We start from the raw sequence: 72,089 nt of genomic DNA, 5'->3' as shown, positions 1-72,089 counted from the left end.
CTATGTAACCCTGTGGTGTATATCCCATGTAACCCTGTGGTGTATATCCCATGTAAATCTGTGATGTATATCCCATGTAACACGGTCGTGTATATCCCATGTAACTCTGTGGTGTATAACCCATGTAACTCTGTGATATATATCCCATGTATCCCTGTCGTGTATATCCCATGTAACCCTGTCGTGTATATCCCATGTAACCCTGTCATGTATATCCCAATGAACCCTGTCGTGTACATCCCATGTAACCCTGTGGTGTATATCCCATGTAACCCTGTCATGTATATCCCATGTAACCCTGACATGTATATCCCATGTAACCCTGTCGTGTATATCCTATGTAACCCTGTCGTGTATATCCCATGTAACCCTGTGGTGTATATCCCATGTAAATCTGTGGTGTATATCCCATGTAACACGGTCGTGTATATCCCATGTAACCCTGTGCTGTATATCCCATGTAACATTGTGGTGTATATCCCATGTAACTCTGTGGTGTATATCCCATGTAATCCTGTGGTGTATATCCCATGTAACTCTGTGGTGTATCTCCCATGTAACCCTGTCGTGTATATCCCATGTAACTCTGTGGTGTATATCCCATGTAACCCTGACGTGTATATCCTATGTAACCGAGTGGTGTATATCCCATGTAACCCTGTCATGTATATTCCATGTAACACTCTGGTGTACATCCCATGTAACCCTGTGGTGTATATCCCATGTAACCCTGTGGTGTATATCCCATGTAACTCTGTGGTGTATATCCCATGTAACCCTGTGGTGTATATCCCATGTAACCTGTGGTGTATATCCCATGTAACCCTGTGGTGTATATCCCATGTAACCCTTTCGTGTATATCCCATGTAACCCTGTGGTGTATATCCCATGTAACTCTGTGGTGTATATCCCATGTAACCCTGTGGTGTATATCCCATGTAACCCTGTGGTATATATCCCATGTAACCCTGTTGTGTATATCTGATGTAACACTGTCGTGTATATCGCATGTAACTGTGCGGTGTATATCCCATGTAACACTGTGGTGTAAATCCCATGTAACCTTGTGGTGTATATCCCATGTAACTCTGTGGTGTATATCCCATGTAACCCTGTCATGTATATCCCATGTAACCCTGTCGTGTATATCCTATGTAACCCTGTGGTGTATATCCCATGTAACCCTGTGGTGTATATACCATGTTACTCTGTGGTGTATATCCCATGTAACCCAGTTGTGTATATCGCATGTAAGCCTGTGGTGTATATCTCATGTAACCCTGTCGTGTATATCCCATGCTTCTCTGTGGTTTATATCGCATGTAACCCTGTTGTGTATATCCCATGTAACCCTGTCATGGATATCCCATGTAACCCTGTGGTGTATATCCAATATAACCCTGTGGTGTATATCCCATGTAACCCTGTGGTGTATATCCCATGTAACCCTGTGGTGTATATCCTATGTAACCTTGTGGTGTATATCCCATGTTACCCTGACGTGTATATCCCATGTAACCCTGTCGTGTCCATCCCATGTAACCTTGTGGTGTATATCCCATGTAACCCTGTCATGTATATCCCATGTAACCTGTCGTGTATATCCCATGTAACCCTGTCATCTATATCCCATGTAACCCTGTCGTGTATCTCCCATGTAACCCTGTGGTGTATATCCCATGTAACCTTGTGGTGTATATCCCATGTAACCCTGTCATGTATATCCCATGTAACCTGCCGTGTATATCCCATGTAACCCTGTCATGTATATCCCATGTAACCTGTCGTGTATATCCCATGTAACCCTGTCATGTATATCCCATGTAACCCTGCCGTGTATATCCCATGTAACCTTGTGGTGTATATCCCATGTAACCTTGTGGTGTATATCCCATGTAACCCTGTCGTGTATATCCCATGTAACCCTGTGGTGTATATCCCATGTAACCCTGTGGTGTATATCCCATGTAACCTTGTGGTGTATATCCCATGTAACCCTGACGTGTATATCCCATGTAACCCTGTCGTGTACATCCATGTAACTCTTTAGTGTATATCCCATGTAACCCTGTGGTATATAGCCCATGTAACCCTGTCGTGTATATCCCATGTATCCCTGTCGTGTATATCGCATGTAATCCTGTGGTGTATATCCAATATAACCCTGTCGTGTATATCCCATGTAAGCCTGTGGTGTATATCCCATGTAACCTTGCAGTGTATATCCCATGTAACCTTGTGGTGTATATCCCATGTAACCCTGACCTGTATATCCCATGTAACCCTGTCATGTATATCCCATGTAACCTGTCGTGTATATCCCATGTAACCCTGTAATGTATATCCCATGTAACGCAGTGGTGTATATCCCATGTAAATCTGTGGTGTATATCCCATGTAACACGGTCATGTATATCCCATGTAACCCTGTGCTGTATATCCCATGTAACACTGTGGTGTATATCCCATGTAACTCTGTGGTGTATATCCCATGTAATCCTGTGGTGTATATCCCATGTAACTCTGTGGTGTATCTCCCATGTAACCCTGTCGTGTATATCCCATGTAACTCTGTGGTGTATATCCCATGTAACCCTGACGTGTATATCCTATGTAACCTTGTGGTGTATATCCCATGTCACTCTGTGGTGTATATCCCATGTAACCCTGTGGTATATATCCCATGTAACCCTGTCGTGTATATCCCATGTATCCCTGTCGTGTATATCGCATGTAATCCTGTGGTGTATATCCAATATAACCCTGTCGTGTATATCCCATGTAAGCCTGTGGTGTATATCCCATGTAACCTTGCAGTGTATATCCCATGTAACCTTGTGGTGTATATCCCATGTAACCCTGACCTGTATATCCCATGTAACCCTGTCATGTATATCCCATGTAACCTGTCGTGTATATCCCATGTAACCCTGTAATGTATATCCCATGTAACGCAGTGGTGTATATCCCATGTAAATCTGTGGTGTATATCCCATGTAACACGGTCATGTATATCCCATGTAACCCTGTGCTGTATATCCCATGTAACCCTGTGGTGTATATCCCATGTAACCCTGTGATGTATATCCCATGAAATCCTGTGGTGTATGTCCTATGTAACTCTGTGGTGCATATCCCATGTAACCCTGCCGTGTATATACCATGTAACTCTTTGGTGTATATCCCATGTAACCCTGTCGTGTATATCCCATGTAACCTTGTGGTGTATATCCCATGTAACCCTGTCGTGTATATCCCATGTAACCTTGTGAAGTATAGCACATGTAACCCTGTGCTGTATATCCCATGTAACTCTGTGGTGTATATCCCATGTAACCCTGTGCTGTATATCCCATGAAATCCTGTGGTGTATATCCCATGTAACTCTCTGGTGTATATCCCATGTAACCGTGTTGTGTATATCCCATGTAACCTTGTGGTGTATATCCCATGTAACGCTGTCGTGTATATCCCATTTAACCTTGTGGTGTATATCCCACGTAACGCTGTCGTGTATATCCCATGTAACCCTGTCGTGTATATCCCATGTAACCCTGTGGTGTATATCACATGTAACCCTGTCGTTTATATACCATGTAATCCTGTCGTGTATATCCCATGTAACCCTGTGGTGTATATCGCATGTAACTCTGTGGTTTATATCCCATGTGACCCTGTGGTGTATATCCCATGTAACCCTGTGGTGTATATCCCATGTAACCCTGTGGTGTATATCTCATATAACACTGTCGTGTATATACCATGTAACCCTGTAGTGTATATCCCATGTAACCCTGTGGTGTATATCCCATGTAACCTTGTGGTGTATATCCCATGTAACCCTGCCATGTATATCCAATGTAACCCTGTCGTGTATATCCCATGTAACTCTGTGCTGTGTATCCCATGTAACCCTGTGGTGTATATCCCATGTAACCCTGTGGTGTATATCCCATGTAACTCTGTGGTGTATATCCCATGTAACCCTGTCATGTATATCCCATGTAACCCTGTGGTTTATATCCCATGTGACCCTGTGGTGTATATCCCATGTAACCCTGTGGTGTATATCCCATGTAACCCTGTGGTGTATATCTCATATAACACTGACGTGTATATACCATGTAACCCTGTAGTGTATATCCCATGTAACTCTGTGCTGTGTGTCCCATGTAACCCTGTGGTGTATATCCCATGTAACCCTGTGGTGTATATCTCATATAACACTGTCGTGTATATACCATGTAACCCTGTAGTGTATATCCCATGTAACCCTGTGGTGTATATCCCATGTAACCTTGTGGTGTATATCCCATGTAACCCTGTCATGTATATCCAATGTAACCCTGTCGTGTATATCCCATGTAACCCTGTGGTATATATCCCATGTAACCCTGTCGTGTATATCCCATGTAACCCTGTGGTGTATATCCCATGTAACCCTGTGGTGTATATCCCATGTAACCCTGTCATGTATATCCCATGTAACCTTGTGGTTTATATCTCACATAACCTGTCGTGTATATCCCGTGTAACTGTGTGGTGTATATCCCATGTAACTGTGCGGTGTATATCCCATGTAACTCTGTGCTATATAGCCAATGTAACTCTGTGGTTTATATCCCATGCAGCCCTGTGGTGTATATCCCATGTAATCCTATGGTGTATATCCCATGTAACTCTGTGGTGTATATCCCATGTAACCCTGTCGTGTATATACCATGTAACTCTGTGGTGTATATCCCATGTAACCCTTTCGTGTATATAACCATGTAACTTTGTGGTGTATATCCCATGTAACCCTGTCATGTATATCCCATGTAACCCTGTGGTGTATATCCCATGTAACACTGTGGTGTATATCCCATGTAATCCTGTCGTGTATATCCCATGTAACCCTGTCGTGTATATCCCATGTAACCCTGTGGTGTATATCCCATATAACCCTGTGGTGTATATCCCATGTAACCCTGTCATGTATATTCCATGTAACACTGTGGTGTATATCCCATGTAACACAGTCGTTTATATCCCATGTAATCCTGTCGTGTATATCCCATGTAACCCTGTGGTGTATATCGCATGTAACTCTGTGGTGTATATCCCATGTGACCCTGTGGTGTATATCCTATATAACCCTGTGGTGTAGATCCCATGTAACTCTGTGGTGTATATCCCATGTAACCCTGTCATGTATATCCCATGTAATCTGTCATGTATATCCCATGTAACCCAGTGGTGTATATCCCATGTAACCCTGTCATGTATATCCCATGTAACCCTGTCGTGTATATTCCATGTAACCCGGTGGTGTATATCCGATGTAACCCTGTTGTGTATATCCCATGTAACCCTGTCGTGTATATCTCATATATCCCTGTGGTGTATATCCCATGTCACCCTGTGGTGTATATCCCATGTAACTCTGTGGTGTATATCCCATGTAACCCTGTCGTGTATATCCCATAAAACCCTGTCGTGTATATCCTGTGTAACCCTGTCATGTATATCCCATGTAACCCTGTGGTGTAAATCCCATGTAACCCTGTCGTTTATATCCCATGTAATCCTGTCGTGTATATCCCATGTAACCCTGTGGTAAGTATATCGCATGTAACTCTGTGGTGTATATCCCATGTGACCCTGTGGTGTATATCCCATGTAACCCTGTGGTGTATATCCCATGTAACTCTGTGGTGCATATCCCATGTAACCCTGTCATGTATATCCCATGTAATCTTTCGTGTATATCCCATGTAACCCAGTGGTGTATATCCCATGTAACCCTGTCGTGTATATCCCATGGAACCCTGTGGTGTATCTCCCATGTAACTCTGTGGTGTATACCCCATGTAACCCTGTTGTGTATATCCCATGTAACCCTGTCGTGCATATCCCATGTAACCCTGTCGTGTATATCTCATATATCCCTGTGGTGTATATCCCATGTAACCCTGTCGTGTATATCCCATGTAACTCTGTGGTGTATATCCCATGTAACCCTGTCATGTATATCCCATGTAACCCTGTCATTTATATCCCAGGTAACCCTGTGGTGTATATCGCATGTAACTCTGTGGTGTATATCCCATGTAACTCTGTGGTGTATATCCCATGTAACCCTTACGTGTATATCCCATGTAACCTGTCGTGTATATCCCATGTAATCCTGTGGTGTATATCCCATGTAACATTGTGGTGTATATCCCATGTAACCCTGTCGTGTATATCCCATGTAACCCTGTGGTGTATATCCCATGTAACCCTGTGGTGTATATCCCATGTAACCCTGTCGTGTATATCCCATGTAAGCCTGTCGTGTATATCCCATGTAACTCTGTGGTGTATATCCCATGTAACCCTGTCGTGTATATCCCATAAAACCCTGTCGTGTATATCCTGTGTAACCCTGTCATGTATATCCCATGTAACCCTGTGGTGTAAATCCCATGTAACCCTGTCGTTTATATCCCATGTAATCCTGTCGTGTATATCCCATGTAACCCTGTGGTGTATATCGCATGTAACTCAGTGGTGTATATCCCATGTGACCCTGTGGTGTATATCCCATGTAACCCTGTGGTGTATATCCCATGTAACTCTGTGGTGCATATCCCATGTAACCCTGTGGTGTATAACCCATGTAACTCTGTGATATATATCCCATGTATCCCTGTCGTGTATATCCCATGTAACCCTGTCGTGTATATCCCAATGAACCCTGTCCTGTACATCCCATGTAACCCTGTGGTGTATATCCCATGTAACCCTGTCATGTATATCCCATGTAACCCTGACATGTATATCCCATGTAACCCTGTCGTGTATATCCTATGTAACCCTGTCGTGTATATCCCATGTAACCCTGTGGTGTATATCCCATGTAAATCTGTGGTGTATATCCCATGTAACACGGTCGTGTATATCCCATGTAACCCTGTGCTGTATATCCCATGTAACATTGTGGTGTATATCCCATGTAACTCTGTGGTGTATATCCCATGTAATCCTGTGGTGTATATCCCATGTAACTCTGTGGTGTATCTCCCATGTAACCCTGTCGTGTATATCCCATGTAACTCTGTGGTGTATATCCCATGTAACCCTGACGTGTATATCCTATGTAACCGAGTGGTGTATATCCCATGTAACCCTGTCATGTATATTCCATGTAACACTCTGGTGTACATCCCATGTAACCCTGTGGTGTATATCCCATGTAACCCTGTGGTGTATATCCCATGTAACTCTGTGGTGTATATCCCATGTAACCCTGTGGTGTATATCCCATGTAACCTGTGGTGTATATCCCATGTAACCCTGTGGTGTATATCCCATGTAACCCTTTCGTGTATATCCCATGTAACCCTGTGGTGTATATCCCATGTAACTCTGTGGTGTATATCCCATATAACCCTGTGGTGTATATCCCATGTAACCCTGTGGTATATATCCCATGTAACCCTGTTGTGTATATCTGATGTAACACTGTCGTGTATATCGCATGTAACTGTGCGGTGTATATCCCATGTAACACTGTGGTGTAAATCCCATGTAACCTTGTGGTGTATATCCCATGTAACTCTGTGGTGTATATCCCATGTAACCCTGTCATGTATATCCCATGTAACCCTGTCGTGTATATCCTATGTAACCCTGTGGTGTATATCCCATATAACGCTGTGGTGTATATCCCATGTAAGCCTGTCGTGTATATCCCATGTAACCCTGTCGTGTATATACCATGTAACCCTGTGGTTTATATCCCATGTAACCCTGTGGTGTATATACCATGTTACTCTGTGGTGTATATCCCATGTAACCCAGTTGTGTATATCGCATGTAAGCCTGTGGTGTATATCTCATGTAACCCTGTCATGTATATCCCATGCTTCTCTGTGGTTTATATCGCATGTAACCCTGTTGTGTATATCCCATGTAACCCTGTCATGGATATCCCATGTAACCCTGTGGTGTATATCCAATATAACCCTGTGGTGTATATCCCATGTAACCCTGTGGTGTATATCCCATGTAACCCTGTGGTGTATATCCTATGTAACCTTGTGGTGTATATCCCATGTTACCCTGACGTGTATATCCCATGTAACCCTGTCGTGTCCATCCCATGTAACCTTGTGGTGTATATCCCATGTAACCCTGTCATGTATATCCCATGTAACCTGTCGTGTATATCCCATGTAACCCTGTCATCTATATCCCATGTAACCCTGTCGTGTATCTCTCATGTAACCCTGTGGTGTATATCCCATGTAACCTTGTGGTGTATATCCCATGTAACCCTGACGTGCATATCCCATGTAACCCCGTCGTGTACATCCCATGTAACTCTGTAGTGTATATCCCATGTAAAGCAGTGGTGTATATCCCATGTAAATCTGTGGTGTATATCCCATGTAACACGGTCGTGTATATCCCATGTAACCCTGTGCTGTATATCCCATGTAACATTGTGGTGTATATCCCATGTAACTCTGTGGTGTATATCCCATGTAATCCTGTGGTGTATATCCCATGTAATCCTGTGGTGTATATCCCATGTAACCCTGTCGTGTATATCCCATGGAAAACTATCATGTATATCCCATGTAACCCTGTGGTGTATATCCCATGTAACTCTGTGGTGTATATCCCATGTAACGCAGTTGTGTATGTCGCATGTAACCCTGTGGTGTATATCCCATGTAACCCTGATGTGTATATCCCATGTAACCTTGTGGTGTATATCCCATGTAACCCTGACGTGTATATCCCATGTAACCCTGTCGTGTACATCCCATGTAACCTTGTGGTGTATATCCCATGTAACCCTGTCATGTATATCCCATGTAACCTTTCGTGTATATCCCATGTAACCCTGTCATGTATATCCCATGTAACCCTGTGGTGTATATCCCATGTAACCTTGTGGTGTATATCCCATGTTACCCTGTCATGTATATCCCATGTAACCTGTCGTGTATATCCCATGTAACCCTGTCATGTATATCCCATGTAACCTGTCGTGTATATCCCATGTAACCCTGTCATGTATATCCCATGTAACATTGTGGTGTATATCCCCTGTAACTCTGTGGTGTATATCCCATGTAACCTTGTGGTGTATATCCCATGTAACCCTGTCGTGTATATCCCATGGAAAACTATCATGTATATCCCATGTAACCCTGTGGTGTATATACCATGTTACTCTGTGGTGTATATCCCATGTAACGCAGTTGTGTATATCGCATGTAACCCTGTCGTGTATATCCCATGTAACCCTGACGTGTATATCCCATGTAACCTTGTGGTGTATATCCCATGTAACCCTGATGTGTATATCCCATGTAACCCTGTTGTGTACATCCCATGTAACCTGTCGTGTATATCCCATGTAACCCTGTCGTGTATATCCCATGGAAATCTATCATGTATATCCCATGTAACCCTGTGGTGTATATACCATGTTACTCTGTGGTGTATATCCCATGTAACCCTGTCATGTATATCCGATGTAACCCTGTCGTGTATATCCCATGTAACCCTGTCGTGTATATCCCATGTAACCCTGTGGTGTATATCCCATGTAACCTTGTGGTGTATATCCCATGATACCCTGTCATGTATATCCCATGTAACCTGTCGTGTATATCCCATGTAACCCTGTCATGTATATCCCATGTAACCTGTCGTGTATATCCCATGTAACCCTGTCATGTATATCCCATGTAACCCTGCTGTGTATATCCCATGTAACCTTGTGGTGTATATCCCATGTAACCTTGTGGTGTATATCCCATGTAACCCTGATGTGCATATCCCATGTAACCCCGTCGTGTACATCCCATGTAACTCTGTAGTGTATATCCCATGTATCACAGTGGTGTATATCCCATGTAAATCTGTGGTATATATCCCATGTAACACGGTCGTGTATATCCCATGTAACACTGTGCTGTATATCCCATGTAACACTGTGGTGTATATCCCATGTAACTCTGTGGTGTATACCCCATGTAATCCTGTGGTGTATATCCCATGTAACTCTGTGGTGTATCTCCCATGTAACCCTGTCGTGTATACCCCATGTAACTCTGTGGTGTATATCCCATGTAACCCTGACGTGTATATCCTATGTAACCGAGTGGTGTATAACCCATGTCACTCTGTGGTGTATATCCCATGTAACCCTGTCATGTATATTCCATGTAACACTCTGGTGTATATCCCATGTAACCCTGTGGTGTATATCCCATGTAACCCTGTGATGTATATCCCATGAAATCCTGTGGTGTATGTCCTATGTAACTCTGTGGTGCATATCCCATGTAACCCTGTCGTGTATATCCCATGTAGCCCTGTCGTGTATATACCATGTAACTCTGTCGTGTATATCCCATGTAACCCTGTCGTGTATATCCCATGTAAGTCTGTGGTGTATATCGCATGTAACTGTGCGGTGTATATCCCATGTAACCCTGTGGTATATATCCCGTGTAACTCTGTGGTGTATATCCCATATAACCCTGTTGTGTATATCTGATGTAACACTGTCGTGTCTATCCCATGTAACCCTGTGGTGTATATCCCATGTAACTCTGTGGTGTATATCCCATGTAACCCTGTCGTTTCTATCCCATGTAACTCTGTGGTGTATATCCCATGTAACCCTGTCGTGTATATCCCATGTAAGTCTGTGGTGTATATCGCATGTAACTGTGCGGTGTATATCCCATGTAACACTGTGGTGTAAATCCCATGTAACCTTGTGGTGTATATCCCATGTAACTCTGTGGTGTATATCCCATGTAACCCTGTCATGTATATCCCATGTAACCCTGTCGTGTATATCCTATGTAACCCTGTGGTGTATATCCCATATAACCCTGTGGTGTATATCCCATGTAAGCCTGTCGTGTATATCCCATGTAACCCTGTCGTGTATATCCCATGTAACCCTGTGGTGTATATCCCATGTAACCCTGTGGTGTATATCCCATGTAACCCTGTCATGTATATCCCATGTAACCCTGTAGTGTATATCCCATGTAACCCTGTCGTGTATATCCCATGTAACCCTGTCGTGTATATACCATGTAACCCTGTCGTGTATATCCCATGAAACCCTATCGTGTATATCCCATGTAACTCTGTGGTGCATATCGCATGTAACTGCGGTGTATATCCCATGTAATCCTGTGGTGTATATCCCATGTAACCTTGTGTTGTATATCCCATGTAACTCTGTGGTGTATATCCCATGTAACTCTGTCGTGTATATCCCATGTAACTGTGCGTTGTATATCCCATGTAACTGTGCGATGTATATCCCATGTAACTCTGTGCTGTATATCCCATGTAACCCTGTCGTGTATATCCCATGGAAAACTATCATGTATATCCCATGTAACCCTGTGGTGTATATCCCATGTAACCTTGTGGTGTATATCCCATGTAACCCTGACGTGTATATCCCATGTAACCCTGTCGTGTACATCCATGTAACTCTTTAGTGTATATCCCATGTAACCCTGTGGTATATATCCCATGTAACCCTGTCGTGTATATCCCAAGTATCCCTGTCGTGTATATCGCATGTAATCCTGTGGTGTATATCCAATATAACCCTGTCGTGTATATCCCATGTAAGCCTGTGGTGTATATCCCATGTAACCTTGCGGTGTATATCCCATGTAACCTTGTGGTGTATATCCCATGTAACCCTGACCTGTATATCCCATGTAACCCTGTCATGTATATCCCATGTAACCTGACGTGTATATCCCATGTAACCCTGTCATGTATATCCCATGTAATGCAGTGGTGTATATCCCATGTAAATCTGTGGTGTATATCCCATGTAACACGGTCATGTATATCCCATGTAACCCTGTGCTGTATATCCCATGTAACACTGTGGTGTATATCCCATGTAACTCTGTGGTGTATATCCCATGTAATCCTGTGGTGTATATCCCATGTAACTCTGTGGTGTATCTCCCATGTAACCCTGCCGTGTATATACCATGTAACTCTTTGGTGTATATCCCATGTAACCCTGTCGTGTATATCCCATGTAACCTTGTGGTGTATATCCCATGTAACCCTGTCGTGTATATCCCATGTAACCTTGTGGAGTATAGCACATGTAACCCTGTGCTGTATATCCCATGTAACTCTGTGGTGTATATCCCATGTAACCCTGTGCTGTATATCCCATGAAATCCTGTGGTGTATATCCCATGTAACTCTGTGGTGTATATCCCATGTAACCGTGTTGTGTATATCCCATGTAACCTTGTGGTGTATATCCCATGTAACGCTGTCGTGTATATCCCATTTAACCTTGTGGTGTATATCCCACGTAACGCTGTCGTGTATATCCCATGTAACCCTGTCGTGTATATCCCATGTAACCCTGTGGTATATATATCATGTAACCCTGTCGTTTATATCCCATGTAATCCTGTCGTGTATATCCCATGTAACCCTGTGGTGTATATCGCATGTAACTCTGTGGTTTATATACCATGTGACCCTGTGGTGTATATCCCATGTGACCCTGTGGTGTATATCCCATGTAACCCTGTGGTGTATATCTCATGTAACCCTGTGGTGTATATCTCATATAACACTGTCGTGTATATACCATGTAACCCTGTAGTGTATATCCCATGTAACTCTGTGCTGTGTGTCCCATGTAACCCTGTGGTGTATATCCCATGTAACTCTGTGGTGTATATCCCATGTAACCCTGTCGTGTATATCCCATAAAACCCTGTCGTGTATATCCTGTGTAACCCTGTCATGTATATCCCATGTAACCCTGTGGTGTAAATCCCATGTAACCCTGTCGTTTATATCCCATGTAATCCTGTCGTGTATATCCCATGTAACCCTGTGGTGTATATCGCATGTAACTCTGTGGTGTATATCCCATGTGACCCTGTGGTGTATATCCCATGTAACCCTGTGGTGCATATCCCATGTAACTCTGTGGTGTATATCCCATGTAACGCAGTTGTGTATGTCGCATGTAACCCTGTGGTGTATATCTCATGTAACCCTGATGTGTATATCCCATGTAACCTTGTGGTGTATATCCCATGTAACCCTGATGTGTATATCCCATGTAACCCTGTCGTGTACATCCCATGTAACCTTGTGGTGTATATCCCATGTAACCCTGTCATGTATATCCCATGTAACCTTTCGTGTATATCCCATGTAACCCTGTCATGTATATCCCATGTAACCCTGTGGTGTATATCCCATGTAACCTTGTGGTGTATATCCCATGTTACCCTGTCATGTATATCCCATGTAACCTGTCGTGTATATCCCATGTAACCCTGTCATGTATATCCCATGTAACCTGTCGTGTATATCCCATGTAACCCTGTCATGTATATCCCATGTAACATTGTGGTGTATATCCCCTGTAACTCTGTGGTGTATATCCCATGTAACCTTGTGGTGTATATCCCATGTAACCCTGTCGTGTATATCCCATGGAAAACTATCATGTATATCCCATGTAACCCTGTGGTGTATATACCATGTTACTCTGTGGTGTATATCCCATGTAACGCAGTTGTGTATATCGCATGTAACCCTGTGGTGTATATCCCATGTAACCCTGACGTGTATATCCCATGTAACCTTGTGGTGTATATCCCATGTAACCCTGATGTGTATATCCCATGTAACCCTGTTGTGTACATCCCACGTAACCTGTCGTGTATATCCCATGTAACCCTGTCGTGTATATCCCATGGAAATCTATCATGTATATCCCATGTAACCCTGTGGTGTATATACCATGTTACTCTGTGGTGTATATCCCATGTAACCCTGTCATGTATATCCGATGTAACCCTGTCGTGTATATCCCATGTAACCCTGTCGTGTATATCCCATGTAACCCTGTGGTGTATATCCCATGTAACCTTGTGGTGTATATCCCATGATACCCTGTCATGTATATCCCATGTAACCTGTCGTGTATATCCCATGTAACCCTGTCATGTATATCCCATGTAACCTGTCGTGTATATCCCATGTAACCCTGTCATGTATATCCCATGTAACCCTGCTGTGTATATCCCATGTAACCTTGTGGTGCATATCCCATGTAACCTTGTGGTGTATATCCCATGTAACCCTGATGTGCATATCCCATGTAACCCCGTCGTGTACATCCCATGTAACTCTGTAGTGTATATCTCATGTATCGCAGTGGTGTATATCCCATGTAAATCTGTGGTATATATCCCATGTAACACGGTCGTGTATATCCCATGTAACACTGTGCTGTATATCCCATGTAACACTGTGGTGTATATCCCATGTAACTCTGTGGTGTATATCCCATGTAATCCTGTGGTGTATATCCCATGTAACTCTGTGGTGTATCTCCCATGTAACCCTGTCGTGTATACCCCATGTAACTCTGTGGTGTATATCCCATGTAACCCTGACGTGTATATCCTATGTAACCGAGTGGTGTATAACCCATGTCACTCTGTGGTGTATATCCCATGTAACCCTGTCATGTATATTCCATGTAACACTCTGGTGTATATCCCATGTAACCCTGTGGTTTATATCCCATGTAACCCTGTGATGTATCTCCCATGAAATCCTGTGGTGTATGTCCTATGTAACTCTGTGGTGCATATCCCATGTAACCCTGTCGTGTATATCCCATGTAGCCCTGTCGTGTATATACCATGTAACTCTTTGGTGTATATCCCATGTAACCCTGTCGTGTATATCCCATTTAACATTGTGGTGTATATCCCATGTAACGCTGTCGTGTATATCCCATGTAACCCTGTCGTTTCTATCCCATGTAACTCTGTCGTGTATATCCCATGTAACCCTGTCGTGTATATCCCATGTAAGTCTGTGGTGTATATCGCATGTAACTGTGCGGTGTATATCCCATGTAACCCTGTGGTATATATCCCGTGTAACTCTGTGGTGTATATCCCATATAACCCTGTTGTGTATATCTGATGTAACACTGTCGTGTCTATCCCATGTAACCCTGTGGTGTATATCCCATGTAACTCTGTGGTGTATATCCCATGTAACCCTGTCGTTTCTATCCCATGTAACTCTGTGGTGTATATCCCATGTAACCCTGTCGTGTATATCCCATGTAAGTCTGTGGTGTATATCGCATGTAACTGTGCGGTGTATATCCCATGTAACACTGTGGTGTAAATCCCATGTAACCTTGTGGTGTATATCCCATGTAACTCTGTGGTGTATATCCCATGTAACCCTGTCATGTATATCCCATGTAACCCTGTCGTGTATATCCTATGTAACCCTGTGGTGTATATCCCATATAACCCTGTGGTGTATATCCCATGTAAGCCTGTCGTGTATATCCCATGTAACCCTGTCGTGTATATCCCATGTAACCCTGTCGTGTATATCCCATGTAACCCTGTGGTGTATATCCCATGTAACCCTGTCATGTATATCCCATGTAACCCTGTAGTGTATATCCCATGTAACCCTGTCGTGTATATCCCATGTAACCCTGTCGTGTATATACCATGTAACCCTGTCGTGTATATCCCATGAAACCCTATCGTGTATATCCCATGTAACTCTGTGGTGCATATCGCATGTAACTGCGGTGTATATCCCATGTAATCCTGTGGTGTATATCCCATGTAACCTTGTGTTGTATATCCCAAGTAACTCTGTGGTGTATATCCCATGTAACTCTGTCGTGTATATCCCATGTAACTGTGCGTTGTATATCCCATGTAACTGTGCGATGTATATCCCAAGTAACTGTGCGATGTATATCCCATGTAACTCTGTGCTGTATATCCCATGTAACCCTGTCGTGTATATCCCATGGAAAACTATCATGTATATCCCATGTAACCCTGTGGTGTATATCCCATGTAACCTTGTGGTGTATATCCCATGTAACCCTGACGTGTATATCCCATGTAACCCTGTCGTGTACATCCATGTAACTCTTTAGTGTATATCCCATGTAACCCTGTGGTATATATCCCATGTAACCCTGTCGTGTATATCCCATGTATCCCTGTCGTGTATATCGCATGTAATCCTGTGATGTATATCCAATATAACCCTCTCGTGTATATCCCATGTAAGCCTGTGGTGTATATCCCATGTAACCTTGCGGTGTATATCCCATGTAACCTTGTGGTGTATATCCCATGTAACCCTGACCTGTATATCCCATGTAAGCCTGTCGTGTATATCCCATGTAACCCTGTCGTGTATATCCCATGTAACCCTGTGGTGTATATCCCATGTAACCCTGTGGTGTATATCCCATGTAACCCTGTCATGTATATCCCATGTAACCCTGTAGTGTATATCCCATGTAACCCTGTCGTGTATATCCCATGTAACCCTGTCGTGTATATACCATGTAACCCTGTCGTGTATATCCCATGAAACCCTATCGTGTATATCCCATGTAACTCTGTGGTGCATATCGCATGTAACTGCGGTGTATATCCCATGTAATCCTGTGGTGTATATCCCATGTAACCTTGTGTTGTATATCCCAAGTAACTCTGTGGTGTATATCCCATGTAACTCTGTCGTGTATATCCCATGTAACTGTGCGTTGTATATCCCATGTAACTGTGCGATGTATATCCCATGTAACTGTGCGATGTATATCCCATGTAACTCTGTGCTGTATATCCCATGTAACCCTGTCGTGTATATCCCATGGAAAACTATCATGTATATCCCATGTAACCCTGTGGTGTATATCCCATGTAACCTTGTGGTGTATATCCCATGTAACCCTGACGTGTATATCCCATGTAACCCTGTCGTGTACATCCATGTAACTCTTTAGTGTATATCCCATGTAACCCTGTGGTATATATCCCATGTAACCCTGTCGTGTATATCCCATGTATCCCTGTCGTGTATATCGCATGTAATCCTGTGATGTATATCCAATATAACCCTCTCGTGTATATCCCATGTAAGCCTGTGGTGTATATCCCATGTAACCTTGCGGTGTATATCCCATGTAACCTTGTGGTGTATATCCCATGTAACCCTGACCTGTATATCCCATGTAACCCTGTCATGTATATCCCATGTAACCTGTCGTGTATATCCCATGTAACCCTGTCATGTATATCCCATGTAACGCAGTGGTGTATATCCCATGTAAATCTGTGGTGTATATCCCATGTAACACGGTCATGTATATCCCATGTAACCCTGTGCTGTATATCCCATGTAACACTGTGGTGTATATCCCATGTAACTCTGTGGTGTATATCCCATGTAATCCTGTGGTGTATATCCCATGTAACTCTGTGGTGTATCTCCCATGTAACCCTGTCGTGTATATCCCATGTAACTCTGTGGTGTATATCCCATGTAACCCTGACGTGTATATCCTATGTAACCGAGTGGTGTATATCCCATGTCACTCTGTGGTGTATATCCCATGTAACCCTGTCATGTATATTCCATGTAACACTCTGGTGTATATCCCATGTAACCCTGTGGTGTATATCCCATGTAACCCTGTGATGTATATCCCATGAAATCCTGTGGTGTATGTCCTATGTAACTCTGTGGTGCATATCCCATGTAACCCTGCCGTGTATATACCATGTAACTCTTTGGTGTATATCCCATGTAACCCTGTCGTGTATATCCCATGTAACCTTGTGGTGTATATCCCATGTAACCCTGTCGTGTATATCCCATGTAACCTTGTGAAGTATAGCACATGTAACCCTGTGCTGTATATCCCATGTAACTCTGTGGTGTATATCCCATGTAACCCTTTGCTGTATATCCCATGAAATCCTGTGGTGTATATCCCATGTAACTCTGTGGTGTATATCCCATGTAACCGTGTTGTGTATATCCCATGTAACCTTGTGGTGTATATCCCATGTAACGCTGTCGTGTATATCCCATTTAATCTTGTGGTGTATATCCCACGTAACGCTGTCGTGTATATCCCATGTAACCCTGTCGTGTATATCCCATGTAACCCTGTGGTGTATATCACATGTAACCCTGTCGTTTATATACCATGTAATCCTGTCGTGTATATCCCATGTAACCCTGTGGTGTATATCGCATGTAACTCTGTGGTTTATATCCCATGTGACCCTGTGGTGTATATCCCATGTAACCCTGTGGTGTATATCCCATGTAACCCTGTGGTGTATATCTCATATAACACTGTCGTGTATATACCATGTAACCCTGTAGTGTATATCCCATGTAACCCTGTGGTGTATATCCCATGTAACCTTGTGGTGTATATCCCATGTAACCCTGTCATGTATATCCAATGTAACCCTGTCGTGTATATCCCATGTAACTCTGTGCTGTGTATCCCATGTAACCCTGTGGTGTATATCCCATGTAACCCTGTGGTGTATATCCCATGTAACTCTGTGGTGTATATCCCATGTAACCCTGTCATGTATATCCCATGTAACCCTGTGGTTTATATCCCATGTGACCCTGTGGTGTATATCCCATGTAACCCTGTGGTGTATATCCCATGTAACCCTGTGGTGTATATCTCATATAACACTGTCGTGTATATACCATGTAACCCTGTAGTGTATATCCCATGTAACTCTGTGCTGTGTGTCCCATGTAACCCTGTGGTGTATATCCCATGTAACCCTGTGGTGTATATCTCATATAACACTGTCGTGTATATCCCATGTAACCCTGTAGTGTATATCCCATGTAACCCTGTGGTGTATATCCCATGTAACCTTGTGGTGTATATCCCATGTAACCCTGTCATGTATATCCAATGTAACCCTGTCGTGTATATCCCATGTAACCCTGTGGTATATATCCCATGTAACCCTGTCGTGTATATCCCATGTAACCCTGTGGTGTATATCCCATGTAACCCTGTGGTGTATATCCCATGTAACCCTGTCATGTATATCCCATGTAACCTTGTGGTTTATATCCCACATAACCTGTCGTGTATATCCCGTGTAACTGTGTGGTGTATATCCCATGTAACTGTGCGGTGTATATCCCATGTAACTCTGTGCTATATATCCAATGTAACTCTATGGTTTATATCCCATGCAGCCCTGTGGTGTATATCCCATGTAATCCTATGGTGTATATCCCATGTAACTCTGTGGTGTATATCCCATGTAACCCTGTCGTGTATATACCATGTAACTCTGTGGTGTATATCCCATGTAACCCTTTCGTGTATATCCCATGTAACTTTGTGGTGTATATCCCATGTAACCCTGTCATGTATATCCCATGTAACCCTGTGGTGTATATCCCATGTAACACTGTGGTGTATATCCCATGTAATCCTGTCGTGTATATCCCATGTAACCCTGTCGTGTATATCCCATGTAACCCTGTGGTGTATATCCCATATAACCCTGTGGTGTATATCCCATGTAACCCTGTCATGTATATTCCATGTAACACTGTGGTGTATATCCCATGTAACACAGTCGTTTATATCCCATGTAATCCTGTCGTGTATATCCCATGTAACACTGTGGTGTATATCCCATGTAACCCTGTGGTGTATATCCCATGTAACCCTGTCGTGTATATCCCATGTAAGCCTGTCGTGTATATCCCATGTAACCCTGTCTTGCATATCCCATGTAACTCTGTCATGTATATGCCATGTAACCCTGTGGTGTATATCCCATGTAACCCTGTGGTGTATATCCCATGTAACCCTGTCGTGTATATCCCATGTAACCCTGTCATGTATATCCCATGTAACCCTGTGGTGTTTATCCCATATAACCCTGTGGTGTATATCCCATGTAACCCTGTCATGTGTATCCCATGTAACCCTGTGGTGTATATCCCATGTAACCCTGTCGTGTATATCCGATGTAACCCTATCGTGTATATCCCATGTAACCCTGTGGTGTATAACCCATGTAACTCTGTGATATATATCCCATGTATCCCTGTCGTGTATATCCCATGTAACCCTGTCGTGTATATCCCATGTAACCCTGTCATGTATATCCCAATGAACCCTGTCGTGTACATCCCATGTAACCCTGTGGTGTATATCCCATGTAACCATGTCATGTATATCCCATGTAACCCTGACATGTATATCCCATGTAACCCTGTCGTGTATATCCTATGTAACCCTGTCGTGTATATCCCATGTAACCCTGTGGTGTATATCCCATGTAACCCTATGTAAACCCTAGAAGGAAAAGAAGGAAAATTAGTGGAAAAAGAAAGATCGCATTGCTTCGATTTCTAGGGGTTTGTGAACAATGCTGTGAAGCAATAGCTAGGGTGATCAGGGTATTAGTGTATATTTACAGGGCAACACACATTAAAACAAAGCATACTATTTTGTCCTTGTACGAGACCTTGGTGAGGCCTCAGAATACTGTGTCCAGTTTTGGTCTCCTCACATAATAGGTAATATGGAAGTTTTCGAAAGGGTACAGAGGAGTGCCACAAGATTAATTCTCAGTTAAAAACATGATAGGCTCAAACAGGTGGGTCTCTATGCTTCAGAATGAAAAAAGAAAGACTTGCATTTATATAGGGCCTTTCACAACTGCCGGATGTCTCAAAGCGATTTACAGCAATGAAGTACTTTTGGAGTGTAGTCACTGTTGTAATGTGGGAAACTCGGCAGTCTATTTGCGCACAGCAAGCAATGTGATAATGACCAGATAAACTATTTTTGTTATGTTGATTGAGGGATAAATATTGGCCAAGACACCAGAGATAACTCCCCTGCTCTTCTTCGAAATAGTGCCATGGGATCTTTTATGTTCACCTGATCGGGGAGATGGGGTCTCGGTTTAACGTCTCATCCAAAAAACGGCACCTCCGACAGTACAGAGCTCCCTCAGCACTGCACTGGAGTGTCAGCCTCGATTTATGTGCTCCCTCAACGCATATAGATCCATTTGCAGTAGTTGAGCATCATCTATAGTCTTTCCTCTCGCAGATATTTAGTGTTATCTGCAAAGTGCAGATCATTCTGCAACACCTACATCTCGAGAAGCGAAACATTAGGGACGACTTGGCTGAGGTTTAGAAGATGATGCAGGGACTAAATTGTGTTTGTGTAGACAGTTTTGGGCCGAGATTGCCCTCCACCTCAATTGGGGCAGATAATTTGAATTAACTGAAGATTTAGCGCCCATTGATATAGGGTGGAGAATGGAGCAATATTCGGGACTTTGTCCCAAATAACGGAGTGGGGTGGTGTTGGGGGCAGAAATGGCCTCTGCAGGGTGTTGCTGAGGCGGGAGGAACGATTGAGCACCCAATTTCACCTGACTCTCATTCAGTCGTAACGAGGCACCTGGGCCCCTATTTTCTATTTGCTGCATTTTTGGTGCCCGCGCATGTTAATATACAATTTTTTTGTATACATTAGCGCCAGAAAAAAAATCAGGACTTTCGCCCAACAAATATTTGAATTTGGCGCCATGCTCTCTGAAGTTGTCTGAGGGGGCGGAACTTCAAGTCTGCACTAAAAACTCTCTGGGCAGGTGTGACAAATGAAACTTCCTGGTCTGGATCAGACATTTTTAAAGAGCCCTTTGTGATCGGATTGGTTTCCCTTTTGTGATCGGATCATGCTGGCTGGATCTTTCTGTAAGTTTGAGCATTAAAACCTGCCAAACATGGCTGAGAGGGAAGTGGAAGAAGAATTCGAAGGAGGAGAAGGAAGGGCCATTTGATTTCTCTCATACGAAGTGGTATCCCTGGTAGGTATCATTGAGAGGAACTAGGATCTGCTGGCAACTCAGGGAAAAGCGAAAAAAAGTAAAACCTGCTATAATGGCTCAACGTTGGGATGATGTTGCTGTCGAGTACATCATCATCATCATCATAGACAGTCCCTCGAAATCGAGGAAAATTTGCTTCCACTCCAAAAGTTAGTTCTCAGGTGACTGAACAGTCCAATACGGGAATTACAGTCTCTGTCACAGGTGGGACAGACAGTCATTGAAGGAAAGGGTGGGTGGGGAGTCTGGTTTGCTGCACGCTCCTTCCGCTGCCTGCACTTATTTTCTGCATGCTCTCAGCGATGAGACTCGAGGTGCTCAGCGCCCTCCTGGATGCTCTTCCTCCACTTAGGGTGGTCTTTGGCCAGGGACTCTCAGGTGTCAGTGGGGATGTTGCAATTTATCAAGGAGGCTTTGAGGATGTCCTTGAAACGTTTCCACTGCCCATCTGGGGTTCACTTGCCGTGTAGGAGTTCCGAGTAGAGCGCTTGCTTTGGGAGTCTTGTGTCGGACAAATGAACAATGTGGCCCAACGGAGCTGGTCGGGTATGGTTAGTGCTTCGATGCTTGGGATGTTGGCCTGATCGAGAACACTAACGTTGGTGCATCTGTCCTCCCAGGGGATTTTGCAGGATCTTGCAGAGACATCATTGGTGGTATTTCTCCAGTGATTTGAGGTGTCTACTGTATATGGTCCACATCTCTGAGCCATACAGGAGGGCAGGTATCACTGCAGCCCTGTAGACCATAAGCTTGGTGCCAGATTTGAGGGCCTGGTCTTCGAACACTCTCTTCCTCATGCGGCCGAAGGCTGCGCTGGCGCACTGGAGGCGGTGTTGAACCTCGTCGATGTCTGCCCTTGCTAATAGGCTCCCGAGGTATGGAAAGTGGTCTACGTTGTCCAGGGCCGTACCATGGATCTTGATGACTGAGGGGCAGTGCTGTGTGGCGGGGTCAGGTTGGTGGAGGACCTTTGTCTTATGGATGTTTAGTGTAAGGCCCATGCTTTCGTACGCCTCGGTGAAGATGTTGTTGATGACTTGGAGTTCAGCCTCTGAATGTGCACAGAAGCAAGATTTGTCCTCGACGACAGAGGATGGGACAGTCTTGGTTCTGGTCTGGAGGCGACGAAGGTTGAACAAGTTCCCACTGGTTCTATAGTTTAGTTCCACTCCAGCAGGGTGCTTGTTGAGTGTGAGGTAGAGCATTGCAGCAAGGAAGATCGAGAAGAGGGTTGGGGCGATGACGCAGCCCTGGCGCGATAACGCGATGGCGCAACAATGCAGTAGCCATCACCCGGAGAATTGATGGGCAGCTGAAAAAGAAGTAGCAGGACCTAGGACAACTCGTCAAAGTAAGTATGCACTGCAACTACATTTGTAAGTGTGTGTGTGTGTGTGTGGTCACCACAGCAGAAGAATCCTCTCTTAAAAAGTTCTATTTTCATCTTTACAGTTGAAGAATGCAAAGATCAGGAACCACAGAAATTATACTGGTGGAGGTCCTCCAAGTAAGCTGCGATTGAACCAGCTGGAACAGAAGATCTCTAATCTGATTAAAGCTCACCAGAAAAGATCCACTACCAATGTGGGCGCTGGGCCCAGGTCAAATAGACTGGGTAAGCCCTGCAATTTGCACTGTGAGTTGGCTAAATACTGCATGGGCTAACTAGGCTTTAATGGATGTTTTCGATATGTTTTACAGCAGCTGCGCCTCAGGAAGAGGCAGAAGGTAATCCAGAAGGACACACAGAAGTACCAGCAGAAGTGTCACCCAAAGGACATCCAGAAGAGAGTACAGAATTGTTGCTGAATTTGAGCAGGATGATCTGGATGAAGGTCAGCATGAAGATTTCCCCACTGATCAGATGGTCATATTGGACCTGCAGCCGGTGGAGTCCATGGATCAGGATGTGTGTCCCAGTGTGGTCCAGCAACGCACATCTGTGAGAGGGATGCCCAATAGGTCGAGGAGCAAGGCACAGGTGGGAGGTGGTGAAGAAGGGTTGAAAGGATAGCTGAACCACAAGCGTAGGTAGACATGGTACAACTCATGGGATGAGTGGGGAGAGTATGCAGCTAACCAGGTCGCTCCTGGACACCATGGGTGAGGTGAGGGTAGAAATTGCGGGACTGTCAGGAGAAGTAGCAACACTGTCTGGAGGAATAGGACAACCACTGGTGGGGCAGATTAGTGAGGGAATGGTGGATGCACTCGATGCACTGTCGGGACAGCTGATGGGGAAATTGTCTGACATATGTGATGGAAATTTGCAGGTAGCTGCTGCAATAAGGGAACACACCTAGGTTGTCATTCAACAACACCAATTGGCGGCATCAACTGCTGCCACTCAAATCATCCCCAGACCACTCTCAGGGACTGTGCTGCAGGGAGATCCACAGCTTGAAAAAGAAGACAAAGATGAACACGGGCCTTCCAGAAAGGTGTCTACTAGGTCTGCCCCTGTCCAACCCCACCAACGAAAAACAAAAAATATAACCTTGGGCTCACTGGGCAGCCGAGGAAGTCTGCTGTGCCAACAGACAGAGCTAAGGGTAGAGGCACCAGGGCGGCCAAGAGGGAGACTACATGCTGGTGGTCATTAAATAAGGGGGAGGAGAGATATTTGTATCTTGCTGTTACTTGTTTTGTTAATAGAAAAGTTTGATACAATAAAGTTTTGTTAATTGAAAATATTAAAGTTTGATATTTTTCATTGAAAAGTTAAATGTTTTATTAAAGTTAAGTACAAATGTCTAATAAACCTATTCTTTTAATTTAACCAGAATCAGTGCATTATTTTGTGAATTTAACCAACATAAACCAACACAACATTATTAAAAGTGCAAACAGGTGTAAACAGTCAACATGGTGCGACACTATAATCAACCGTGCCGCCGTTTAGCCTTCAGGCAGAAAAATGTTCACGGATTAGCCGCTGACACAAGTCTCTAGCAATGGCTAAATGCTCCCATGGTCGCCCCACCCTTCAGCACCATCATCCTGCGGCTTGAGGGGTTCCTCCTTCCTCCTTCCTCCTTCTTCCTTCCTCCTTCCTCCTTCCTCCTTCCTCCTTCCTCCTCCCTCCTCCCTCCTCCCTCCTTCCTCCTTCCTCCTTCCTCCCACTCCCACTCCCATCAGGAAGATCTTAATGTCCACTACCTGTCCCCTCATGATAGCCAAGTTGTGCAGCATGCAGCACATGACAGTGAACTGAGCAACGTGGTGAGGGGAGTATTGCAGGTAGCCTCCAGAGTGGTCCAGGCATCGGAAACGCTGCTTTAAAATGGCAATTGTCCTCTCTATGATGCTCCGTGTTGTAATGTGGGGCATATTGTACCGACTCAGTGTGGGCTTTGCATGGGGGGAGGGGGTCATAAGCCAGGTGGCGAGCCCGTAACCGTTGTCCTCGAGTAACCAGCTCTGCCCTTCTGGTAGCTCCTGAAATATCGCAGATAGAACATAAGAATATATCATAAGAACATGAGAAATAGGAACAGGAGTAGACCATACGACCCCTTGAGCCTGCTCCATCATTTAATACGATCATGGCTAACCTGATCATGGACTCAGCTCCACTTCCTCGCCCGCTTCCCATAACCTCTTATCCCCTTATCGTTTAAGAAACTGTTTATTTCTGTCTTAAATTTATTCAATGTCCCAGCTTCCACAGCTCTCCGAGGCAGCGAATTCCGCAGATTTACAACCCTCTGAGAGAAGAAATTTCTCCTCATTTCTGTTTTAAATGGGCGGCCCCTTATTCTAAGATTATGCCCTCTGATTCTAGTCTCCCCCGTCAGTGGAAACATCCTCTCTGCATCCACCTTGTCAAGCCCCCTCATAATCTTATATGTTTCAGTAAGATCACCTCTCATTCTTCTGAATTCCAATGAGTAGAGGCCCAACCTACTCAACTTTCCTCATAAGTCAACCTCCTCATCCCTGGAATCAACCTAGTGAACCTTCTCTGAAATCCCTCCAAAGCAAGTATATCCTTTTGTAAATATGGAAACCAAAACTGCACGCAGTATTCCAGGTGTGGCCTAACCAATACCTTATATAGCTGTTGTAAGACTTCCCTGCTTTTATACTCCATCCCCTTTACAATAAAGGCCAAGATACCATTGGCCTTCCTGATCACTTGCTGTACCTGCATACTATCCTTTTGTGTTTCATGTACAAGTACCCCCAGGTCCCGCTGTACTACGGCACTTTGCAATCTTTCTCCATTTAAATAATAACTTGCTCTTTGATTTTTTTCTGCCAAAGTGCATGACCTCACACTTTCCAACATTATACTCCATCTGCCAAATTTTTGCCCACTCACTTAGCCTGTCTATGTCCTTTTGCAGATTTTTTGTGTCCTCATACATTGCTTTTCCTCCCATCTTTGTATCATCAGCAAACTTGACTACTTTACACTCGGTCCCTTCTTCCAAGTCATTAATATAGATTGTAAATAGTTGGGGTCCCAGCACTGATCTCTGTGGCACCCCACTAGTTACTGATTGCCAACCAGAGAATGAACCATTTATCCCTGGTATAACACTCTCATGTAGGATGAAAGCCTCATGGATGCTACCGAGATATTTGGCATCCACTGCCATGATTCGCTACAGATCGTCACACACCAGCTGCACATTTTGGGAGTGGAACCCTTTCCTGTTGCGATAAACTTCGGAATTTTGCAAGTGTGCTCTCAAGGCGATGTGGGTACAGTCAATGGCACCCTGTACCCTGGGGAAGCCAGTAATTCTGGAGGACACCACAGCCCTGTCTCTCAGTGCCTGCGTGGTCATAGGGAAAGTGATGAACTGGTCCCTTTTGATATACAATGCAGCAGTCATCTGGTGAATGCGGCAATGGGTGGCATGCTGAGAGATTGAGCATACATCCCCAGTTGAAGCTTGAAATGATCCCGCAGCATAGAAGGCAAGTGCCGCTGTTACCTTTGCTTCTACAGGTAGGGCAATCCTGCTTCCACTTCTTGGCCGTATTCTGCCCTGATTAGTTGGCAGATCTCAGTGATGACCTCCTTTCTGAATTGCAGCACGCGAACACAGTCTGCTTCACTCAGTTGCAGTTATGAGCGCCTTTCCCTATAGACTCGCTGAGTGTAAGGCCTCCTCCCCATCAATCTGTCTCCCCGATATCGGCGTTGAAGTACTCGTCGCCTCTGTATGGCCAACGCCCTTAGCACATCAGGCATGCTAAAAATTGCACCAATTATTATTGTTATTGAGCCTGAAATTCCGATGTCCCGGGCCCGTACGAAGTTTCTACGGACCCAGGAAGGCATCGGAAAAGCCAGTTTTCAGCGCGCAATGCTCTCCGTTTTGCTCCACAAGGCTGGGTGACACCCTCGATTGGACCACACCCTGATCTGCGCATGGGTTTGTTTGTTTGTTTGTACAGTGATTCTCTTGGGTCACCTGTGACAAATGAAGATTTCTAGCTTGCTGCTGCGCCTGTGCACAAAACGGCCCTTTTCGGATGCTGACAACTGTGATTCTCCCGGGCTGTGGTGCTTGTGTCCAGCCGAGCCCACGACCCTGTTCGGCCGGCACTCTCCCGACTTGTGCCTGGAGCCTGGCCAGCAATGATTGTGTTGGGGTGGGCAGTCGCGATTTGGGTGAAAAAGAACCACCCTAACCCTAACCCAGCAAAATTATTTCAGTTCCCTCCCTCTGAAAAAATTATACATTTGTTTATTAAATTGTCTTGCTCCAAAAACTCGGAAATTACTTTGAGTTATTTTCAGAATACCCTGTTCAAAAAAATCCATGCATTTGTATTTTATTTTGTCTTCCTTTGCCTGGCCCCAATGTCCTTTTGTGTGCCGTGCTGATTTCCTTAAGTTCACAGAAGGTTTTTTTGAGGGGCTTTTTGGCAGTGTGAGCCGCGCTGAAAAAAATCGTGGACGGCCAAAACCACCTCACTGCAGAAAAACAGCACCTGAGCCTGTTTTCACTCGTGTCTGTGCCAAAAAATGTTAAACTGCCGCACATGGTCCGCGTCGGTGTACAAACGGCGAAAATTGGAAACTGAGGATTTGACACCAAAAAATGTTTGGACGCCAAATACAGCGCACAGTCGTGGCAAAAATAGGGGCCTTGGTCCCTGGCTTCTTAAAGGGCATGTGTTTCAGGTAGGTTATGATCATTCCCAATGTCATGTATCCTACATGGTTACTGTTTGTACTATTACAAGGTGTGCCACCAGAGGGCACCGCAGTGGGAGACTTGTAAGTTACCTGTACAGGTGTGCCAGGCCTAATATAAAAGGCAGGCCACCACGTGTGATCCTCACTCTAGAGTTACATTAAATGGACTAAGGTCACTACAGTTCAAGCACAACACACTGTCTCGTGGAGTCATTATTAGAGCATCTGAAGACATAACAATTGGTGACGAGATTACGCGAAAATGACTAACCTTGGTACGTTGCAGCAGTTCACAGGTGGTGATGATTGGGAAGCCTTCACAGCAAACGACCTGGCAGGGGACAATCCGGCCACACTGGCTGATAAGCGCAGAGCTATCCTGCTAACCAGTTGTGGGCCCACCATCTATGGCCTCGTCAAGGTCTTGCTGGCATCAGTGAAGATAACGACCAAGACGTATGAGAAGCTGGTAACGCTGATCCAAGAACAACTCAAGGCCAAAGAGAGCATCCCCATAGCCAGACACCGGTTTTATACACACCGACGACCTGAAGACTAGGAGATCGCGTAATATGCTGCAGACCTCAGGAGGCTGGCGGCACCATGTGATTTCGGCGACCACCTCACCAAAGCGCTGCGGGATATCTTTGTCATCAGAATTGGCCATGAGGGCCTTCTTCATAAACTACCATCTGCGGATACAATAGTCACACTACAGAAGGCCATCTCCGTGAGCCAAGCATTCATGACCTCGACCTGCGGTTCTAGGCGGATGACTCATCCTCAGGACTCAAACCCGGCAAGTACTGTGCACAGAGTGGCTCCTTTTAGAGGCTGGACTGTAAAATGTGAATCTTCAGGGGAGAGAGAACAGGCTCCCAAGTCCCTTAACTCAGAGTCCACAAGGGGGGGCTAATCGAGTAGCACCATGCTGGCGTTGTGGAGGGCTCACCAGTGCCGTTTTAAAGACTATGCATGTAAAGGCTGCAACACAAAGGGTCAGCTCCAGCGGAGGTGTAAAAGAAACATGACTCACTGTGTTGATGAAGAGTCTGCAGATGGCCATGAATCCAGCGTGGATTATGGCGATAGTCAGAGAGGCAGCTCAGCCCCACAATGAGGTATATAGCATGTTTACCTGCACCACCGAATGTTCTCCGTTGAGGATGGAAGTTGAGATAAATGGCATTTCAGTCTTCATAAAAGTGGACACGGGGGTGAGCCAGTCAGTAATGGATCAAGAAGCCTTTGAGAGGCTATGGGACAATCAGGCTGAATGACCCAAGTTGGTCCCGGTTCAGGCAAAACTGTGCACCTACACCAATGAACTGATCCCAGTCGTTGGTAGTGCGGATGTAAAGGTACTCCATGATGGTGTGGTGCACAGGTTACCCCTGTGAATTGTTGCAGGCGATGGACCAACATTACTCAGAAGAAGGTGGCTGGAGAAGATCCATTGGAGCTGGGAAGATTTCATTTCTCCAGCGATCGACGTCCCCTGCGCTCAGAGGCAAAGCAAGCCCCCACCTGAGGTTGGATCTGGCACCAGAGAGCAGACCAGCACAGCACCCGGGGCACAGACCGCTCAGCACGACTGCGTGGAGATGATTCAGCTGAGACGACCCGAACGCACTTTCCAGGCTCCAGTGGCAGGACTCCGGAGGAAGAAAATCGGACCCAGAGGCGACTTCCCAGCTTCAGTGGAGGAACCCGGAGAGAAGAGGATCACAGCAGTCGACATCGTGGAAAAAAAAAGATGGCGCCCAAACCATGAGGAGAGGCGCTGAAGAAAAAGATGGCGGTGGCCGGACCACGAGCTGCAGCGCCGATGGAGCTACACGTGGCACCAACCGAAGTAGAGGATTGGGGTAAAGATAGCAAGGCTCTCTTAAAAGAGGCCTGCAACCCATCACACTTAAAGGGACAGTTCCACACTCTCTATCAATGTAATGGCAACTGTGAGTTAAATGTAAAATGTGTAATTGATGATCAGAGTTGTGTACACACAATAAGCAAGGAAAAGTCACGTGATTGCGACCATGTAAAATGTGTAATGAATGATCAGAGTTGTGTACATGCAATAAGCAAGGTAAAGTCGTGTGATTGTGATCGGAGCTACAGGTTATGTACAATAAGTAATGAAACGTTGTGCGATGTAGAACACCCATCGGGAGCACACAGGTCCAGTGAGCTACCCAATGCTGTAGCCTGCATCCCTGGGACCAGAGTGATGCACCATGGAGTGTAGCCACAAGCAGCCAATATATACGAGCTGCAGAGCAAGCGATCTTAGGAGGGCAACGGCAACGGCATCGATATCCTGCCCCCGATCGGCTTCACCTTTCAGGCACCCGATAGCACCAACCGCCACGAGCCTGAAAGAGCAAACTGCGCCAAGGCGCAGCCCCAGACCCCATCGCCACCAAGGCTACATCCGGGAATGAAGGGTCAACTGCAACGGGGCTCTAACGCCTAGGCCAGCGAGTCAGCAGTTCCCTGTGCACTGCTAGACGACTGCCCCTCAGGGAGCAGCAGCAACCCGGGGCGCAAGGAGAGGACAGGGAGGTCACAGGTATCTGTGAAGCAACAGCAAAAGCCCCGAGAGCAGGCAACTTGAGCCAACCGGGATCAAACTGCCAGCACTGGGCACCGCGCCACCACCAGACTACCTGGACACCATCCAGCAATCCTGGCACTAGTTGGTCCTCACGCACTGGCGTGACCTCAGCACTGACTGCAAGAACATTCCAAGCATGTACCACGAATGCAATACTGTAAGTGCAATTTTTCTTTTGGACTTGACTGTATATGAATGTAATGAGCCAACGGCACAATCTGTATGTGGGTGGGGGGAGGGCGGCACAGGGAGAGAATGGAGTGGTCATGGACACACAAATAAAAACCACCAGCAACTCTACTGCCAACGAAACACTACCTACTCACCCAAGATGGAAACGACCTGCCAAGGGTCAACCAGATAGAGCTAAGCCCAGAGCACAGTCAAGACAAAGGTGATTTGCACTAAAAGCTTGGGGAGAGTGATGTGATGTATCCTACATGGTTACTGCTTGTACTATTACAAGGTGTGCTACCAGAGGGCACTGCAGTGGGAGACTTGTAGGTTACCTGTACAGGTGTGCCTGGCCTAGTATAAAAGGCAGGCCATCATGTGTGATCCTGACTCTGGAGTTACATTAAATGGACTAAGGTCACTGCAGTTCAAGCACAACACACTGTCTCGTGGAGTCATTATTAGAGCATCTGAAGACATAACACCCATCAGTTCTATTGGATCATCTGGTGTGTGTTTCGAGCATCAGTGGGAACTCCGAGAGGCAGCACAAGGGCAACCAGATTTTCAAATGCCCAAATTGAAATGCCAGTGCAAGCTGTGGAGGACAGGAGGCGCTTCCTATTTCCAGAGTCTGGGACGCCCTCTCGGCAGGTCTTCTCGAAGCTTGGGCAGAAGTGGCTGTCGAGGTATCGGGCACCTCAATAATGGATTCAACAGTGCCGAAAGAAGTTCAATGACCTCACTCGAGTGGTGAAAGTAAGTACATGCTGTCCCATCTACTGAACTGCAGCCTCTGAGACTCTGGCTCCTTACCCAACCGTTATATACCAGTCTCTGTGCACACTCAGCAAACCACCATTGCAGTGAGGACTCAACCTTATATCATCTGTGCTTGCTCTCACTTGTTGCATCCTTTCATTTGTTGCTTAGAATTACAATACCTTAAACTACACATCCATATCTTCCACATCCCTACCTATTACTCACCAACCTTTCTTTGCTTTGTAGGCCAAGATGGCACATAACCGTCGTGAGCAGCAGAGAACTGGAAGTGGAGGGGCACAACTGCGCAGCTCAATGATGTGGAGGAAAGGATACTTCGGCTTATAGGGCTGCAGGTTGCCTGCCCAGTGGCCGTCGGCACTGTGGATCCTGGTGGGGGCTGCATTGGTAAGTCATGCCCTTCCTGTCATGCCATCTGTGTGCTATTGCACAAAGGTGCACGTATTTTGCTGCTCAACAATGTGTCCACCTTTGTTCCTGCATGGCTAATCCCTTCCCTCGTATTTCCATGACATTTGTGCCATTTATGCTTACAGACAATGCCCCGGATGCAGACAAGCCTGTGCCTGAGCCCCCAGAGCCCAGTGAGACTAGCGAGGAAATATTGCAGGAGGAGGAGGGCGAAGAAGATCCAGATCCAAGCACTGCGTCACTGCTTCTCTCACTCGCACCCACCCAGCTCAGATACTCGGAGCATGCTTTCTTTACAGCTTACCTTAGTCTGCACTGGGTGATGCACCGGGGCCTAATGGGCTGCAGCATGGTCAAGGGGAAAGGGAAGCTCGGGAGCCAGCTCCCCGGAGGGTGAGTTTGCGCGCAGGTTCTGCTGCACAGGATTCAGATGAGGACCTCGATGTTGAGGTGTTCACACAAAGGGTGCTGGCCATGCACTTGAAATGATAGGGGCAATGACAATGGTGCCTGAGAGCCTGTTGCAAGTGGTAAGGAATGTGGAGTAGTCCACCTCCCACATTGCAGAGAGCACTGTGCACACCATGGAACCCATCACTGCCAGTGTGACGATGATGGTGGACTCCTAGACTCATGATGCGTATCATGGGTGATATGGCAGCTTCCATTGCAGTACAGACGGAAGCAACCCAACGCCTTAGTGTTATAATGCAGACAATGGGCGTTGGCATGGACACTAACACAATCACGCAGTCTCAGCAAGAGGCCACGCAATGTCTTTCTGCTGTCATGCAGTCAGTGACTGGTGGCATCGAGTGTGTCTGCTCTCATGCAGTCTCAGTTCGATGCCACTCAAACTCTGTCTCGAGCTGCCATCACTGCTGGGTCCACCACAGTCCACTGGGGATCTCACGGTGTCGCAGCAGCCCACCCAGCTGTGCTCCAGCAGATTGGTGAGCATGCTCAGGTGCTGCCCCGGGGGAGTGGCACTGGGTCATTGGAACAGGAACCTGCTGTCCTCTCTCAGGATGACAGCATTGCTGATCTCAGCCCTGCCCACTCCGTCATTGCAACCAGCCATGGCTGGCACCCAGCCATTCCAGACTGTTGGCATCCAGCCTGAGGCAGTGCAGACTGCAGCCGGCCCTTCTAGGGCCATGCTGATCAAGGGCAGCCTAGAAGGACATCTGTAGCGTTTGGATGTGAAAGAGAGCTGCCTTCCACCAGCATGCTGCAGCCACAGGAGAGACACTGCAGCGTAGTTTTAGATTAGGTATATGTAAAAGGGGCTATAAATAAATGCACAAGGGTACGTGAAGGATATTATGTTGTTGCTGCACTTTCTGTTCCATAAATGTTGATTGGAAACTTTATTGTTTGTTGTTGTGTCCCATTTCAGTGTGGGGAATCACGTGTGTAAGGGTTCATTGCTGTCGGCATGGGGATGCACAGAGGAAGGTGCAAGTGGCGAACACTTTATTGGAATTGAGCTGGTATGAGATGGTCGCGGACGTCCCTTGCAGGGTCCGGATGGTGACGGCACCTCCTGCGTGCCGGCTAAGCCTCCTCCTGCACTTCCGCCATTTCCTGCTGAACCTCCTCCTCCTCTTCCATAGCTATGGCTATGACGTCGGCCAGTGGCTGTGCCCTCATGATTGCCAGGCTTTGAAGCATGCAGCAGACAACGACGAATAGGAACACCCTGTAGTGTATGTAGGCACCTTTAGTAATGACTCCACGAGGCAGGGTATGGTGCTTTAACTGTGCAGACCTGCAGTCCTTTATTAGCAGCTCCTGAGTGCTGACAACAAGCTGTGTGTTCCTTTTTATACTGGGTTACCTGCCGTGTGCAGGCAACCCCTGGGTCGCCAACAACAGCACCCTCTGGTGTACCGGTAAGGTGTGCACAGTACAAGGGTACATTCAATGTTGCATGACAGTGTTACAGACATCACACAGTGAACAGGCATGCCTACACAACAATACTCCGCCCTGAGCATTTTTCATATCCTAGTTGTCATGACCAGGGGAGGTGATCAGTGGTGGGCTATGGGAGGTTGTGGTGAGGGTTGTGTGGTTGCCAGGTGTGACCCCTGTGCTTGAGGCTGGCCTCGTACATTTCCCCTCCCTCACACACAAACCAAGTAGGTGTCACTGTTGTGGGATCCCTCGGGGAGGTAGCCACGGCAGCAGTGGGTGGTGTGTATACACTGTGATGTGGGTAGTTGTGGGGTGGTGGGCAGGGCCACAAGACTGGATGGGCTCCTTGTCCACCAATGGGGATGAGGGTCAGGTCATCCCAGGGTTTGCCAGGGAAGCTGGAGGATATTGGCCTCATGCTCCTGGTGTTGGCCCTGGTGGCCAGGGGCTGTAGGGCTAGTCTGGTGCTGGTTGCCATTGGTGGTGGCTGGGCTGCCCATTGGCCACTGTCCCTGTAGTGGGTCTACTCCTACTGCATGTGTGTGTGTCCTGCAAGGGGCATCACATTCGTTCCAAAGGTCCAGGCTTACATGGTCAGGTAGCCTGCTGGACCTGGGGGTCTCCCACAGGGCGATTCCATTGGCATCAAATGGTCCCTGTAGGACCCAATGTCCTTTGGCAGTGTCCTACCAGTATACATGACACCTTGGCTCTGATCACACATAGTCGAGCCTGCATTATACATTCTAGCACTTGCATCACTTTTGGGTGTCCTGGTTTCAACAGACATGGTTACATTAGGCATTTCACAATCTCTATCATTATTGTTAAGCATAATAAACTTGTTCATAACCTTACTGACACCTGCATTCATCTCATTAGTCACATTAGTTAAACCAGCATCACAATCCATGGTTACATTGCATACATTTTCATACTTGCACCCTTTAATTGCATCTTTAGCTTTAAAGTCCGTGTACTCAAATAGTTGGAACTTCCCCTTTAAATCTTTTTGGTTACCGGTCTCTTTTAAGGGAGCTTTCAAATCTGATTGGCCGCTCAATGTCACATGATGCTCCTCCATGTTGACTCGCATTTTGAATGCAGGTCTGCTGGTTGGTGTGCTGCAAACATTTTGTGGTGCTCTTTTCTTCCACATTCTTGTGGTGCTGCAGCCATTTTGTGGTCTTGTTGTAGGCAGGTTGTGGTGCTCTTTTCTTCCACATGCTTGTGGTGCTGCAGTCTTTCTGTGGTCTTGCTGCAGGCAGGCTGTGGTGCTCTTTTCTTCCACAGCATCACTTCGCCCGATGTGGACCCGGTTCATCCAATTCCTGCCCAGTAGCGTGGGACCGTCGCTGGCTACAATTCACAGAGGGAGTTTGTGCAACACGCCGCCCTGGGAGACCTGGATGTCTACGCTGCCAACGATTTGGATTTTACCTTTGGTATAGGTGAGCAGCTTTGCCTGGACAGGAGACAGTTTTGGTCGAGTGGCAGGATTCCTCCAAATTTTTTCAAAGGTCATTTGGCTCATCACAGACTGGCTCACCCCTGTGTCGATCTGCATGGAGACAGGGACCCCGTCGATGTCCACTTCCATCATCCACGGAGAACTTCCGGTGGAGCAGATAAAGATTCCATATTCCACTCCCAGGGTTAGAGAAGCTTCATCTTCATCTGTGTCGGAGCCCCGGTGATTAGCCAACTCATCAGAGACACAGTGAGTACAGCCTTTTCTGCACATTCTCTGAAGGTGCCCTTTTTCTTTGCAGCCTTTGCACGCATAGTCTTTGTAGCGGCACTGGTGAGTCCTGTGGTTTCCTCCACAGTGCCAGCACGGGGCCATCCGGTTTGCCCCATGTGGCGGACTCAGGGTTGCAGGATTCGGGACAGCATTTCTGCCTTTAGAAGTATCCCTGCGGTGTAGACATCCAGGTCGTTGGCTATAAAGAAATGTTCCAATCTTTCCACAAAAGCACCCCAATCTTCCCCCTCTGTAAAATGCTGAAAGTTGCTGAGGTTAGACATGTTGAGCGTGTAGTTCGTGATCCCGTATCCCATCCTCGTCGCCAGTTGTAGTGTATGTAGGCACCTTTAGTAATGACTCCACGAGGCAGGGTATGGTGCTTTAACTGTGGAGACCTGCAGTCCTTTATTAGCAGCTCCTGAGTGCTGACAACAAGCTGTGTGTTCCTTTTTATACTGGGTTACCTACCATGTGCAGGCAACCCCTGGGTCTCCAGCAACAGCACTCTCTAGTGTACCGGTAAGGTGTGTACAGTACAGGGTACATTCAATGTTGCATGACAGTGTTACAGACATCACACAGTGAACAGGCATGCCTACACAACACACCCCATCAGGCAAGTACTGCAGGACTCCTCCTGAGCGATCAAGGCAGCAGAAGAGCTGTTTCAGAATTCTGATGGTCTGCACAATGGTGGCATGACTGTCATTGTAAGAGTGCTGGGCAGGAGTGGTGGGGTTGTGGAGGGAAGCCATGTCAATAGCGGATAGCCCTGGTCTCCTAGGAGCCAGCTGCGACCTTTATTTGGGGGCTCAAACAGATCTGGCACACTGGTTTGGCGTAGAATTAAGGCATCGTGGCTGCTGCCAGGATAGCGGGCACCAACGGCCACTATTGGTATCTGTGGTCACACACCAACTGCACATTGAGTAAATGGTATCCCTTTCGGTTTCGGAGGTTCTCCGGATTGTTCTGCAGTGCCCTCAATGCGATGTGGGCACAGTCTATGGCGCCCTGCACCACGGGGAAGCCCGCTATCCAGTTGACTGCTCCATCTGCTTTTCTCGGGTCATTGGAAATTAGATGAAGCCTCTCCTCCTCTTGTGGAGCGATTCTGTGACCTGACGGATGGAGCAATGGGCGGCAAACTGGGAGATGTTGGAGATGTCTACTGTGGAATCCTGGAAAGATCCAATGGTGACCTTGGCCAATGGCTGTGCCCTCATGATTGCCAGGTTTTGAAGCATGCAGCAGATGACGACGAATAGGGACACGCAGTCAGGCGAGTACTGCAGGACTCCTCCTGAGTGATCAAGGAGTGAAAGGGCCGTCCTCACCCTTGTTTGAGGCTCCAGGTCTGGCTGCAGGAGATGGCAGAGCTCTGTGACCACGTCTTTCCTGAATCGCAGTCTCCGGAGACACTGCTCATCAGTCAGGTCGCTGTACGAAAACTGTTGTCGGAACACCCTTGCAGCATAGGGCCTTCCACCACCACGTCTATGTTTGTGTCTTGGTCAGGCTACTTCCTCATCACCCTGTGTGTCCTGGTTGTGACCCTCTGGATGCTCCTGCTGCTGGTCATAGAAACATAGAAACATAGAAAATAGGTGCAGGAGTAGGCGATTCGGTCCTTCGAGCCTGCACCACCATTCAATATGATCATGGCTGATGCTGTTACCTTCTCCTCTCTATGCCTCTTTCTCTTTGGCTGTGTGGGTCCGCATTCTTGCCCCTTCTCGCTGCATGCCCTTCCTCACGGCCTTCTCCACGCCCAGCTTCATGCCCTTTTCTGCCACCCTCTCTATAGCCAGCTGCTTGGCCAGCTATATGCCCATCTCCATAGCCATCTCCATCTGCCAGTGGGACCATATCTTTCTCCCTCTCCCGATGCCTCTGCATCCATAATTGCTGGTGCCGTTGTCTTCTCCGAAGCATCCTGCGATACAGAATGTGAAGGAGGCAGTTGATTGCCAGCACGGACTCCATCAGTCGCAGGCAGTGGCCTACTCTGCTAATCATCACTGTTTAAGCAAAGGGAAGGATGGCAAGCAGTGCGAACTTGTGAACTGAGGGCCAGGAATCAGTGAAGGCATCTTCAGCCGCCAAAAGTACAAGCCCCAAACTCTTCAGAAACTTTTCGCGATAAAAATGGTAGCAGCCACAGCGTGCCTTTACAAAAGCATTGGCGGTTCAGCTTGCCGACTTGACAGAGACAGGAAAAGCTTTCGTTAGCATGGAGAAGCGTTGCTTAGAAGATTTCGGGGCAAGTCCTCTTCCGGAGCGGTGACCGGGTGCTGCTCACGGTGATGACATCTCTATCGCCATGCGCAGACGAACAGGGAGGATGGCGGCGGAGCGGGAAGATAAGATTTTGTGCCGCCTCAGAAGAGGAGGACAATGTCGCGATTGTCACTGCAGCCGACCCGAAATGTCGCGATTGTCACTGCAGCCGACCCGACCGGGCAGTATCTCCTTTCCGACCCGGTAACGGGCCTTAAAAATCGGCAATTTCAGCCCCTTTGTTTCAACTAAATAGGTTAGGGAGGACCAGGGGTCAGAATCTCACATTAAGTAAAGGCAGAACTTGATTATATGTCAGGCAGTGGTTCCTTTCCCAGAGAATAGTGTTCCCATGGAACAGACTGCTGGCCCGAGTGGTGAACACTCATTTGCTGTGTTCCTTCAAGCGAGAGCTGGACCTGTTTCTGATTGTGGCAGAGATCACCCCATACAAGAGGTAGGTGCTGTCTAACATTAATCGTGAATTTTCCAGATTTATTCCCCTAATTGACCTTGATTTTTATGTTTTTTTGCCTTTCCCAGATGATTACATGGCTTCTGGGTGGGTGGGGGTGTCTGTATTGTGAATCATAAGACACCACATTTGTGTGGAACAGGCTAGATGAATGTCTGTCATTCTTGTATGTTTGTAAATATTTTCCGAACAAAATACATAAGAACATGCATTTTCCAAAGCTGAACATTTTTAGATCGGCCTGTTTGATTGGAATCCAGTACCACTTGAATTCTTGTAAACAGATTAATTTTAGGCACTGAAATGAGCCCATCCCCAAAAGATAGTTGCTGAAGAAATACAAATGATCTGCATGTTCTTAAAGTTTGGATAATCAGTGTTGGGTTCAAAAGGAACTACCTCCTAGTTACAATTATTAAATAAACAGACTGGGACCAAAATTGCCCACCGCCCGAAGCGGGGTGCACCTACCGCTTTTTGCTGTTCATTTTTACCGCCGCAATGGATTCCATTCGGGGGAAATTCAGCATTTTTGCAGGAGAAAAGGAGCGGCGTGGTATTGGTGGCGGGAATGGGCTGTTTGCAGTGGTGTGGGTGTGGAGTGGCTGATTGGGCCGCGAAATTCAGCTGGTGTCGATTTACTCACAACGAGCCAGCTGCTCCCTGGCATTCTTAAAGGGCAGGATTTGCAGCTAGGCCCTGAGCACTGAATCAGTTGCTTGCGAAGGTATGGTGCATCCAGGAGGTGCAAGGAGAGCCGATATCCAGCAGCTGACTGATATAGACGAGAGGATGCTGTGGCTAGTGGGCCCCACATGTTGCTTTCCCTGTGGCCGCTGGTTGTGTGGATCCTGCTGGGGGCAGCATCGGTAAGTGAAGGCCTTCCTTTAGTGCCATCTCTCCCTGAAAGTCCAAGTGCCTACCATGCGTTTGCTTATGATTGTGTGCAAGTTGCTGGCTGCATGGTGCAATGCCCTACCTCACCCTCATGGGACCCCTTGTGCCATTACTGATTGCAGATGAGACCCTGAGTGTGAACCAAAGCCAGGACTACACCCGAGAGCCCATATCATCTATTGCCAGCATGTCCGATGAGGCCAAGGAAGAGGGGGACACCACTGCCAGCACCACGTCATTGCTTCCTACACCCGCACGTGCCAGCTCAGATACTGAGAGTACGCGGTCGGGTCAGTTAGATTTCGCAGAGGTGCCTGCACTGGGTGATGCACCAGGGCCTAGCGGGCTGCAGCATGGTCAAGGGCAAAGGCAACCTTGGATCCCATCTCTCTGTGGGGCAGGTCCGCACACGAGTTCTGCTGCAGAGGACTCAGATGAGCCCATCGATGTTGGGGCTTATGAAAGAAGGGTGGAGGCCCAGATGGCAAGGGTGCCTGAGAGTCAGTCGTAAATCGTCAGTAGCGTGGAGGAGTCTGCCTCCCGCATTGTGGACAGCTCTGCGCACACCATGGAGCTCATCATTGCCAGTGTGCAGACGATGGTGGACTCCCAGAATGACCGTGCGGATCCAGCTGTGATGCCGTGTGTTGTGGGCGATGTGGCATCTGCCATTACAGCACAGGCGCAAGGGATCGAGCGTCTGAGTGCTGCTCTGGAGAGGAGGATGCGGCCCTGGAGTCTCAGAATGCTCTCATGCACTCTGAGCAACAGGCCATGGAGCGTCTTCCTGCTGCCGTCTCTGGTGGCATCGAGACTGTGTCTGCTCTCATGCAGTCTCAGCTGGATGTCACGCAAGATCTAATTGTTGCCATCGCGGCTGGGCCCACCACGCTCCATGAGGACCCTCTGGTGTAGCACCAACTTACTGACCTGTGTTCCAGCAGATTGGTGGTGATTGTGAGGTGCTGCTCTGGGGGAGTGACACATGTTCCTCGGACCAGGATCCGGATGTGCTCTCTCAGGATCACAGCAGTCCTGAGCCAAGACCTGTAACTCCGCCATTGCTGCCAAGCATGGAATCGCACCAGCCAATCCCGATTGAATGCACCGAGGAGAGTGCTGCCCAGTCTGTAGCCGGCCCTTCCAGGGCCAGAGCTGGTCAAGGGCATCCTTGAAGGACATCTGTAGCTTCTACACCTGAAACACAGCAGCCTTCCCAGACCCATGATGCAGTCACAGGCAAAACACTGCGGTGTAGTTCGAGAATTGGTTTGCGTAAGAGGGGTTAAAAGGAAATAAAACAGCTACAGCTTCCAGCGCGGGACGTCCCGAGTGTGCGATGACTTTGAGGTGGGCGACTGGGTGACGTCATCAAGGCCCAGGTCTCCGGTTAGAGCATGGACAGGAATATCGGCTGGGCCCAGGCACAGCGGAGGAGCGGGAAGGTCGTAGCGAAGGTGCGGCAAATGAGGGTGCAGGGCTCAGAAGAGCTCAAGGCCCAAGGACAGTACGGGCCAGCCCACACTGCGTTATGTGTGCGACTAGGTCCGTGCAGCAGAGCTGGTCTCCAATCGATCTGGTTAACCCTTGCCACTGGATAAAGGCCTGGCTCTGTCAAGCCCGTGTGGTGGCTGATGTGCAACGGTCACCACATGTTAAAAAAATCCGCGCACAGGCATCTTCCACCCCTGGAGTTCAGGACTGGAATATCGGGTCCTTCATTGAAACATCTATGAACTCATCCCTTTTAGTGTGGAAGCAAGTCATCATCGTTCGAGGGACCGCCAATGATGATGATGATGATGATAAGGAAATGCACAAGAGTGATAAATGATTATGTGTATGTTTTTTTGCACCATTATTTCTTGTGTAATAAATCTTTATTTTGTGTTTCAATATCTCTGCAGGTCTCTCATTTCACTGTGGGCAATGATGTGTGAAAGGGCTCATTGGGATGGCCATGGAGATGCAAAGATGCAGGGTGAAATGCGCATGAAGTCATTGGAAATGATCAGCAATGAGACAGGTCTGCACTTCCCTTGCAGGGTTTGGATAGCGACAACGTCGCCTGCGTGGCCGGCGACACGCATCCTGTTCCTCCTCCTCCTGCGCCTCCTCCTCCTGCGCGTCTTGCTCCTGCGCCTCCTCTGCTTGGTCCTCCTTCTCAGGTGGTACTGCTGCCTCATCCTCCAATGGTTGTGCCCTCATGATTGCCAGGTTGTGAAGCATGCAGCAGATGACCACGAATAGGAAGACCCGCTCAGGGGCGAGTACTGCAACACTCCACGGCAAAGGAACCTCTGTTTAAGGATTCCGATGGTCTGCTCAATGATGCACCTGGTGGCTGAATGCGAGTCACTGTATGATTGCTGCGCAGTAGTCTTGGGGTTGCGAAGGGGAGACAGCAGACAAGTGCACAGTGGGTAGCCCTTGTCTCCAAGAAGCCAGCTGTAATCTTGATTTAGCCCAGCAAACACGGCGAGCACACGATGAAAGCATCGTGACTGCTGCCAGAATACCGGGCATCAACTGCCATGATTTTGCGGTGGTGGTCACACACCAGCTGGTTGTGCCTTGTGGTTTCTGAAGATCTTGGGATTGTTCTATGGGGCCTTCAATGTGACATGGATGCTGTTATATTTTCAGTACGACATCGCAAACACACAGGCTTTAAGATGGCTGATAATTTCAGGAATCTGTCAGGTGATGTGACCTGTTTATTCTTGTAAACAGCAGTGGCTGCAATGCCACAGTAATCCACCGGGTGGGGCTATATATATTACGTTTCTCCCTCCTTAATGAAGAAGTAATTATAACAAACAATCATCAGACATAACTTGCATAGTTATACATAACAAAGGATATGGACTTATTTTGTCATATTTACAAATCAAGCTGAACCACTTGTTTTCTGTTTTGAAGAGGATACCTTCACTCTCGAGCAGAACCTTCGAAACATGGTGTTGAACTTAGACTCATTCGAGACTGATCGTGAGGAAGGTTTTCCTCCAAGGGATGCCCTTGATTTACATTTGAACTCTGTATAACTTCAGACTGTTTGTCTGCCTGACTCGGACTTGGACTAAAGCATAATTCGGTCAGGCAGAGTCAACATGGATTTATGAAAGGGAAGTCATGTTTGACAAATTTGCTGGAATTCTTTGAGGATGTAACGAACAGGGTGGATAAAGGGGAACCAATGGATGTGGTGGATTTGGACTGCCAGATGGCATTTGACAAGTTCCACATAAAAGGTTACTGCACAAGATAAAAGTTCACGGGGTTGTGGGGTAATATATTAGCATGGATAGAGGATTGGCTAACTAACAGAAAACAGAGTCAGGATAAATGGTTCATTCTCGGGTTGGCAATCAATAACTAGTGGGGTGCTTCAGGGATCAGTGTTGGGACCCCAACTATTTACAATCTATATTAATGACTTGGAAGAAAGGACCGAGTGTAAAGTAGCCAAGTTTGCTGATGATACAAAGATGGGAGGAAAAGCAATGTGTGAGGAGGACACAAAAAATCTGCAAAAGGACATAGACAGGCTAAGTGAGTGGGCAAAAATTTGGCAGATGGAGTATAATGTTGGAAAGTGTGAGGTCATGCACTTTGGCAGAAAAAATCAAAGAGCAAGTTATTATTTAAATGGAGAAAGTTTGCAAAGTGCTGCAGTACAGCGGGACCTGGGGATACTTGTGCATGAAACACAAAAGGATAGTATGCAGGTACAGTAAGTGATCAGGAAGGCCAATGAAATCTTGGCCTTTATTGCAAAGGGGATGGAGTATAAAAGCAGGGAAGTCTTGCTACAGTTATACAGGGTATTGGTGAGGCCACACCTGGAATACTGCATGCAGTATTTGTGAACTTATTGTTATTTTCCACATTGGAAACACCTCGACCCACTTCGAATGGCTATCAATCACAATGAACAATCGCTTTCCTTCTAGCTCAGCAAAATCAATATTTAACCTTTGCCACACCCTGGGAGGCCATTTCCATGGCTGCAATTGTACTGGGTGGTTTCTTGCTTACCGATTGACATGTTGTATACTGACTGACGATGTATTCTGTATCTGGTCTCCAATCGTCTTGGCTAATCCTTGCCACTGGAACAAGACCTAGCTCTGTCAAGTCCATGTGGTGAGTGGTGTGCAACGGCCACCACACGTGAAAAAAATCCATGCACAGGCATCTTCCACTCTTCAATATGTAGTTCAGGATCTGGAATGTCAGGTCCTTTATTGAAGCACCTGCGAACTCATCCCTTTTTGGTGTGGAAGCATGTCATCCTCAAATCGAGGGACCGCCTAAGAAGAAGAAGATATCTTTATCTCGTCCTGGCCACCATAAGTAACTGTGTGCAAAACTCTTGGTCAAGTACATTCCCAGGTGCTGGTCATGAAGATTTCCTAATAATTTGGATCTGGATTTATTTGGTATAACCACTCTTGTACCCCACATGATACAATCTTTATTGACTGATAATTCATTCCTACGAATGAAGAATAGATGAATATCTTTCTCTGTTACCTGGTTTGGCCAGCCATTTGCAATGTCATCATACACCTTGGACATAACTGGGTCACGTTTGGTTTCTCTACCAATCTCTTCAGCTGTGACTGGCAGTTCATTAATGTATGAAAAATAGAACACTTGTTCCCTATCGGGTATATCTTGCAGGGAGACAGAGGGAGACAAAAAGGAGGCAAAAGCAAAAGACAGAAAGGAGATGAGGAAAAGTGGAGGGCAGAGAAACCCAAGGCAAAGAACAAAAAGGGCCACTGTACAGCAAAATTCTAAAAGGACAAAGGGTGTTAAAAAAACAAGCCTGAAGGCTTTGTGTCTTAATGCAAGGAATATCCGTAATAAGGTGGATGAATTAACTGTGCAAATAGATGTTAACAAATATGATGTGATTGGGATTACGGAGACGTGGCTCCAGGGTGATCAGGGCTGGGAACTCAACATCCAAGGGTATTCAACATTCAGAAAGGATACAATAAAAGGAAAAGGAGGTGGGGTAGCATTGCTGGTTAAAGAGGAGATTAATGGAATAGTTAGGAAGGACATTAGCTTGGATGATGTGGAATCTATATGGGTAGAGCTGCAGAACACCAAAGGGCAAAAAACGTTAGTGGGAGTTGTGTACAGACCTCCAAACAGTAGTAGTGATGTTGGGGAGGGTATCAAACAGGAAATTAGGGGTGCATGCAATAAAGGTGCAGCAGTTATAATGGGTGACTTTAATATGCACATAGATTGGGCGAGCCAAACTGGAAGCAATACGGTGGAGGAGGATTTCTTTGAGTGCATAAGGGATGGTTTTCTAGACCAATATGTCGAGGAACCAACTAGGGGGGAGGCCATCTTAGACTGGGTGTTGTGTAATGAGAGAGGATTAATTAGCAATCTCATTGTGCGAGGCCCCTTCGGGAAGAGTGACCATAATATGGTGGAATTCTGCATTAGGATGGAGAATGAAACAGTTAATTCAGAGACCATGGTCCAGAACTTAAAGAAGGGTAACTTTGAAGGTATGAGGCGTGAATTGGCTAGGATAGATTGGCGAATGATACTTAAGGGGTTGACTGTGGATGGGCAATGGCAGACATTTAGAGACCGCATGGATGAACTACAACAATTGTACATTCCTGTCTGGTGTAAAAATAAAAAAGGGAAGGTGGCTCAGCCGTGGCTATCAAGGGAAATCAGGGATAGTATTAAAGCCAAGGAAGTGGCATACAAATTGGCCAGAAATAGCAGCGAACCCGGAGACTAGGAGAAATTTAGAACTCAGCAGAGGAGGACAAAGGGTTTGATTAGGGCAGGGAAAATGGAGTACGAGAAGATGCTTGCAGGGAACATTAAGGCGGATTGCAAAAGTTTCTATAGGTATGTAAAGAGAAAAAGGTTAGTAAAGACAAACGTAGGTTCCCTGCAGTCAGAATCAGGGGAAGTCATAACGGGGAACAATGAAATGGCAGACCAATTGAACATGTACTTTGGTTCGGTATTCACTAAGGAGGACACCAACAACCTTCCGGATATAAAAGGGGTCAGAGGGTCTAGTAAGGAGGAGGAACTGAGGGAAATCTTTATTAGTCGGGAAATTGTGTTGGGGAAATTGATGGGATTGAAGGCCGATAAATCCCCAGGGCCTGATGGACTGCATCCCAGAGTACTTAAGGAGGTGGCCTTGGAAATAGTGGATGCATTGACAGTCATTTTCCAACATTCCATTGACTCTGGATCAGTTCCTATCGAGTGGAGGGTAGCCAATGTAACCCCACTTTTTAAAAAAGGAGTGAGAGAGAAAACAGGGAATTATAGACCGGTCAGCCTGACCTCAGTAGTGGGTAAAATGATGGAATCAATTATTAAGGATGTCATAGCAGTGCATTTGGAAAATGGTGACATGATAGGTCCAAGTCAGCATGGATTTGTGAAAGGGAAATCATGCTTGACAAATCTTCTGGAATTTTTTGAGGATGTTTCCAGTAAAGTGGACAAGGGAGAACCAGTTGATGTGGACTATATTTGGACTTTCAGAAGGCTTTCGACAAGGTCCCACACAAGAGATTAATGTGCAAAGTTAAAGCACATGGGATTGGGGGTAGTGTGCTGACGTGGATTGAGAACTGGTTGTCAGACAGGAAGCAAAGAGTAGGAGTAAATGGGTACTTTTCAGAATGGCAGGCAGTGACTAGTGGGGTACCGCAAGGTTCTGTGCTGGGGCCCCAGTTGTTTACATTGTACATTAATGATTTAGACGAGGGGATTAAATGTAGTATCTCCAAATTTGCGGATGACACTAAGTTGGGTGGCAGTGTGAGCTGCGAGGAGGATGCTATGAGGCTGCAGAGTGACTTGGACAGGTTAGGTGAGTGGGCAAATGCATGGCAGATGAAGTATAATGTGGATAAATGTGAGGTTATCCACTTTGGTGGTAAAAATAGAGAGACAGACTATTATCTGAATGGTGACAGATTAGGAAAAGGGGAGGTGCAACGAGACCTGGGTGTCATGGTACATCAGTCATTGAAGGTTGGCATGCAGGTACAGCAGGCGGTTAAGAAAGCAAATGGCATGTTGGCCTTCATAGCGAGGGGATTTGAGTACAGGGGCAGGGAGGTGTTGCTACAGTTGTACAGGGCCTTGGTGAGGCCACACCTGGAGTATTGTGTACAGTTTTGGTCTCCTAACTTGAGGAAGGACATTCTTGCTATTGAGGGAGTGCAGCGAAGATTCACCAGACTGATTCCCGGGATGGTGGGACTGACCTATCAAGAAAGACTGGAACAACTGGGCTTGTATTCACTGGAGTTCAGAAGAATGAGAGGGGACCTCATAGAAACGTTTAAAATTCTGACGGGTTTAGACAGGTTAGATGCAGGAAGAATGTTCCCAATGTTGGGGAAGTCCAGAACCAGGGGTCACAGTCTAAGGATAAGGGGTAAGCCATTTAGGACCGAGATGAGGAGAAACTTCTTCACCCAGAGAGTGGTGAACCTGTGGAATTCTCTACCACAGAAAGTAGTTGAGGCCAATTCACTAAATATATTCAAAAGGGAGTTAGATGAAGTGGGGTACTGAAGTTGCATGATCAGCCATGATCATATTGAATGGCGGTGCAGGCTCGAAGGGCCGAATGGCCTACTTCTGCACCTATTTTCTATGTTTTTTATGCTTCTATGTGATGGGAAGGCAATCTAGACATAGCATCAGCATGACTGTGATCAGCTGATCGTCTGTATTCAATATCATATGTATATGCTGACAAAATCAAAGCCCATCTCTGCATTCGGGCTGCAGCTAATGTTGGAATTGGGGACTTTGGATGGAGGTTTGCTGTCAGGGGCTTATGGTCCGTAACGATGGTAAACTTACAACCATACAAGTATTTGTGGAACTTCTTGACCTGAAAAATTAATGCCAAAGCTTCCCTTTTGATTTGCGCATAATTACGCTGTGAGTGCGTGAAGCAAAAGCAATTGGTCTTTCCTCCCCATTCTGTAGTACATGAGAGATCACTGCCCCGACTCCATACGGAGTGGCATCACATGCTAGCTTGATCTCCTTAGATACGTCATAGTGAACTAACATAGTGCTTGCTACCAATTGGTTTTTACACTCTTTGAATGCTGCGTCACATTCTTCTGACCACATCCAATGGACCTGTTTTTTCAATAGTTCATTCAGTGGATGTAACACTGTAGCCAAATTTGGTAGAAACTTCCCATAATCGTTCAAAAGACCCAAAAATGATCAAAGTTCAGTGACATTCTTGGGAGTGGGAGCTTTTCTGATTGCATCCAGTTTTTCCTTGGTTGAATGTAAACCACCTTTGTCTACTCTGTACCCTAAGTACTCCACTGAGTTTTGAAATAACTCACACTTGCGAGCAGTCACTCGTGCTCTGTGCTTCTCTAGTCATTTGAGGACTTCATTGAATATGTTGTTATGAATTTGCCTATTTGGTTCTGAAATTAGTATGCCATCTAAATAACATGCTACCCCTTCAATACATTGCAAAATCTGGTTCATTACCCATTGGAATATGGCAAGGGCGGAAGACACTCCAAATGGTAGCCTATTAGATTGATATAGGCCTAGATGAGTATTTATAGTCAAGCATAACTTGGACTTCTCATCTAGTTCAAGTTGTAAGATCCAACTTTGTGAAGATCTGACCACCTGTCAGTGTTGTGAACAAATCTTCTACATTAGGCAATGTATTGGGGAGATTACCCTCTGGGACCTGGTTTACAGTTACTTTATAATCACCACACAACCTTATATTACCATCGGACTTGGGTACAACAACAATGGGTGTAGCCCAATTACACAGATGTATCTTAGAGATAATGTTCTCAGTCTCTAATCTTTTGAATTCTTGCTCAACTTTCTCCTTGAGTGCATATGGTATGGGACGTGGCTTGCAGTAAACTGGTTTAGTGTCCTTCTGTACCCTGACACTCGCTTTGAAGCCTTGGATCGGAGTGCCTGTTTTGCAGAACACTTTCGGATACTTCTTGATGACATCATCCTTTGATGCAAATCTCATTTCAACACAAAAGATCTCACTCCAATCCAGCTTCAGTGATCCCAAACAATTTCTTTCTAGTAAGGCAAGATTATCTCCTGTCACGACTAAGAGAGGCAAGTTCTAAAATTAATCCTTGTACTTCACCGGTACGGTGATACGACCTACCACAGAAATGTTTTCTCCCGAGTAGCCTCGCAGCTCTATCTTGGATTTCTCCAGTGGGAAATCACGCAATTTGTCGATGTATAGCGATTCCGGTACTACACTCACGGATGCATCAGTGTCGATTTCCATGGGTATCTTGGTTCCTGTAACATCTACGTGGATGATGATACTTCTTGAATCGCTGTTAGATACCCTCGTGCTCCTGATGATGTGTAGCTCTAAAACCTCCTCATCCTGTTGTTTTTCTTCCAAGCTATGTAGTCTCTGGGGAGTTATACTTATAGCTTTGAAAGTTGGTTTACTCTTCAGTCGGCATGCCTTCGCAAGATGCCCAGTTTTCCTGCAGAAGAAACACTCTGTCTTCACATATGGACAACTTTGAGCAATGTGTTGTCCCAGGCACCAATAGCATGACTTCAATGCTGTGTTACCATTGCCAGTTGCTGAGACCTTGGAGCCCAACTGCCCTTTTCTTTTAACCTGCAGGCGATTCACCTCAGTTGTCTGATGATTGGAAATGGTACGAAATTCTCAGGAACATTGGTCGGCCATGTCCATTGACATAGCTGTCTGACAAGCTAAATCAAAAGTCAAGTTAGGAGTTATCAATAACTGTCTTCTGATCGCATCATTTTTCATCCCACAAACAAAGTGGTCACGCAATGCTTGGTCCTGAAAGTTTCTGAAATTACAATGAATAGATAACTTTTTTAATGCTACAATGTACTCACTGATATTTTCATCGGTTAACTGATCTTGTATTCCGAAACGATAACTTTCAGCAATTTCCAGGGGCTCAGGACTGCAGTGCTGGAATCTGCTTAAGTGATGTGTGCTTTGGCTTGACAGGCACAAGCAAATTTTTCAGGGTTTCATACACCTCGGGCCCTGCTTCAGTTAAGAAAAGAGCCCGTTTTCTTTCCAACACCACCCGGTTATGGTTTTCATCATCGGGGACTTCGATTATACTATTTGCGGTGAAAAACATTTCTAGTTGCTCCACATATGCTCCGAAACTTTCACGGTCGAGTTGAAACTCCCCCAAGTGCCCTATTATTCCCATAGGCCATCTGGACTCCAGCAGTTCAGCCAAGTGTGCTTGCAATTTACCTTGGATTTTTAGCTCTTAATCAAAACAGAGAAGCTCTCAAAGTCTCTCTGTCAGATGGCTGTATCATCCACCAACAAAACTTTCAGCTAGGTTATCCAATTATCCTATCCTCCATCGCCAATGTTATGTTTTCAGTACGACATCACAAACACACAGGTTTTAAGAGGGCTGATAACTTCAGGAACCTGTCAGGTGACCTGATCTGTTCATTCTTGTAAACAGCAATGGCTGCAATGCCACAATAGTCGACTGGCTGGAGCTATATATATTACAGGTGCAGTCTCTGGTGCCCTGAACCCTGGAGAAACGCGCAATCCTCACGAATTCGGTCTGCTGCTCCAACTGCTTCTCCCTGCTTATCATGAAGGATATGCTCTCCCTTCTCCTCATGTAGAGAGCATCTGTCACTTGACCGATGGAGCTATGCATGGCAAACTGGGAGATGTTCAAGATGTCTGTTGTTGCAGCTTGGAAAGATACAGTCGCATAGAAATTGAGTGCGATGGGCACCTTGGATGCGACAGTCAGAGCTGTCCTCAGCTTTGTTTGAGGCTGGACATCTGGCTCCAGGTGATTGTACAGCTCCGTGACGATGTCCTTGCAGAATTGAAGTCTCCGGAGACACTGATCATCTGTCAGGGCCATGTATGAGAACTGCTGTCTGTCGACCCTTCTACGATAGGGCTTTCTCCCCTCACATCTATGTTTGCGTCTTCCTATGGCAGCTGCCTCATTACCTTCTCCCACCTGCTCTTGCTGCCCCTTACCCTTTGCAGCCTGCTGCTGGCAAGCATCTGCCTCCTGTGCATCCTGCCTTCTCTCAATTTCGCCCACTATCTGGTGCGGGAGGTCAGCGTATCTAATCCTCCTCCTGACGGCAGGTCCTTCCTGGGCCACCTCTCTGGGTTGAGGTCTATCGCCATCTCCATGGCCTTCTGCATATTTGGCAGCCATGTGTGCTGCGTCCCTTGTCCGCTGCTCTGGGGCCATTGGGGATGGCGCTGCCTTCTCCTGCATGCCTCCACAATGTGCAGGAGGCATTCCACTGCCTGCAGTGTCCCCATTTAGTTTGCCTCTGCAAGCAGAGCCTCCACAATGACGTCTCTCAGTTGTGGAGATTGAATACCCTAGTTATCATCATCATCATCATAGGCAGTCCCTCTGAATCGAGGAAAACTGGCTTCCACTCTTAAAGTGAGTTCTTTGGTTGCTGAACAGTCCAATATGAGAGCCCCAGTCTCTGTCACAGGTGGGACAGAGAGTCATTGAGGGAAGATGTGGGTGGGACAGGTTTGCCGCACGCTCTTTATGCTGCCTGCGCTTGATTTCTGCATGGTCTCGGCGATGAGACACGAGGTGGTCAGCATCCCCCCGGATGCACTTCCTCCACTTAGGGCGGTCTTTGGCCAGGGACTCCCAGGTGTCAGTGGGAATGTTGAACTTTATCAGCAAGGCTTTGAGGGTGTTGTTATATATGTGGACTTGTATTTACTCTGTACAGCCACCAGATGGCTCTTCCCCTGGAGTCCCAAGGGATCCCATAATCCCTTGGGAGCAGAGGTATTTAAGGAGGCTTCACAGGTTGGAGGGGCACTCTGGAGACCTACAATAAAAGACTAAGGTCACACTTTACTTTGAGCTCAGTGTTCAGTCTGACTCTTTCTCCATACACAACAACTGGCGACGAGATACAGATAGCGAACCCGAAGATGCAGAGAACAGTGGGCATCCTGGAGAAATTTTTGGAAGGATATTATTGGGAAACTTTTGTGGAGAAACTCGACCAATACTTTGTGGCCAACGAGTTAGATGGGGAAGAGAGCGCTTCCAAACGAAGGGCAACCCTCCTCACCGTCTGTGCACCAACGTATGGCCTCATGAAGAATCTGCTCACTCCAGTGAAACCCACAGATAAATCGTACGACAATTTGTGCACAGTGGTCCGAGAGCATTTGAACCCAAAGGAAAGCGTTCTGATGGCGAGGTACCGGTTCGACACCTACTAAAGGTTTGAAGGCCAGGAAATGGCGAGTTATGTCGCCGAGCTGAGACGCCTTGGAGGACATTGCGAATTTGAAGGACATTTGGAGCACATGCTCAGAGACTTTTTCGTACTTGGCATTGGCCACAAAACCATACTTTGCAAACTTTTGACTGTAGAGACCCCAACCTTCAGTAAGGCCATACCGATAGCGCAGGCGTTCATTGCCACCAGTGACAATACGAAGCAAATCTCTCAGCACACAAGTGCTGCTACAAGTACTGTGAATAAAGTGATGTTGTTTTCGAATTGTAATGTACAGGGCAGGTCACACATACCTGCAGCTGCACATAAGAACATAAGAACACAAGAATTAGGAACAGGAGTAGGCCATCTAGCCCCTCGAGTCTGCTCCGCCACTCAACAAGATCATGGCTGATCTGACCATGGACTCAGCTCCACTTACCCGCCCGCTCCCCAGAACCCTTAATTCCCTTATTGGTTAAAAATCTATCTATCTGTGATTTGAATACATTCAATGAGCTAGCCTCAACTGTTTCCTTGGGCAGAGAATTCCACAGATTCACAACCCTCTGGGAGAAGAAATTCCTTCTCAACTCAGTTTTAAATTGGCTCCCCCGTATTTTGAGGCTGTGCCCCCTAGTTGTAGTCTCCCCGACCAGTGGAAACAACCTCTCTGCCTCTATCTTGACTATCCCTTTCATTATTTTAAATGTTTCTATAAGATCACCCCTCATCCTTCTGAACTCCAACAAATAAAGACCCAGTCTACTCAATCTATCATCATAAGGTAACCCCCTCATCTCCGGAATCAGCCTAGTGAAAACGTCTCTGTACCCCCTCCAAAGCTAGCATATCCTTCCTTAAGTAAGGTGACCAAAACTGCACGCAGTCCTCCAGGTGCGGCCTCACCAATACCCTATACAGTTGCAGCAGGACCTCCCTGCTTTTGTACTCCATCCCTCTCGCAATGAAGGCCAACATTCCATTCGCCTTCCTGATTACCTGCTGCACATGCAAACTAACTTTTTGGGATTCATGGTCCCTCTGCACCGCAGCATGTTGTGATTTCTCCCCATTCAAATAATATTCCCTTTTATTGTTTTTTTTTCCAAGGTGGATGACCTCACATTTTCCGACCTTGTATTCCATCTGCCAAACCTTAGCCCATTCGCTTAACCTATCTAAATCTCTTTGCAGCCTCTCTGTGTCCTCTACACAACCTGCTTTCCCACTAATCTTTATGTCATCAGCAAATTTTGTTACACTATACTCTGTCCCCTCTTCCAGGTCATCTATGTATATTGTAAACAGTTGTGGTCTCAGCACCGATCCCTGTGGCACACCACTACCCACTGATTTCCAACCCGAAAAGGACCCATTTATCCCGACTCTCTGCTTTCTGTTAGCCAGCCAATTCTCTATCCATGCTAATACATTTCCTCTGACTCCGCGTACCTTTATCTTCTGCAGTAACCTTTTGTGTGGCACCTTATCGAATGCCTTTTGGAAATCTAAATACACCACATCCATCGGTACACCCCTATCCACCATGCTCGTTATATCCTCAAAGAATTCCAGTAAATTAGTTAAACATGATTTCTCCTTCATGAATCCATGTTGCGTCTGCTTGATTGCACTATTCCTATCTAGATGTCCCGCTATTTCTTCCTTAATGATAGTTTCAAGCATTTTCCCCACTACAGATGCTAAACTAACTGGCCTATGGTTACCCCTGCCTTTTGTCTGCCCCCTTTTTTAAACAGAGGCGTTACATTAGCTGCTTTCCAATCCACTGGTACCTCCCCAGAGTCCATAGAATTTTGGTAGATTATAACGAATGCATCTGTTATAACTTCCGCCATCTCTTTTAATACCCTGGGATGCATTTCATCAGGACCAGGGGACTTGTCTACCTTGAGTCCCATTAGCCTGTCCAGCACTACCCCCCTAGTGATAGTGATTGTCTCAAGGTCCTCCCTTCCCACATTCCCGTGACCAGCAATTTTTGGCATGGTTTTTGTGTCTTCCACTGTGAAGACCGAAGCAAAATAATTATTTAAGGTCTCAGCCATTTCCACATTTCCTATTATGAAATCCTCTTTCTCATCTTCTAAGGGACCAACATTTACTTTAGTCGCTCTTTTCCGTTTTATATAACGGTAAAAGCTTTTACTATCTGTTTTTATGTTCTGCGCAAGTTTACTTTCGTAATCTATCTTTCCTTTCTTTATTGCTTTCTTAGTCATTCTTTGCTGTCGTTTAAAATGTTCCCAATCTTCTAATTTCCCACTAACCTTGGCCACCTTATACGCATTGGTTTTTAATTTGATACTCTCCTTTATTCCTTGGTTATCCACGGCTGGTTATCCCTTCTCTTACTGCCCTTCTTTTTCACTGGAATATATTTTTGTTGAGCACTATGAAAGAGCTCCTTAAAAGTCCTCCACTGTTCCTCAATTGTGCCACATTTAGTCTGTGTTTCCAGTCTACTTTAGCCAACTCTGCCCTCATCCCACAGTAGTCCCCTTTGTTTAAGCATAGTACGCTCATTTGAGACACTACTTCCTCAGCCTCAATCTGTATTACAAATTCAACCATACTGTGATCACTCATTCCGAGAGGATCTTTTACGAGGAGATCGTTTATTATTCCTGTCTCATTACACAGGACCAGATCTAAGATAGCTTGCTCCCTTGTAGGTTCTGTAACATACTGTTCTAAGAAACAATCCCGTATGCATTCTAGGAATTCCTCCTCAAGGCTACCCCGTGCGATTTGATTTGACCAATCGATATGTAGGTTAAAATCCCCCATGATTATCCTGAGTCCTGTTTAGCTACCACACGAGACCCCACTCACTGACTGGGATCCCACCTGCTGAACTGCTCATGAAAAGAGCACTTAAGACAAGGCTCTCGTTAGTTCACCCTGATCTACATGAACAGGTAGAGAGCTGGCGGCTTCAACAAAGTGCATACCATGATAGCGCAAATGTGTCACACGAGATTGAAATCAATGATCCTGTATTTGTATTAAATTATGGATAAGTTCCCAAGTGCCTTCCCGGTACTGTCATGGCCAAAGAGGGGAGCAGGGTGTTTCGGGTCAAACTTTCAAATGGACTCATTCACCGGAAACACTTGGACCAAATCAAGCTCAGATTCACGGACTATCCTGAGCAACCCACCTTGGACCCTACCTTTTTTGATCGCCCAACATACACACCAGTGGCAACCGGCACCACGGTTGACCACGAAGCAGAACCCACCATCCACAACAGCCCTGGAGGGCCCAACATAGCGCAAATGTGTCACACGAGATTGAAATCAATGATCCTGTATTTGTATTAAATTATGGATAAGTTCCCAAGTGCCTTCCCGGTACTGTCATGGCCAAAGTGGAGAGCCTGATGGACTGCATCCCAGAGTACTTAAGGAGGTGGCCTTGGAAATAGTGGATGCATTGACAGTCATTTTCCAACATTCCATTGACTCTGGATCAGTTCCTATGGAGTGGAGGGTAGCCAATGTAACCCCACTTTTTAAAAAAGGAGGGAGAGAGAAAACAGGGAATTATAGACCGGTACATCGGTAGTGGGTAAAATGATGGAATCAATTATTAAGGATGTCATAGCAGTGCATTTGGAAAGAGGTGACATGATAGGTCCAAGTCAGCATGGATTTGTGAAAGGGAAATCATGCTTGACAAATCTTCTGGAATTTTTTGAGGATGTTTCCAGTAGAGTGGATAAGGGAGAACCAGTTGATGTGGTATATTTGGACTTTCAGAAGGCGTTCAACAAGGTCCCACACAAGAGATTGATGTGCAAAGTTAGAGCACATGGGATTGGGGGTAGTGTACTGACATGGATTGAGAACTGGTTGTCAGACAGGAAGCAAAGAGTAGGAGTAAATGGGTACTTTTCAGAATGGCAGGCAGTGACTAGTGGGGTACCGCAAGGTTCTGTGCTGCGGCCCCAGCTGTTTACACTGTACATTAATGATTTAGATGAGGGGATTAAATGTAGTATCTCCAAATTTGCGGATGACACTAAGTTGGGTGGCAGTGTGAGCTGCGAGGAGGATGCTGTGAGGCTGCAGAGCGACTTGGATAGGTTAGGTGAGTGGGCAAATGCATGGCAGATGAAGTATAATGTGGATAAATGTGAGGTTATCCACTTTGGTGGTAAAAACAGAGAGACAGACTATTATCTGAATGGTGACAGATTAGGAAAAGGGGAGGTGCAAAGAGACCTGGGTGTCATGGTACATCAGTCATTGAAGGTTGGCATGCAGGTGCAGCAGGCGGTTAAGAAAGCAAATGGCATGTTGGCCTTCATAGCAAGGGGATTTGAGTACAGGGGCAGGGAGGTGTTGCTACAGTTGTACAGGGCATTGGTGAGGCCACACCTGGAGTATTGTGTACAGTTTTGGTCTCCTAACCTGAGGAAGGACATTCTTGCTATTGAGGGAGTGCAGCGAAGGTTCACCAGACTGATTCCCGGGATGGCGGGACTGACCTATCAAGAAAGACTGGATCAACTGGGCTTGTATTCACTGGAGTTCAGAAGAATGAGAGGGGACCTCATAGAAACATTTAAAATTCTGACGGGGTTAGACAGGTTAGATGCAGGAAGAATGTTCCCAATGTTGGGGAAGTCCAGAACCAGAGGTCACAGTCTAAGGATAAGGGGTAAGCCATTTAGGACCGAGATGCGGAGGAACTTCTTCACCCAGAGAGTGGTGAACCTGTGGAATTCTCTACCACAGAAAGTTGTTGAGGCCAATTCACTAAATATATTCAAAAAGGAGTTAGATGAGGTCCTTACTACTAGGGGGATCAAGGGGTATGGTGAGAAAGCAGGAATGGGGTACTGAAGTTGAATGTTCAGCCATGAACTCATTGAATGGCGGTGCAGGCTAGAAGGGCCGAATGGCCTACTCCTGCACCTATTTTCTATGTTTCTATGTTTCTATGTAACACACCAGGCAGCCCAGCAAGGCCAGCTGCACAGCAGCCCAGCGAGGGCCCAACAAATGATTCAACAACACCAGCTTTCACACTGAGATGATCAAGCAGGGCAAGAAGGGCCCCAGATCGACTCACATTGTAAATAGTTACACAATTGATTTTGGGGGGCAGTGTTGTTATATATGTAGACTTGTATTTACTCTGTACAGCCGCCAGAGGGCTCTTCCCCCGGAGTCCCAAGAGATCCCATAATCCCTTGGGAGCACAGGTATTTAAGGAGACTTCACAGGTTGGAGAGGCACTCTGGAGACCAACAATAAAAGACTAAGGTCACACTTTACTTTGAGCTCACAGTGTTCAGTCTGACCTTTTCTCAATACACAACAGGTGTCCTTGTAACATTTCCTCTGCCCACCTTTGGCTTGTTTGCGTGAAGGAGTTCCGAGTAGAGCGCTTGCTTTGGGAGTCTTGTGTCTGGCCTGCGGACAATGTGGCCTGCCCAGCGGAGCTGATCGAGTGTGGTCAGTGCTTCAATGCTGGGGATGTTAGCCTGGTTGAGGATGCTAATGTTGGTGCGTCTGTCCTCTCAGGGGATTTGTAAGATCTTGTGGAGACATCGTTGGTGGTATTTCTCCAGTGACTTGAGGTGTCTACTGTACATGGACCACGTCTCTGAGCCGTACAGGAGGGCGGGTATTACTACAGCCCCGTAGACCATGAGCTTGGTGACAGTTTTGAGTGCCTGGTCTTCAAACACTCTTTTCCTCAGGCGGCCGAAGGCTGCACTGGCGCACTGGAGGCGGTGTTGAATCTCGTCGTCAATGCCTGCTCTTGTTGATAAGAGGCTCCCGAGGTATGGAAAATGGTCCACGCTGTCCAGGGCTGTGCTGTGGACCTTGATGACTGGGGGACAGTGCTGTGCGGAGAGGACAGGCTGGTGGAGGATCTTTGGCTTACGGATGTTTAGCGTTAGGCCCATGCTTTCGTACGCCACAGTAAATTTGTCAACTATCTCCTGGAGTTCAGCCTCTGTTTGTGCGCAGATGCAGGTGTCGTCCGCGTACTGTAGCTCGATGACAGAGGTTGGGGTGGTCCTGTACCTGGCCTGGAGATGGCGAAGGTTGAACAGGTTCCCACTGGTTCTGTAGTTTAGTTCCACTCCAGTGGAGAGCTTGTTGACTGTTAGTGGAGCACGGCAGCGAGGAAGATTGAGAAGAGGGTTGGGGCGATGACGCAGCCCTGTTTGATTCCGCTCTGGACGTGGATTAGGTCTGTAATGGACCAGTTGGCAAGGATCATGGCCTGCATGTCGTCGTGGAGCAGGCGGAGGATGTTGACGAACTTTTGGTGGTGTCCGAAACTGAGGAGGACACTCCATAGACCCTTGAGGCTGGTAGTGTCCATAGCCTTTGTAAGGTCGAAGAAAGCCATGTATAAGGGTTGCCATTGTTCCCTGCATTTTTCCTGCAGCTGTCGCGCTGCAAAAATCATGTCCGTTATGCCCCATAGGAGATGAAATCAGCACTGTGATTCCAGGAGGAGTTCCTCAGCCTCAGGGAGAAGAAGGTTGAAGAGTACTCGAGCGATGACTTTCCCAGTGGCTAATAGCAGGGAGATTTCTCTGTAGTTGCCGCAGTCGGACTTGTCCTCTTTTTTAAAGATGGTCACGATCACTGCATTTCTGAGATCTCCCAGCATGCTCTCCTCCCTCCAGATGAGAGAGATGAGGTCATGTATCCGTGCCAGTAGTGCCTCTCCGCCATACTTTAGTGCCTCAGCAGGGATTCCATCCGCTCCCGTAGCCTTGTTGTTCTTAAGCTGTCTTTTGGCTTTTTCTACCTCATGCAGTGTTGGGGCTTTACTGAGGTGGTGGCGGGTAGCATGCTGCGAGATGGAGTCGAGAACACTCGAGTTAAAAGCAGAGTCTCGAGTGAGGAGATCTTCGAAGTGCTCCTTCTAGCAGGCCCTGACTGCCTCGGTGTCTTTGATTAGTATTTCCCCGTTCTTGGCCAGCAGTGGGGTGGGGCCTTGGGAGTTTGGACCATAGGTGGCCTTGACTGCGATGAAGAATCCTCGCACATCATGGCTGTCGGCCAGCTGTTGTATCTCCTGCGCTTTCTCCATCCACCACCTGTTCTTTAGGTCCCGGGTTTTTTGTTGGACCTCAGCCTTGAGCCGTCTGTAATGCTGCTTTGTTGCTCCCGAGTTGGGTTGTTGCTTAAGGTTCAGAAATGCCCTGTGCTTGCGATCTATTAGTTCTTGGATCTCCTGGCCATTCTCATCAAACCAGTCCTGGTGTTTCCTGGTTGAGTGACCGAGCGTCTCTTCGCAGGCATTGGTTATGGAGCCTGGAGGGCAGAACATGCGCTGTGGGCATTTTGCGTCTCAGGGTCATCGAGGCACGCCAGGTTAGCTGTGAGGCGCTGACTGTATAGGGCTCTCTTAGCTGGGTCTTTAAGTCTACTATCCACAATCACTCAATCCTGCTCTGAATAAGGCAACTGGGGAAGTTGTGAAAAGTCTGAAAAAATTCTCTCTCTTGTCTAGATTAAAGAGCCTGGTCCACTATAGCTCAATCCCTCTCTGAACAAGGCAACTGGCAACATTTTGAAAAGGCCAAAAAAATCTCGGCCACAGGAATGCTGCTACACACAACATGCCTTTAAAGGCTGCTGGCAGTCTTGAGCTAGCACTGTGTACCGACCCAAAAAACTGTTGTTGGTACTGACAGGTGGCCGGAAGACTTTTTAAAGTGAATTTACCGTCCAGGTCGGATCCACTGCGGTGCATGCTCTGATGATGTTGTTAACGATGCATCTGCAGGAGCAGGGTGGAAGTGGGGAGAGCGGGGCGATCTTCACACCGCAGCAAAAACCCATGACAGCAATGCCGCGAACGTTGGTCAGTCCGCCGTGAGTCGGCAGCCATTCCGCACTGCCCCATGCAGTTCACTCTGCATAGTTAATAAAAAGAAAGACTTGCATTTATATAGCACCTTTCACAGCCACAGGACACCTCAATGAACTTTACAGCCAATGAAGTACTCCTTGAAATGCGATGACTGTTGTAAAGTAGGAAATAAGTCCTGATCTGGGAAATTTGGGCTCATTGCTCATGTGTCTAATTTATGTGTGTGTGAATCGCACATTGCACCAATCCCAGTACCTCTGCAAACCATTATATAATTTCTACTCTTTTGTGCAAGAGAGTGCATTGTCAGCATCAACCACATCAGGAATTTAACACGGTGCACAGAAATGGCAAGAAGCTGGCGAGCTCCCAAACTCTCAATTGTCTGGCCCCGTTCACTAAGTACTTGGCAGTGAAATCACTTTCATCAGCTAGAATTTCTAGGATAAAATTGCAATTTTTTTGTTTTGTTTTATATTAAATTATTTAATTTTGCTATTAACCCTAAAGGTAAAGGGTAATTCTGACTCTTCATACTGCCAGTGGGGGAACCTCGCTCACTGGCAGTATGTATCAGACATTTGAGTGTGCCCTGAGCATGATTTTCTAACCATTATTTTAAGTGGTCAGAAAATTATCCTTGTAATGTCCTAATTCCCTATGATATGCTGCAGGCACATAATGTGTATTGTGAAAAAATGAACATTTTTACACCTATTGTGTGAATAACATACAGGATCTGCATATCATCTGTGCAGTTGACATGGGATATATTTTCTATTGCTGTGTCTGAGATGCTATACAAAAGAATATCAGCTCAATTATCACCAATCCAGTCTGTCTTGCTCTTCGATAGCATCATCTTTGTTATCATGGGTGTATAATAAGCCCAGTTCACAGAGTGCAAGTACAAGCTGCCAATGAGACATACGTGAGCCACACAGTACCAGCTGTGCAGCGTGTGCAGCCAGTCATGTCATCATTTATCTTAATACTGTATCTGACCATTTAATCCGCTTTTATTCCTAGCCTCTGCCAGGCATATTTAAGTTACTACCTTGTTGCAGCTCTGACAGGGTCAGGTGGTAAATGTGGATAGGAAATGTTTAGCACACAAAGTGAGCTACATTGAAAAAAGATATTTCAAAACAAAAATCAATTGAGGTTTTTATTATTTTATTACTTTCCTCTCCGAGTGGGCAATAGTGTGACAGCTATTGAAGGAATGGCCGCATTGAGGAGAAACAGCATAACCTTATCTGCCAGAATCCCTATCTGTTACTTTCAGAGCGACAGAATGACTTTTGTTGGCTTTTGCCTGCTGCATACTAACAGACTTCCTTTGCAGCATTTGTACGTGCCCATGATGTACAGCCTGCAACATCTCATCAGGCAGCTTCCTGGAAATGATCTATTTTAATGTTCTAATTTGTAATTTGAGAAATGTCAGGATCTGCAGAACAAATTTTTGGAATGAATAAAGGTTTGAATAAATGCACCTGGTTAGATTTTGGATTTTGGTACAAATGTGCTACTCTAATCTGTAAGGTTAAGATTAAAATTTAAGCATGAGCCTAAATTTAGGTCAGAAATCCAAACTAATTAGCATTTAATTTGTGTAATCAAGCTGAAACTAGATTTTGTTGGTTTGGGGCTCAGGTTCTTGTAAAATGGCAGTACTATACAAGAAATCCAAGCTGTGCGCAATCTAAAGGAGAGCCACTGTTTCCTTGAACAGCATATTGATTTTATTTTAGGAACAATTTTAGCAGACTGGATCTGAATCTAATTTTGACAGGTTTGGATTAGTTTGGGTTGAACCAAGCTGCATATTTAAACTAAGATCAATTTGTTTATTTCAGGAACACTCAAAAGATTTTTCTTGAGCATACCATAGCTTGATAATAAAATTAAAAACAATTTCCATATTACAGCTATCACAACTGGCCTGCACTTTCACTAATTTCTTGTAAGATTTTGGGAGAAAGGCTGTGCACATTCAGTAAGGGACACATGTGATAGGTGTCCAAGCTGTCATCCATGGCTCAGTGGTAGCAATCTCACCTCTGAGTCAGAAGAATGTGGGTTCATAGACCCACTCGAGGGAATTGAGCACAAAATCCAGGTTATCATTCCATTGCAGTAGTGGAGGGAGCACTGAATTATTGGAGGTGCCGTCTTTTGGATGCGGCATTAAACTTTACATCCCCTGAAGTGGATGTAAGATCCCATAGCAGTATTCAAAGCAGAATAGCGACATTTTCCCATTGTCCTGGCCAATATTTATCCCTCAACTAACATCACTAAAATAAATTATCTGGTCATATATTTCATTGCTATTTGTGGGATCTCGCATTTCCCCACATTATAACAATGACTGTACTTTATTGGCTATTAAGCGCTTTGGGACGGCTTGCGGTCATGAAAGGTGCTATATAAATGCATTTAAGTTAACCCTTTCTCTGCTGCTCTTGTTTCAGTGTTCTCTTTCAGATGCACATTGACACACATGAATGAAAGAGACTCAAGCATATTACAGAACAAATATTACAAAAAAAAGAAGCATTGCCAACTTTGAAATGCAGTTTTACTTTTCACACATGCTGCACCTAGAGGAGGACAGCAACAAGAGCAGCAAGAAGATAACATAGAAAAGAGGGAGATGATTGATGCTGTAGCTGCGTAACCTGCCTGAGCAGTTTGACAAACTTTCATTGATGACATCTTCTCCGAAGTATCTCATACACCCATTGCGCTAACAGTTCTCCTGACATCTTCAACATGTCCTGAGCAAATAGACCTTCATCTTTATTGCATTCACCTTCTTTCAACAGCCAAAAGTATCATTCCTGTCACCTGCTGATAACACTATCCAACACACTATAATAAGAATACTCTATAGGTACACTACATCTTCAGTGCAACCAAATTTTATTTGCCTACATGTGAGCTGTCTGTATAATTGTGTACGGTAGTCTACTGGTTATAAGAACATAAGAAATAGGAGCAGGAGTAGGCCATTTGGCCCCTCGAGCCTGCTCTGCCATTTAATAAGATCATGGCTGATCTGATCATGGGCTCAACTCCATTTCCCTGCCCGCTCCCCATAACACTTGACTCTCTTATCGTTCAAAAATCTGTCTGCCTCGACCTTAAATATATTCAATGACCCAGCCTCCACAGCTCTCTAGGGCAGAGAATTCCACAGATTTACAAACCCCTGAGAGAAGAAATTCCTCCTCATCTCAGTTCTAAATGGGCGACCCTTTATTCTGAAACACTGCCCCCTAATTCAAGATTCCCCCACGAGTGGAAACATCTTCTCTGCATCTACCTTGTCGAGCCCCCTCAGTATCTTATATGTTTCAATAAGATCACCTCTCATTCTTCTAAACTCCAAGCCCAACCTGCTCAACCTTTCTTCTCAGGTTATGGTGCTGGGCTAGCAAACTAGAAATTGTGAGTTGTGAAATTGAATTCAAAAATTTGTGGGCTATCACCAGAAAAAATGACCATGCAAACAGTCAGATTGTTGTAAAAATCCAAATGGTTCACTAATGTCCTTCAGGGAAGAAAACCTGCCACACCTACATGGTCTGACCTACACATGACTCTAATCCCAAATTATGTGATTAACTCTTAGGGCTGGAGTTTCGCTGAATTTTCGACTGGGTTTTCGCCACGATTTGACTCTCCACGGTGAAAACCCGGTCGGCGGGATCCTCGGGCACCTTTTTGCGGCGGTGCTTCCACGTACCGCAAGGGAGAGGAGCGCTGATGTGAAACGACGTGCAATGCTGCACATTGTGTTACCGTCGTACTTTCGGCTCTCTCCGGACCCGTACTCTACGCCCAAAATAGCGACAGGGTCAAACCTAAAAAAAAATGACTCAAAAAATGATTAAGAAAGGGAAGATAGACTATGAAAGTAAACTAGCACGAAATAAAAAAACAGATAGCAAGAATTTCTATAAGTATATAAAAAGGAAAAGAGTGGCTAAAGTAAATGTTGGTCCCTTCGAGGACGAGACCGGGGAATTAGTAATGGGGAACATGGAGATGGCAGAAACTCTAAACAAGTATTTTGTATCAGTCTCTATGGTAGAGGACACTAACAATATTCCAACAGTGGATAGTCAAGGGTCTATAGCGGTGGAGGAACTTAACACAATCACAATCACTAAGAAGGTGGTACTCAGTAAGATAATGGGACTAAAGGTGGATAAATCCCCTGGACCTGATAGCTTGCATCCTCAGGTCTTAAGAGAAGTAATGGCAGGGATAGTAGATGCATTGGTTGTAATTGACCAAAATTCCCTGGATTCTGGGGCAGTCCCAGTAGATTGGAAAACTGCAAATGTAACACCCCAATTTAAAAAAAGGAGGCAGACAAAAAGCAGGAAACTAGAGGCAGTTAGCGTAACATCTGTGTTTGGGAAAAATTTGAAGTCCATTATTAAAGAAGCAGTAGTAGGACATTTGGAAAAGCAAAATTCGGTCAGGCAGAGTCAGCATGGATTTAAGAAAGGGAAGTCATGTTTGACAAATTTGCTGGAATTCTTTGAGGATGTAACGAACAGGTTGGATAAAGGGGAACCAGTGGATTTGGTGTATTTTGACTTCCAGAAGGCATTTAACAAGGTGCCACATAAAAGGTTACTGCGCAAGATAAAAGTTCATGGGGTTGGCACTAATATATTAGCATGGATAGAAGCTTGGCTAACAAACAGAAAACAGAGAGTAGGGATAAATGGTTCATTCTTGGGTTGGCAATCAGTAACTAGTGGGGTGCTGCAGGGATCAGTGCTGGGACCCCAACTATTTACAATCTATATTAATGACTTGGAAGAAAGGACTGAGTGTAACGTAGCCCAGTTTGCTGATGATACAAAGATGGGAGAAAAAGCAATATGTGAGGAAGACACAAAAAATCTGCAAAAGGACATAGACAGGCCAAGTGAGTGGGAAAAAATTTGGCAGGTGGAGTATAATGTTGGAAAGTGTGAGGTCATGCACTTTGGCAGAAAAAATCAAAGAGCAAGTTATTATTTAAATGGAGAAAAATTGCAAAATGCTGCAGTACAGCGGGACCTGGGGATACTTGTGCATGAAACACAAAAGGTTAGTATTCAGGTACAGCAAGTGATCAGGAAAGCAAATGGAATCTTGGCCTTTATTGCAAAGGGGATGGAGTATAAAAACAGGGAAGTCTTGTTACAGTTATACAGGGTATTGGTAAGGCCAAGCCTGGAATACTGCGTACAGTTTTGGTTTCCATATTTACGAAAGGATATACTTGCTTTGGAGGCAGTTCAGAGAAGGTTCACTAGGTTGATTCCGGAGATGAGGGGGTAGACTTATGAGGAAAGGTTGAGTAGGTTGGGCCTCTACTCATTGGAATTCAGAAGAAGGAAAGGTGATCTTATCAAAGCGTATAAGATTATGAGGGGGCTTGACAAGGTGTATGTGGAGAGGATGTTTCCACTGATGAGGGAAACAAGAACTAGAGGGCATAATCTTAGAATAAGGGACCGCCCATTTAAAACAGAGATGAGGAGGAATTTCTTCTCTCAGAGGGTTGTAAATCTGTGGAATTCACTGCCTCAGAGAGCTGTGGAAGCTGGGACATTGAATAAATTTAAGACAGAGATAGACAGTTTCTTAAACGATAAGGAAATAAGGTGTTATGGGGAGCGGGCAGGGAAGTGGACCTGAGTCCATGGTCGGATCAGCCATGATCGTATTAAATGGCGGAGCAGGCTCGAGGGGCCATATGGCCTACTCCTGCTCCTATTTCTTATGTTCTTATGTAAACCTGTAGGTGCAGCCCTGCCAGCAGCGATAAGTATGAAGACCTGCAAAACAGGTAAGTTAAAGTTTTTATTTTTTATTTCTTTTTTAGCGATTTAGTAGGTAAGGCTTTTGTAACTGTGTTGTGAATGTTTTTTGAATGTTTTTTTTTCTCCCTCTCCTAAGGTCTCTCTCGTAGCACTACCGGCACCGGACTAAAGTTGCCGAAACTCAGGGTTTGTGCCGCGAATCCTTGTGACTTTACCGATGCGCCAGCGCATGCATAAAGGCCAAAGGTTCAGCCTGAAAACTGTAGTGCAGCGAAAATGGTAATTTTGGTGAAAAACTACCGTTTTCGACAAAATCTGAAAATCCCACCCATAAACTCCCCTGAATTGGCCAAGCAAGGCACTTAGTTACACGATCACTGCAACATAATAAAACAGAACAATAAAAGTAATTTTGGGCAATGACCCAGACATTGGAGCAGACGATGACCTCGCACCTCCCAATTCTGTAACCTCCTCCAGCCCTACAACTTTCCGAGATCTCTTCATTCCTCCAATTCTGGCCTCTTGCGCATCCCCAATTTCCATTGCACCACCATTGGCAGCCATGACAACAGCTACCTGGGCCCTAAGCTCTGGAATTCCCTTCCTAAACCTCCCTGCCTCTCTACCTCTCCTCCTTTATGATGCCCCTGAAAACCTGCCTCTTTGGCTAACTGTTTGGCCACCTGTTCTAATATCTCTTTAGGTGGCTCGGTTTCAATTATGTCTGATTATGCGGTAGATAAGTACCTTAGGACGTTTTACTATGTTAGAGATGCTATATAAATGCAAGTTGTTGTTGAGAAGTCTCTGGGATTTCTAGTCCAGTTGACCCTGCAAAGTTTTGCTCACCTACATCTGAGGACTAGTGCCCAAGTTGAGAGAGCTGACGTCAGACTAGTCAGCAATTGCCTGATACTGTTATATTTACAGTCATAGCTATTGGCCAACATCCCACCCTTCTCTATCACCATAACTGGGTATGTCCTGTCATGTTCCATAGAATATACCCACTAAGGCTCAGGGCATAGTGATTTACAATTAAGTGAGCTTGGCCCTGGGATTCTTCAACATTGATTGCAGATCCCATGAAGTATCATGGCTTCAGGTCAAATAAAAGCAATAAAACCTGCTGCTGATCACCTTCTGTGCCCCTCAGCTTCATAATCAGTGCTCCTCCATTTTAAACACCACTGAGGGAAGCAAGGGCATGGAATATACTCTGGGTGGGGGAATTCAATATCCAACATCAAGAGTGCCTTTGTAGTACCACTATTGACTTAGCTAGCCGACTGAGCCTGCATCAGCTGATGAGGGAACCAATACATTATTTGTTTGTTCTCATCCTTACCAAACTACCTGTTACAGACATGTCTGCCCGTGATAGCATTTGTAGGAGTGACTGTTGCACAGCCCTTATGAAAAAAAAGTCTTGTCTCCACATTGAAGATGCCCTACATCATGGAATATGGCACTTATGCAATACTAAGTGGGAAAAATTAAGGAAAGTTCTAGAAACCCAAAGCATCATACCTGAGGTGTTTTTGGCCATTAACAGCAGCAAAATTATATACCACCTCAATCTATAATCCCATGGCCAATCACATCGCTCACTTCTCCACCTCCATTAAGTTGGGAAATGACCTATGGTTCAGTGGAAAGTGTAGAAAAGCGTGCCAGAAGCAACACCAGTGACCTGTATGCTAAATGCCAAAAGGGACAGGCTGTAGACACATTGGATCAGTCCCACTGGATCAGAGCAAAATGCTCTCGCCCTAGCACATCCAGTTGAGAATGGTAACGGACAATCAAGCAACTAACAGAAGGAGGCATTTAATGAACATCCCTATTCTCAACCATGGTGAGTGTAAGAAGCAAGCTTGAAATATTTACAAGTACCTTCAACCAAAAGTGCCAAATGGTTGATCCCACTTGCCATTCTCTTGAGGTCCCTACCATCATAGATGTCAGTGTCCAGCAAAGTTGATTAATTCCATGTGATAGTAAGTATTGGCTAAGCGCCCTGGATACAGTAAACGCTATGAGCCAGATAACAACCCATCTGTAATGCTGAAGATTGGCACACAAGCACAAGTTGGCTCCCTAATCAAGCCATTCCACTGCGTTCATGACACTGACATCTACTCGATAATGTACACAATTAACCAGTTATATCCTATCCACAGAAAGCAGGGCAAATCTAACGCAGCCAATCATCTCCCATCATTCGCAAAGAGATGGAAGAAATAACCAATAGTGCCTTTAGGTGACACCCACTCACCATTAATTTGCTCACCAGTGCTCAGTTTGAGTTCCATGAGAACCACTCAGCTCCTGACTTTGTCACACCTTCGACCCAGATGTGTTTGCAAGTGCTGAATGGCAGAGGAGAGGTAAGAGTAGTTTCCCTCAACATCAAGGCAGCATTCTGATAATGGAGCAGCCCATGCCATCCCACAACAGGACCTGCATAACATCCAAGCTTGGGTTAATAAGTGGAAGGTAATATTTGCACCACATAAGTTTTGGCCAATGACCATCTCCAACTAGAAAAGCCCAACCACTTCCCCTGATCTTTAATGGCACCATGTGTGATGGAATACTTGCCACTCACCTATATGGGTACAGCTGCAACAACAGTCAAGACAAAGCCGTCCACTTGATCGGCACCCCTGCCACTCAGCATCCACCTCCACTACTGTGACTACAACATGGATAGATGCAATGCAGCAATTTACTAAACTCTGTTTGACATCCACTCCTTGCTCTGATTTTTTTCTACTGAGAAGAACAAGAGCAGCAAGGTCATGTGAACACCATCACATTGCAAGTTCCCCACCAAGTCTCACACCATCTTGACTTGGAAATATACTGCTATTCCTTCACCATTGTTGGTTTAAAATCTTGGAATTCCTTACCAAACACCATTGTGGAATCACCATCACCAAGGCCTGCAGTGGTTTAAGGAGCAGGCCCACCACCACCTTCTCAAGGCAAGTAAGGATGGCCAATAAATTCAGCCTTGCCAGTGTTGTTCACATCCTGAGAACAAATGTTGTTAAAAAGTACTCTTCAGATGTTGCAGTCAGTGGCAAAGGAACGGCACTCAACGTTCATCACACTTACAGCTGACCACAGATTTGTCGTGGGTTTTTGAGCGGTGACTTACCTTCCCTTTTCAGTGCGGCACCCTCTGCAGGAGATCAGTGGCATGTGTGATTAGGTCAAACAGGTTGAAGAATCCTCACTGAGGCACACTGAGTCTAAACCAGGAAGTATAATTTAGAATATTTAATTCAATGTAAAATCATGTACATAAAATGAAATAAAGAGAGGGAAAGAAAGACAAAATTAAGAGAGAGAGAGATAAAAAAAAAAAGGCAGAAAGAAAAAGTAAAAGAATGTTTTAACTTACTTTTAAACCTTAAGCAATAATTAAATTCTGAAGGAATGAGACTCCACACTTGTAAAATGTAATTTTCAATGCCAGAGAGGTTGTTTTGCAGACTTAACCGTTAAAAAATCACTTACACTTGATTGCACCAGCCATAGCTTTTTCTGGCATGTTTAGTGGGTAACTAGTAGGTAAGTACTGCAACTTCACACCCTGAATGTATTTTAACACTGAATCTATCAGCAAGATACCGGTGTAGCGAAGCTTGTAGAGGATCAGGACAAATTGTGCAACAACTTCCAGATTTCTGCATTTAACTATTCACTAAGGAGGACACAAACAACCTTACGGATATAAAAGGGGTCAGAGGGTCTAGTAAGGAGGAGGAACTGAGGGAAATCCTTATTAGTCGGGAAATTGTGTTGGGGAAATTGATGGGATTGAAGGCCGATAAATCCCCAGGGCCTGATGGACTGCATCCCAGAGTACTTAAGGAGGTGGCCTTGGAAATAGCGGATGCATTGACAGTCATTTTCCAACAGTCCATTGACTCTGGATCAGTTCCTATCGAGTGGAGGGTAGCCAATGTAACCCCACTTTTTAAAAAAGGAGGAGAGAGAGAAAACAGGGAATTATAGACCGGTCAGCCTGACCTCAGTAGCGGGTAAAATGATGGAATCAATTATTAAGGATGTCATAGCAGCGCATTTGGAAAGAGGTGACATGATAGGTCCAAGCCAGCATGGATTTGTGAAAGGGAAATCGTGCTTGACAAATCTTCTGGAATTTTTTGAGGATGTTTCCAGTAGAGTGGACAAGGGAGAACCAGTTGATGTGGTATATTTGGACTGTCAGAAGGCTTTCGACAAGGTCCCACACAAGAGATTAATGTGCAAAGTTAAAGCACATGGGATTGGGAGTAGTGTGCTGACATGGATTGAGAACTGGTTGTCAGACAGGAAGCAAAGAGTAGGAGTAAATGGGTACTTTTCAGAATGGCAGGCAGTGACTAGTGGGGTACCGCAAGGTTCTGTGCTGGGGCCCAGCTGTTTACACTGTACATTAATGATTTAGACGAGGGGATTAAATGTAGTATCTCCAAATTTGCGGATGACACTAACTTGGGTGGCAGTGTGAGCTGCGAGGAGGATACTATGAGGCTGCAGAGTGACTTGGATAGGTTAGGTGAGTGGGCAAATGCATAGCAGATGAAGTATAATGTGGATAAATGTGAGGTTATCCACTTTGGTGGTAAAAACAGAGAGACAGACTATTATCTGAATGGTGACAGATTAGGAAAAGGGGAGGTGCAACGAAACCTGGGTGTCATGGTACATCAGTCATTGAAGGTTGGCATGCAGGTACAGCAGGCGGTTAAGAAAGCAAATGGCATGTTGGCCTTCATAGCGAGGGGATTTGAGTACAGGGGCAGGGAGGTGTTGCTACAGTTGTACAGGGCCTTGGTGAGACCACAGCTGGAGTATTGTGTACAGTTTTGGTCTCCTAACTTGAGGAAGGACATTCTTGCTATTGAGGGAGTGCAGCGAAGGTTCACCAGACTGATTCCCGGGATGGCGGGACTGACATATCAAGAAAGACTGGATCAACTGGGCTTGTATTCACTGGAGTTCAGAAGAATGAGAGGGGACCTCACAGAAATGTTTAAAATTCTGACGGGTTTAGACAGGTTAGATGCAGGAAGAATGTTCCCAATGTTGGGAAAGTCCAGAACCAGGGGTCACAGTCTAAGGATAAGGAGTAAGCCATTTAGGACCGAGATGAGGAGAAATTTCTTCACCCAGAGAGTGGTGAACCTGTGGAATTCTCTACCACAGAAAGTTGTTGAGGCCAATTCACTAAATATATTCAAAAAGGAGTTAGATGAAGTCCTTACTACTCGGGGGATCAAGAGGTATGGCGAGAAAGCAGGAATGGGGTACTGAAGTTGCATGTTCAGCCATGAACTCATTGAATGGCGGTGCAGGCTAGAAGAGCCGAATGGCCTACTCCTGCACCTATTTTCTATGGTTCTATGTTTCTATGTGCAGATGCCAGAAGTTGCAGTACAATTTACTCCATAATAATGGTGAGTACTGATAGTCTCTCTGTTGCTCCTATCGCAAAATCCAAGCCATTGTATAGCCGATGCTTTGACTACTTAAACTTACACTTCTGCTATCTGTTCTCTTAGTGGCATGAGTATGTTTGGTAGCAGCTTGCTGTGTGTTTGTGGCATGCTGTTGTAATTGTGTCAGCCCTTGACTTCTCTGAGCTGGGCCCTGAAATGGGGTTGACTAGCACTACATGCCTTTTCACACCTATGCATTAATCAAAGGGGAATGGCTAAAAGTTCCAGATGTGTCAACATGAGAAACAGCATCATCTATTGCCACCCCATGCACGCCCCTGTCAGTAAGTGCAGCCTCAACTTGGAGTCCCTGATCCCTGACTCTATTTCATATGGTATACCTACAGAAAGAGAACAGGAACATATGTCACAATAGTGTCATGTTGACAACTCTTCAAATGTAGCTTCCTGCTGAATTGTTCTTCAGTATATGCTTTGGTGGCATTGAATGAACATGAATAGGATGAGAAAAACAAGTGCAGGAGACATTTACTATACACTCAGAGTTGGAGCCAGGTCACTGCCTTCACCAATCTTGCTACATCTGTTGCATCTCTGTCCTTGGCCTCAGTGACTGTCTCCTGAAAAGGTTTGGAGGTTGGGGACGCTTCTTCCCACACCATTTTCCTCCATCCTGTTATGTATAGTCTTTTCCTGCTAACATAGTTGATGTAGTGCAACTTTAAAACTATCAGGCGCATGCAAAGTAATACCTGTGTATACAGCGCAAAGTTAATGTGAGTACATCAGCACGCATCATCCAATGTCAGTAGTAATGATTTGTCAGTGTAAACAGCATTTAAATCTGAAAGCGGAAGTGAACTATGGTAAAGGGTACTTTATTACTTACTGATAATTCATGGGAAGCATTCAAAATAGTTAATTGAGCTAAAATTTCACAGATGTTCAGCTGGCCTACCGCCTTAGTTATGATGGAAGACCAGTGGAACCCTCATGGGAGTTTCAGCCCCTGAGACTGTGTGGTTGGGTGGGAGGTAAATGTACATGCCTTAATTGCTGAATATATATCATTATAATAAAGTAATTGTGAGGTCTTCTACCTTGAAAGATCTGGTGAGGTCATTAAACTTCTTCTGTCACTGCAGCCACATCTGCTGAGTGATGCCATTGCCATTTATGTTTGTGGCAACCTCCTGCCATGCTGCCTGAGTGGCTTCACATGGTGACCACCATTAGGAAAAATAACCTCCATCCTGTGGCACTCTTGCTCCAGCAAGGTCT

This window comes from Pristiophorus japonicus, chromosome 1 (genome assembly GCF_044704955.1).
Source record: "Pristiophorus japonicus isolate sPriJap1 chromosome 1, sPriJap1.hap1, whole genome shotgun sequence".
Taxonomy (NCBI): domain Eukaryota; kingdom Metazoa; phylum Chordata; class Chondrichthyes; family Pristiophoridae; genus Pristiophorus; species Pristiophorus japonicus.
This window is presented reverse-complemented; position numbering follows the sequence as displayed.